Source organism: Podarcis gaigeae, assembly GCF_964106915.1.
Source record: "Podarcis gaigeae genome assembly, chromosome: 13".
Taxonomy (NCBI): domain Eukaryota; kingdom Metazoa; phylum Chordata; class Lepidosauria; order Squamata; family Lacertidae; genus Podarcis; species Podarcis gaigeae.
The window spans coordinates 42,925,320-42,986,267 of record NC_139689.1 but is presented as its reverse complement, the minus strand read 5'-3'; the positions used below and the strand labels follow the sequence as shown (position 1 = coordinate 42,986,267).

The window sequence follows — 60,948 nt, the reverse complement described above, 5'->3', positions numbered from 1 at the left end:
TTTGTGTTTTTTAATCTCCTTCTCTGCAATGTTTTGATTGGCTAAACATTGGTTGGCCCTACTATAGACTTTGGGGTTGTTCTTTATTGATCCCCTCCAGCAGTAAGCTCTCTGAAGACAGAGCTCTTTTGCTGGTAGAACTCAACATATAGCCAGACCCTTAAAAAGCATTTCTGTTGAGAACAGATTAATAGGCTCTGCATCCACAGTAAGGGACATGCGAGGGAGATGTGTCCTGCACTGCTGAGCCATCTCCCATTAGCACACAGGAGATGTGAGGTTGGGAAGTGTGTTTTCCTGCCTCTTTGGAATGGAAAACCTTACTTTCAGCAGGACTTTTTAAAAAGCCACTGTCGCACTCACAGCCCCCACCCCACCTGGCATGACTGTATTTATGTGGTTCCCATCTTAATGACTCACACACTCAAAAGCCATTTTGCAGGATACCACTGTCAGATCTTTGGCCCAAAGTTAGCAGATACTCCCCACCAATAAGCACACAAGGGGTGAAAAGGAATATTACACATTTATCACATTTGAAGAATGCTATACAGAGACTGCAATATATAGAGAGAGAAATGCACAAGCCCAGGCTGGATGTCCGTGTCCTCATCACAGCGCACCTCAAAAGCGTATCCAAAATTAAAATGGACCCAAAACCAAGGGCAAAATGCGAGAAGAGGGCCTATCAAAGTCTATACAGGATCTAGAGCTAGGAACACGTCTGCGAAGCAAACGAGAATTAGCCAGGGAAACTCCAGTGCTCTTTCAGTGCCAGAGGTATGTCCTGTCGAAGGAGCTGCTGCCTTCAGGCTTATAGTTCTCGATAAGTTTTCGAAGCATTGGAAATCCAAGGGGTGTTTTCTCAAACCCCTCTTGGGTGGAAATGAAGGAAAGACGCAAAGGCAACTTGGACAAAGCAAGCACAGATCATGGGAGAGATCCTTTTCGTAATGTTCTACTGAACCTCCCTGGGTGACGTAACAAGCTCTGAGTCAACTGCACAAGCAGGTTAAAAGCTGCAGGCGTTGCCAGCCTACGACACAAGAATTGCACAATCGCTGGTTTCTAGCTTAAGGGGGATTTCCTCTTCCTCCAAACGTGTTTCGAAACCGTTACGTCTTTATGAATCAGTCTTCACGAAGGAGGGTCGGTTTCCAAAATACAATGCTTGGGTAGAAAGCCATCGGCAAAGTAAGGAATGAGATATACATCTTTTGCAACAGATATAGCACTTTGAGGAGGCGCCACATTATCTAGATAATGCTGTCCTTTTCTGCCCAGCAGTGGAAGGAACTGCACTTGGACCCCAGTTTTCATTCAGGTGGTAAATGTGTCTGGATTGTACCATTTCAGAGAACGGGTAGTCTCTCACAGAAATGGATGCTCCACCATACAAAGAAGCTAGAGGTGAGGAAGATCGGTTGCAGTCGAGCCTTCTCCCTTATGTATGCTAGTTTTCTCTATGGAGATTCAGTCTGACGGGATATGGCCTAGATTAGGGGAGGCGAACCTGTGGTGTCCCCAGTTCATGTTGGACTCCCAACCTGCATCAGCCCCTGGCAGCATGGTAAGTGGTTAGGGATGGTGGGAGTTGCAGTCAACATCTGGAAGGCCACAGCCCAAGGATGTAGACACAGGTTTCCCCAGCCTAAACTACAGGTTTTGTTGTTAACATTTAAAACCCTAAACAACACAGGACCGGGATAGCTAGCAGAGCATCTCCTTCAATGAAAACCAAACTGACCTGCGAGGTATCCCAAGAACCCTTGCTGGCAATGGGGAAACAGGCCATCCTCTGCAATGCCCTCCCTCTGGAAATCTGTGAGGCAGGGACCATGACGACTTCTAAATGCCTCTTAAAAACTCAAGTTTTCCTAAGCCTGTCCAAACTCTTGACCCTTTTCCCTTGTGTACACTGCTTATTTTTATTTGGAATACAGTTGCATTTTTTAGCCAGTTCTTAGCAAATTTCATTGAATTGTGTGGTATTTTTTAATGTGAATTTCTTATAATAAATGGTATATTTTTAAAAACAACATAAAAGCCACCGACTTGGCTACGATAGAGGTACACCCTTCCTAGGATCTCAGCTCAGACCTTGAATAGTGGCTGTCTCCCACCACAAACGCCACTGATGGGTTTTCACAGATCCAAGTGGCACCTCTTTAATTCATGGGAGGCCAATTCCTCCCTCCTGCTCTTCTTCACGGTCCGTGCTTTTCTTCAGCCATCCTTGTTTTCCAGCAGATGACTTCCAACGCCTTGCAGATATGGAGAAGACCTTTTGAAAAGCCCATTTCCCTGATGGTGTCTCCCACCGGAGCAAAAATTGAGAGAGCCCCCTATAAGACAAGGCCCATCCATCTTGTTCACTGCACAGATAGCAAATCCGCTGATTTTGGAAGACGGGCAGCAAGGGTGGGCGTAGAAAGACATATCTCCTTAGTGTCGGGTCACATTTTCACTGGGAAACTGGAAAGCCTCTTCCTTGAAAGAGGTCGCTGAGTAGAAGCCCTATCTTCCCAACTTCAGGAAGTAAAATAACCTTGCGGTAACAGATACACCAGCAACATAATATGGTCTGCCTCCCGTTGCAAGCATTAATTGGCAAAGTTACAGACAGCCATTCCCATGATAGCTTGAATGAAATTCTCATGGGTTTATGCGGACAGGCAACAGGCACAACTGCCAGGAAAGTTTCTCATAATATCAGCAGATTCTCACAGAAGGGAGCACAAAAATGTTCTTTTCAGGGCTGGGCAGTACAAGCGGACTGTTAGTTGACTTAAGCAGAAGGGAGACGCTGCAGCTCAGGAAAGGTCGAAAAACGGGCAGTGCATTCGATTCTGTTGTAAGAAAACACAGATGGGGTGGAGCTGTAGTTCCAAGACATCGCAAGCCCCAAATAACTCCCATCTCTTGGAGGGGGGAAATGAAGAACTGCTCCCATAAAGCAAGGCATGGCCAACATGGATTTTAAGAGCCAAAAGGCACAGGCTGTTAACAGTTTGGAGAGTCAAGTGTTGCAGCGACAAACCTTCGCGCAAGTCCAGGACGGGAGAGATGGGACAGCTACATACATCATCCCACAAGAGTTCAGTTCTGCGACAGCTCCGTAAGTCACTAAATTAGCCCTTTATTTCTTTCCAAAAGAAAAGCTGAAAGTATTAAGCACGTTAGCCCTTTGCTGCATGCACAAGGCAGAAAATTGGCTTTAAAAAACAAACCAACCCCAACATCATTAACTAGCACCAGCCTTGAGCAACCAGACCAGAGAAAACTCACACTGAAGCTCAATTGTGCTTTGGATGTCAAAGAGAAACACTGGATATAGCTGGGTGTTGGGACGCACCATACACCACAAATTTTGCTGGTGATGGTTGGGGCAATCTGGGCCATTTGCAACGCTATTTCTACAACAGAAAGCTAAGCAACCCCATGGTTCCAGTCCCAGTTCCGCTGAACAGCAAACATGGTTAAAGTATAGAATATATAATATATTTTTTTATTATTATTCACCCGTTAACTCCAATATATGCCAATTGTGAGCTAGTTTTTCAGCAGTTACATTCCCTTGATCGTGGTTGTACGGGGTGGGGAGGGGGGGGAGAGGAGGCCAAGTGCTGATGCTAACATGTCGGCGCACTCCGAGGCGCATGGTACAATCATCAGAAGTGTCAGTGGACGGTCCGCATGGCCAGTGTAGGGGGGCGCCAGCTCCTCCGCAGGAGGGTTGCACTTCCATAGACATCTGAACGGCAACGGCCAGCAGTTCCACTCTAGCCCGTCTTCAGCGGCTTTGCCAGCACTTCTCCAGAGATTACTGGTTACTGCAGCACCAAGCCAACCTATGGAAATAACCGGCATAAAGGGGAAGGGTTAGGAAAGCTTGAGAACTTTTGTTTCTTCGTGGATGGGTGCAAGCTGTCCAGTTGCACAAAAGAGGCCTTGTGCCCCAACAGTTACAGTGGCGGGGACCAAGAAGCGCATAAATGCATCTGTATACTGTAAAGCGTTATACGTAGGGCTGCCTCTGAAGACTGTTCAGAAACTTCAGCTAGTGCAGAATTCAGCAGCCAGGTTGCTTTGAGCGTATTACACCGATCCTGGTTTGATTGCACTGGCTATCAAATTCAAAGTGCTGGTTTTGATCTATAAAGCCTTAAACAGCCCCGGACTGCAATACCTCAAGGACCGCCTCTTCCCATATGAACCTGCTGAGTCCCTGAGATCATCTTCCATGGCCCTCCTTCGTGTGCCTCCTCCTCGAGAGGTCCAGAGGGTGGCAACATGAGAACGGGGCCTTCTCTGCAGTGGCTCCCCATCTGTGGAATGCTTTCCCCAGGGAAGTTCGCCTGGTGCCTTCACATTACACCTTTAGGCACCAGGCAAAAACGTTCCTTTTTAACCAGGCCTTTGGTTGATCCAATGTACATCCTATACCCTTTAAAAATGTGTGTTTTTTGTTCGGGGGGGGGGGGGAGCTATTGGGTTGTTGCTTTTATTTTTATTAGATATTTTGTGGTTTTCTATTTTGATTTTATTCTGTGAACCACCCTGAGACCCCCGGGCACAGGGCGGTATATAAATTGAATGAATGAATGAATGAATGAAGAAGAAGATACAGAGAAGAAGAAGAAGAAGAAGAAGAAGAAGAAGAAGAAGAAGAAGAAGAAGAAGAAGAAGAAGAAGAAGAAGATACAGAGTCTCGGTTCAATTCCATCTATAAATGGGATGATTTAAATTTTATCGACCAGGGTGGCATGAGGATACATTGGAAATGTGCACAGTTTCCTTACTCTTGCTAGAATTGCTCCTACAAGCTGAATGTCTGTGCACACTCAAGACTCTTTTAGAATCGTGGAGGATTGCAGTTAAATTTCAGGCCCTTGAGGAAGTGGTGATGACATTGAAAGAAGTGCAAAGCTGAAGGGGACATTACCAGGGCCAACTCTTCCATGTGCCAAATATAAAAGACTTCTGCAAATTCAGCATCTCTCTGTGCATCTCTATAAAATTCCAAGGGCTAATTCTGCGTGTTTTGGAACCTTTGCATCTGAAGTTTTATTGGAAGATGGGACAGAAACTGAGAGTTGGGACTCCTGGGACAGGAGCAAGACAAAGCATATGGGGAGACAACAACAAGCCGGGCATTTGAGCCAGTGACTTTGTGGGGGTCATTAAGACTCATGGTACCAGATTAGGACATAGAGGACGCAGCCTAGTCCACGAGCCTCGCAGCATGGCCTTGGGCAAGCCAGAATCTGTTGTCTTAATATTATTATTAATTAAATTTCTGTACTGCCTTTCATCTGAGGATGACAGGGCAATTTACAATACTACTACTACTACTGTTATTATGCATCAGTGTAACATTTTTATACGTAACTGGGTATTTTTGTAATATTTGAAGTTGGCTGTTGTTGCTTCAGTTTTCTGTATACCGCTTATCAAGATTTATACTATATAGAAATTAATTAAAATCAAATAATCGACCAACTACTTGAAACCTCATCCCGGGTCAAATCTGTTCCTGAAGTATTTAAGCAGAAAGTTCTTTCAGCTCCTGAAGTACAAGGACTTGGGAATTCTCTGTTTGGTCTTTGGCCAGAAAACAGCAAGTGCCACGTTCTCCACCAGCGAACCATCAGCCATAAATCTAATCCAAACCATGGTTTAGCAGACAGATGGGTTCCTGAACCAAAGATCGTAGTTGCAGTGGTTCTCCCTTGGGTCCCACTGCTACTTGCGTTATCCAGGGCTAAGTCATGATTTGTTATTATCCAAACTAGGACATGTGGCGTGCCTTTTCCACATAAACCCCAAGCGGAAAAGCAAGAACAATTTGTGTTTTGACTAGAGCGAGAAAAACCACAAGGCCAGGTTTGGGCACGTTGCTAAGGTCAACCATGGCTTTGCCCTGGGTAGCCCAGGATGAAAAGAGGAGCACTGCAGCTGTTTGGTCTTCGGTCTGGTTGTTCACGCTAAGTCCTTAGCATTACATGCAAACCTGGTCATTCAATGCTTCACAACTCAACTCTGGAAGATGTGGAGTCGCCCTTCTTTCAGGTCATTTGCCTATTCAGAGACAGGCCTTTCCCAAGACACTCTATAGCAGGGATATCCAACAGGTTGATCGGGATCAACTAGTATCCCCGGGAGCTTCTGGTCAATCACGGTCGATCACTGGACTGACTCCTTTTCCTTATCTTTGGTCTAAGCTCCCAGCCCGGTCCCTTTTTCCTATTCTCCATTCACGCATGATCGCTGGAGTTTTCACTGAGAGGCAGATTGTTTCCTTTGCAATTTTTAGGTGAGTGTTTTCTCCCCATTCCCCTTTACTAAAATTTGTTCCTTTTCTCCCCAAAAACGGGACCCCAAAATAACGGGACTCTCCTCCCTAAAAAAAGGTCAACAAATATGACCTGAACTCCCCCAAAAGGGGTAGATCACTGCCTGCTTTTTTTCCCTGAGAGTAGATTGCAGTCTCTTAGGAGTTGGACGTCCCTGCTCTACAGCAATGGTCACCTACCTTCTCTGGCCCCATGCTGGGGCATTTCCAATTGTAGAGATAATACTGCAGATTTCCATCTCCAATCCCAAATTTCAGCTTCTCCAGGAAGGTCTTGTTCTCCATGAGATCCAGTGCATTGAAAACATCGAAGCCCCTCTGCACAAAGAGGTACGGCAGGGAGAGACATTGGGCTTATTTGTATGCTTTGTAATTCCTTAAGATCCAGAAAAAATAGGCCAGTTTTTCCCACTCAAGTGCCAAGAGAACGTTGCTTTAAAAAAACCCCATAACTCAGATATTCAGGACTATCAATTCTGTACTGCTCCTCGGGTCTCCTTAACATATATTGGGCTCTGATAAACAAGATTGTTTTTAGCACGTTTCCCCGAATGTTACATTAAGGAAATAACGTAACCTAAAGAGCGCAGCTTACCATCTTGGCCAATATAAGGGCATCGTTCATGAGGTCGAGAAGTGGTGTCTTGGTGTGGACATTGTAGAATGAATAGGCCGCCTTCAAGCTCTTGTGGGTTGGGTGATTCATAATAGTGGAGGGCAGGGTGTAGAAACTCAGGAAGTCGGTCACCTCCCCATCGGTGTTCTGAAGTAAACAGTGAGATACATTTTAGAATTAATTCCCCCAGACTCTGTCAGTCTTCAGTTGTGGGGGAAGCAAGGGGGCTTCATCTGCCATCGGGCCTGCCCTCTCCTACTCAGATCTCCAAGAAGATCTGATTCCTCCCTTCTCTCCAATTACCGTATTTTTCGCTCCAGAAGACGCACCTAGTTTTTAGAGGAGGAAAACAAGAAAAATATATTCTGCGCAGAGCGTGTAAGCTGCTCTGGCTTTTCTTGTTTTAAAGCAAAGCGAGAGCCGCTTACAAGGCTTCCGCCTCACTTGCTTGCCCATCCCTCCTCCCTCCTCGCTATAAAGCCAGCAAGAGCCGCTGACAAGCTCTGCGTGGCTCTTGCTTTAAAGCAAGAAAAGCAAGAACTGCACAGAGCATGTCAGCGGCTCTTGCTCTGCTGGCTTTACAGCGAGTGATGGACGGGAGCCATGGCTCCGGCTGCGGAGGCATCCCTCAGCTTGCGACTGCAGCGGCAGCCGAGGGATCCCTCTGCCATCCAGTGCAATCGCCCCATAAGACGCACAGACCTTTCCCCTTACTTTTTAGGAAGAAAAAAGTGTCTTATGGAGCGAAAAATACGGTGCAATATTATTCTGGTTTAGAAAAGAAACAAAATGGATCGGGAATTAAGATGGCAATGACTCTTAATGGACAGAACTTCAGACTGCGGGTGGGGGAAAGCCATGCAGAAACCTAGCACAGCAAGGAATGGGCTGAGCTAGAACCTCTCCACTGATGTGGGAATACTTGTTGCTTTTGAATTTACAGTAGCAGTCCCAAAAGGGTGGTCCATAAGCTTCATTCAGGGGACCTGCAGCAGGCCTGTGGATTTGTGGCTGAAGACAGCGCATGAAATATTGGTGCTGGTTTTTAATTGTATTTTTATTGCTTTTGTTTCTTATATTGCAATTTACTGTATTACAATTTGAATTCTGTGGAGTTCAAACTGTAATACAGGCACACCCCAATTACACAGGCATTGCACATTTAAGTGAAATTGCGTGTATTTGAAACACCATTGAAAAAGCCGGCAGACACCATGTTCTGCTCCTGCCCTGCCTCTTCTCGTGACATTTTTGGGTCACTTCCAGGTTTGACAAATACATGTGTGTGCGGTCTCACACATACTGAACACGCGTAAATGGGGGGGTTGCCTATACAATAAAATACGTAAGACATAAACGAAGCAATAAAAATACAATTAAAAATCACGTAGCATCTAGCACAATGCAACTGCTGCAACAGGAAGAAAAATCATTAACTGCCCCTTAGCAATTTTCAAGTTCTCTATGGGAAAACAAGTTTGGGAGCCAGTGATTTACCATGATATTCTTCTATGTGGGGGAGCATTAAAATTGGCATTCCCTCCCAACAGCAGTCTACAAGAGCAAAATCCATTCTAACACCTTATTCAGCTTGAATGCGTGAAAAATCTGTTCAATTTGACTGCAAGTTCAGCAATGCCCTTCATATATTCACTTCACACAGTTGTTCAGCTGTCTTTATCCCAAAAGAGTACGGCTTTTTCTATACTTAAAAACATGTACAGTGGTACCTTGGAAGTTGAACAGAATCCGTTCTGAAAGTCCGTTCAACTTCCAAAACCAAGGCGCAGCTTCCGATTGGCTGCAGAAAGCTCCTGCAGCCAATTGGAAGCCATGGAAGCCACAACAGACGTTTGGGTTCCAAAGAACGTTCGCAAACTGGAACAATCACTTCCGGGTTTGCAATGTTCGGGAGCCAAACCGTTCGACTGGCAAGGCGTTCGACTTCCAAGGTACGAATGTATTTAAGGATCCTGATTCTGTCTGTGGAGTAAGGTCATAAGATGTGACACCGATTTTTTATATTATTATTGTGCATCCAGTTATCTAAATCTGCCCACCTGCATGCAATTTGTCCTACTTCATATTCCGCAGGACAGGGGAGACAGACTCTGCAGAACTCCCAAACCCCTTCTCCCTGCCCTCTGCTCACTGGCTGTGAAGCGACAGGGAAGAAAGCGCTCCTCACCTCAACTACAAATGTGTCTATGATGTTGGGCTGGGGTAGAAACCAGTGCTCCACCTCCTCCTCATTCATGACAGGGGTCAAGTTGAAGAGCTTCAGGTACTCAGCCAGAAGTTTGTGCACAGCAGGGATGTCTCTCTGCTCCATCGGCCGCAACCCTGGGGTCTTTGGAGTCTGGGGGAAGAGTCAGAGGAAAAGGGTTTGCTTAGAAAGGCATTTGGGGACAGAGATCCTGGCTGACAGTGAAGGAAGGGCTACACAGCTAGACTGTCAGTTTGCAGACCGTACGCTCAGTGACAAGGGTGGTTTTCAACTAAGTTTTACCGCAAGGACAACCACTGAAATGAATGGGCCTAACTTGAGTCGTGCTCATTAATTTTGAGAGGTCTACGGTGATGGAAGCTTAGCTGAATACCCGCCAAGATGCCCGGTGTTCAATCTCTAGGGAAGGGAGAAAGTTTGAACCCCGATAAACGAGATCCACAGGTGCCCTTTACTACCACGTCCTTCTCCAACATTTTCTAAGCAATTTGTTCTAAAAAATGTTTGGGGCTGTTGTTTCGCTCTCCTTCTGCGATGAAGTGATGCTGGGCGCCTTCCCTCCAAGGTGACCCCAGCAGACAAATCTTATCAGAGACTGCACAGCCCTGTTCTCTGGCTCCTCCTGCTGTGGAAGCTGTGCAATGCAGCGCCTGTGCTGCGCAGCTTCTGTGCCAAGCAAACCTATGCGCAGGGTCCCCAAAGCTACGTGGATGACCCATCTGCATGCACATTCCTGTGGCTGGAGATTGCAGTCCTGGCCAGTGAAAGCACTTTTGTGTTGGCTCTGGGGTGGCTCAGACGGAAAGGAATATTATATTGAGCTAATCGTACTGCCCAGGCACAGAAGGGAAGTGGCTAGATAAGGACAATTCTGGAGGGTTTATGCATGAGATCCAGAGAATAAGGAAGCAGCCACATAAGGCTTTCTTGGGGGGGGGGGGGACCAAGTGCATTTAAGGGCATTGGGGGTGGTGGAAACTCCTCTAGACACACTTACCAGATCAGATTCTGTGCTAGTTTGCTGCCCACTGGCAGGGAGAAGTAACGGGCACAACGACAACCCAAAATGTGGTGCTAGTGCAGAGTTGCCCAGAGTCACACTGGAACTTCTTTTTCTGGAAATCACTGTTGCAATTGTGGTATGATGGGTAGTCTCAAAAGATGTGCCTCAACTATTTCAGGTGGTTCACATGGCATGGTTGCCACCCTGTGACTGTTACCAAGCAGTGCCCAATCACCTGTGTGCCAGGGCCACTCGCAAATTGAAAGATTTCCCTCTATTACATCTCAAGTTTTTTTTTAAAAAAAGGGGGAGGGACCTGTAGCAAAAATCACCCAATCAGCACAGGGAACAGCTGTGAGCTTGGGAGATGGCTGCTTGCCCAGCAACTCCACACGGCAGCCGCTAACACCAGCACAGAGCTGAGCTCAATTTACGGAGACCTGATGCTCTCCCAATTAAAAAAGGTGAACCCTCCTTATGTCCTGACTTCAAGTAGATATACTTTGACACAACAAACCACATTTGATCGACTCTGGAATCAGAATATTTACAGCCAGAGAATCAGGAAAGGGTCAAAGGCTGTCTAAATACCCGTCCAAGGTAACCTAAATACAATTCCTTATCCTTATCAGGTAACCTAAATACAATTCACATTATAGTGGGGGCATGAGAGGAGAAAGCAGGTGCATCTGGAGCTAGTGTCTCAAGCAAGCTAGACATATACTCCAAGTGAGGGGAATGGAAAGCACCCCCAACTATGTGTTAGTAGCCAATCTGATGCTGGGAAGAATTCCTTTAAAATGTTGGTGGGGGAGGGGGCACATAATCACTGTATCACCCACCATCTTGGCTCTTGATCTGCATTTCCAACATTTCTGGTGGCTGATGCTAGTTTTTCTCCTGAATTAAAAAAAAAAGGGCAGTTCACCCTTATACTCTACAAAGAAGCCTTTTCTTTGGTTTTTCTTTTCCCCCCAGAAAGCACCTTTTTATTAATTATGTTGTTAAAGGAATATAAATATATGCTACACTATAGCACTGCAAAAGGATGATATGGATAAATGTTGTCTGGAAATTTGCCATTCCAGAATATAATAAATGACCAATGTTCTTTTAAAATAATTCATTTGTCTGTTCATTACTTGCCCTTCTGTGGTTTGTCAAATGGGTCAACATTCCACCCCCCCAACTATTCTGAAATTAAGGGTGCCATACTCCATGTGCAAGCTTTAGCTTTAGAGTATAAGAGAGAAGAGACGGGGGTGGCGCTGTGGGTTAAACCACAGAGCCTAGGGCTTGCCGATCAGAAGGTCAGCGGTTCAAATCCTCATGACGGGGTGAGCTCCCGTTGCTCAGTCCCTGCTCCAGCCAACCTAGCAGTTCAAAAGCATGAAGTGCAAGTAGATAAATAGGAACCGCTCTGGCGGGAAGGTAAACGGTGTTTCCGTGCACTGCTCTGGTTTGCCACAAGCGGCTTAGTCATGCTGGCCACATGACCCGGAAGCTGTACGCCGGCTCCCTCGGCCAATAAAGCGAGATGAGCGCCGCAACCCCAGTCGTCCACGACTGGACCTAATAGTCAGGGGTCCCTTTACCTTTATGAGAGAAAACTCCCCACACAGGAGAGGTTGCCTCCTCTGTGAATGATGCTTCTGCAGTGTGTGCCTTTAGATTTCGAAGGAAACAAGCCCAGAGCACTGCCTTCTCTGGAGACCAAATAAGCAAACCTTCTGTGGTCCCTGCGCTACAAGAGGGACTGAATGCTCCAATCACATTCTGATGCAGAGATGTTGCGGAATTATCCAGCCATGGAAGAGAATGATTAGGAGGAGGCAAGGCCAAGACTACACCTTGCACAGAGATGCAGCTGGCAATCTTCTCTGCAGATGGATGAGCTGGACTCAGAGGAGCCTGTAATTATTTCTTTGCGGCTCGTGAACAGTTCTCTCGTGGGACTCCGGTGTGCCCTTGGCAAGGTTTGGGATTGCTGCTCTAGATGCAGAATAATCTCTGGTGATATGGAGGAAGGAGAACGGGGCGGGGGAGAACCTAAGAAAAGCTCATGCTGAGATGCAATTGGGGTGAGAAGGAAATCTTTCCTGACCTCAAGGGGTACAGCTCACAAGGTACTTCTCATTTAAATACAATCTGGTTTGGGCCCAGAGTGTACAGTCATACCTTGGTTCTCAAACACCTTGGTACTTGTATGTTTTGGCTCCCGAACACCGCAAACCCGGAAGTGTTCCAGTTTGCGAACATTTTTCGGAAGCTGAACATCTGACGCGGCTTCCGCTTGACTGCAGGAAGTTCCTGCAGCCGATCGGAAACCGTGCCTTCGTTTTCAAACGGTTTCGGGAGTCGAACGGACTCCCGGAATGGATTAAGTTCGAGAACCAAGGTACGACTGTACATGGAACTTGTGAGGCGTGGGGAAATAGTGCAGAAAGGTCGGGGTCCCCGCATGCTCTGAAACTCCTTGCCTCGCTCATGTGAGGAAAAGTGTGGCAAATATACAATCTCAGCTTGAAAGATTCTTACACAAAGGCCCCACTGAGGTTACTGCCCTGCCCATCACAGACCTCCGGAAGCCGATAGAGCTTCATGGTGCGTTGCATAGTCATGTTCCTGCTCAGGTGCGAAAACTTTACTTCAATCAGCTTGCGTGGATTCAGGGACCGGTGCCAGTACCTGCCGGAAAGAGGAGCCTTCCTGGTTAGACAGCCCACTCGGATCCCATCATTCCTCCACGGAAGCCTTAGTAACTTGAGGCCTAACTCAGTATCACCTAAAAGTGGAGGTACATTTTACTCCTAGGCCCAGAAAGGTACACACACAATCAATCAATCAATCATCTTGCCAGAACAATGGCTGAAACTCTTCTTGCAAGAAAGCCCTATTATTTATTTCCCGGCATCCCTCTTCCCCCTGTTATCCAGTCAGTCAGGGGTTAGAGATGGAGCCCTGCTCTCTGGGCAGTGGTGATACTTCTAGAATCTCCCTTGCCTATCGCAGCTGCAGCACGAGTATCATGGAAAGAGGAGACTTGAAGGTGCGTGTGGCGATCACGCACAGGGCCCCCGGATGTTTGACGGTCTATTGACCCTGTGCCGCCACTACAATTGCTTTTTCCGCTGCCACCACCCCGTATCTCACGGGGACACACGGAGTCCTGTCAGTTGTTAACAAACAAATAATCAAGTTTATTTTTTAAATGCAGGAACAAGCTTATGGTTACAGTTAATTTTACTTGGCAGTTTCTTATTCTTAGTTCCTAACAACTCCAAACTGATTATTCCAACTATCTATCTGACTCCACCTCACAATTCCTCTCACTCTCTCACAATACAACTCTACTAACCCACACCTAAACCTCCCTCTTCCTTCTTCAACTCCCAAGCCTCAACTCTCAACTCAACTGACTTTCAAAACCTTCCACTCTTTTATTCCCCCCTTGCATTCTCACTGGCCAATCACATCACACCCATTTTAACCCTTTCCTAATGACCCATTCTAGGAGGCAAACGCCACAGTGCGTTTGACAGGTTTGGCAAAAGACAGGATGCTATTGGAGAGCTGACATGAGGGAAAGAACTGTGGAACTCAGAAGCCACCTTTGAGGAGAAAAAAGTAAAGCCGAGGTAAGACACCTTGACACTTGAGGTTCAGGTGGCCTCAGTGGCCCGGAGTGCCTTCCATCAGCTTCGGCTGGTAGCCCAGCTATGCCCCATTTGGACAGGGATAGCCTAACTGCTGTTGTCCATGTTCTGGTAACCTCAAGGTTAGATTACTGCAATACGTTATACGTAGGGCTGCCTCTGAAGACTGTTTGGAAACTTCAGCTGGTGCAGAATTCAGCAGCCAGGTTGCTCACCAGAACATCACCAGAGCATATTACACTGATCCTGGTTCGAATGCACTGGCTACCCATTAGTTTCCAGGCCCAATTCAAAGTGCTGGTTTTGACCTATAAAGCCTTAAACAGCTTAGGACCACAACAGCTCAAGGACCGCCTCTTCCCAAATGAACCTACCCAGACCCTACAACCATCATTTGAGGTCCTCCTGCGTGTGCCTCCTCCTCGAGAGGTTCGGAGGGTGGCAACACGAGAACAGGGCCTTCTCTGCAGTGGCTCCCCGTCTGTGGAATGCTCTCCCCAGGGAAGTTTGCCTGGCGCCTTCCTTATATACACCTTTAGGCACCAGACATAAACATTCCTTTTTAACCAGGCCTTTGCTTGACCTAATCAACATCCCATACTGTGCTCTTTTTTGTGAACCTCCCTGAGACCTCTGGGTATGAAATGAAATGACACTCACCTACAGGTACCAACAGGCTTTGGCAGTACCACACCGGCAGTGTAAACAGCCTGGAAAATCCCCTCCAGGTGGACCCGCCGGGTGATCTCCCGGATCAGCACAGGGGCCACCCGCTTGGAACGCAGTTTCTTGTGCACACAGAGAAAGTTTATTTCTACCATCTTCTTTTCCCTTCAGAGGAAGAGAAAGACAACAACTCTGAAGAACAGTTTCTCTGTCACATTTTGAAAAGCGATCTGAAGGAGAGCAGGAAAGACCGTCCTGGATTTATTAAGTCTCTTTTTTTAAAAAAAAAAAAATATTCATTTTACAATACAAAAATATAAAAACACCTAACACAATTTTTCACAAATACATTTTTTGGAGTTCCCTCAGCTCTTCTGCAAATCCTCTATTTTAAGCTGGATTTATTAAGTCTCATATCCACACTGAAGTCCCTATCGTCACCCCACACATTGTTTCTTTGTGCATACACCAATTTACTGGGCTGTTTTCGGGCAATACTATTCAGTCAATATTCTACCTCACCTACACCTGGTTATTATAAAGGCCTGCAGAGCCCCAGAAGATCCCAGCCGCCACGTAACTTGTAACACGAGAGGTGTTGGGGTTCAAGCCTGGTTGACTTGTTCCACGCGACTTTTTCGCAGCATAAAATTAAAAAAGCACACTCTGCACACGCCCAAAGGTACCCTGCGCATTTGAAAGGTTACGGAGCAGAAACAGTGAAAAATGGCTCCAGGCCTGAGCTCCAGCTCAAATTGAAACCTTTTCTTTAATCCACAAAGGGCATCCAAAGTCAAGAGATATAAGTGTGTGGCTTGACTTACGTGTCATATATGTGTATAGCAGCCGGGATAGCACTGATGAAGCCAACCAGCTTCTTGCTGGAAATGACTCTCACACCACAGTGCCACTGGGGCAGCCAGCCTGGAGGACGCAAAGCCCTGAAAGAAACACGGGGTCTCGTCAAAGACATCTTGATCCAAAAGCCCACATGAGATCGCTACTGAAGCGCAGGGCGCTTTGCCAAGTAATACGCCCGGGGGAAACCTCTTCAAGAGGCCTTGCAGTCTAGGCAGGTAATACTGAAATGGCAGTATTCTGTGTATCTGAAGAAGTGTGCATGCACACGAAAGCTCATACCAAGAACTGACTTAGTTGGTCTTTAAGGTGCTACTGGAAGGAATTTTTTTGTTTTGACTATGGCAGACCAACACGGCTACCTATCTGTAACTGAAATGGCAGATACACTTAGCATGGCAGTATAAAGCAGGTGATGGGGAAACTGTGGCCCTTGAGATGCTGTGGGACTCCAACTCCCATCAGTCCCACCAGCATGGCCAATGGTCAGATATAGCTCAGGCGGAAGATTTATCTCAGGTTGTGGGTTTGAGCCCTATGGTGGGCAAGTTTCCTGCATTGGACTAGATGACCCTCGTGATCCTTTCCAACTTTGCAACTATATAATTCTGTGATGGGTATTAAGAGTCCAGCAACATCTTGAGGGTTACAGCTCCCCTCTACCGTGGTATACAGTCGTACCTTGGTTTTCGAACAGCTTAGTTCCCAAACGTTTTGGCTCCTGAACGCCGCAAACCCAGAAATGACTGTTACAGTTTGCAAACTATTTTTGGAAGCTGAACATCTGACAGGGCTTCCGATTGGCTGCAGGAGCTTCCTGCAGCCAAACATAAGCCGCGCTTTGGTTTTCGAATGTTTTGGAAGTCAAACAGACTTCCGGAACGGATTCCATTCGACTTTCGAGGTACGACTGTAAAGGCAGATCGTCACACAATGAAAAAGTTAAAATTTCCAGCTGCAAGTTTCATGGCTTTACGGATAGGCTTGGCAGTATATATGCCCAGTAAAATTTCAGAACTGGGGTAGCTGGGGAAGAAGAAAACAAGACTCCTAGTGGCCAGGAGATGGTGGACTGCATGACAGCACAGTAGAACAAATGACCCAAGTATGCTTAATTTGTATAAATTGCAGAGGCTGCAGAATTGTCTTGGTATGGTGGTGTGCCCTTTGGAGAGAAACTCTTTTCATCTATCACTATTTTGACTCAGTGGCTGACAACGATTGACTCCATGAGTTCCAGCTTATCCCACACATATGTACCCACATTACATATGTTCCCTGTTTCTACTGTTTCCAACTGAAACTATCAGAACAGAAGCAGGCATAGAATCGTAGAGCTGGAAGGGACCCTGAGGCTCATCATCCAACCCCTTGCAATGCAGGAATATGCAGGTGGCCCATATGGGGATCAAACCCACAACCTTGACGTTATCAGAACCACACTTTAGCCAATTGAGCTAACAGGTGCCCCCTGACCCTTGGAAAAGGGGGATTTACACATGGGGTAGTAGTGACCCATGTTGGGCAAGTCAAGACCTTGGGTCAATATTTTAGTTTTTTCAGCATAAGGAGACAGTTTTGATTTTTATGTATTAATTTTTTACAGATGGAGACCACCGCAGAGAAATTCAGACGGACCCTTAACTCACCACAGGAGGAACTCTGGTGAATAATCAAACCGGAACATGTTGTCGTCATCTTCCACGTAGTTCTCATTCAGGAGAGTGTACAGCTCTTTGAGCTGAAGAAACCAAGAGAGAAAAGCATAATCTGCTTAAGGAAGCAAAGCTGCCTCTTAAGAGAACAGAGTTATTCGAAAAGACACTTGTGGCGAGAATTATTAGAGAGCCACTGCAGGGGAAACTAGCAGCACATTAAAATAGCTTTAGACATAGACTGGGAAAGACCCGGCTTCAGCTTCTACTTGTAGTTCATATCTTCTCAATCGCCTACCAGCAGAAGAATCTTAAGGACCTCCCTAACAACTACCCTGCGAAGTACTGACACAACAAAAATTGCTACACAATGACAAAGTAGTTTAAGGGCACAGGTGTGTCTTGGCTGCAATGTACCAAACATTTTTTTTTAAATGAGACTGGGACAAAAAGGCTACGTTCACACACAATGCTCAACTGTGATTTTGCAGCTAGGGGGGTGATTTTGTTTGAAGCTACGGTTCTTGGTCTGTGTGACACAACAAGCTGTAACTTCTTGACAGCGAAACCAAACCCCTGCAAAGTTTCACAACAATCCAACTTCAAGACAAGGGTTATGTAATCGGCTTGTTTAACTAGCCAGTTTGTTTTCTGCCAGGATTCCAGACTCATATGACAGGAAGTTGCTAACCTTCTTGGAAAGCAAAACCCATCTCTGGGTACAAGTCCTTTCCCTGGCTGCATAGTGGCAGGAGAGGGGAGACTGCAAAGCCCAATGTTTTGCTCAGGCTTGCTATAACTCATCCAAGTAACATCAAACCATTGTTGATGTACGAGTGTAGTCTTGAGTCTCAAACCAATAACAGAGGGCCAGTTTTTAAGAGATAAAAAGATCAGGTCAATGTTACAAAAAAACAAAGTGTTATGAAATTGTGCGCATGTTTTAAATGATATATGTAAATGTTTATATCAATAATAACATCTTTAAAAGGTAAACGAGTCAATAAAAATTGACTCTTAGAGTGCTGGTAGGCTCTACATGATCAACAGGAAAGGTTTTGGGCCACACGGAAAAACTATGGCACAAACAAGGGCAAAATGAAGAGAAGTGGACAAGGCAGAACAATGCAGAGACGCAGGAAGTCAGCCAGTCAGCCAAGCTTAAAGCTATGAGATTAATCCTATGACAAACTTTACCCGCACAAAAACCTAGCTGGTTTTCAGGAGGAATCTCTGGGCAAAGGGAGAGAAAGAAAGAGGAACAGCGGCATGCTCAAAATTAAGACACCAGAAGAAAAGCCAAACACGGAATGGACAGGGAAAGAGGAGAAACATGGATCATCTAGCGAAGCTGTGGAAAGCCTTAAAATGCAAGTGGTCAGAATCCTGAGATGGAACAACTGGATGCTATGGTAGCAGTGGGGTAGGTTGGTGGAGATGGTTTAGAGGAGAACCTTCTAGGATGGTTAGTTCTGCTGCATCCCTACTCACCACACCTCGATCCCCCAAGTCCAGAGCATCCCACATAAAACCCTGAGGCAAAGTGTAGGGCTCCTGGCGGATGTTGTCCTTGTCTGGTTCAACGGGTCCATGAGTGTTCACTACTTCTCCTGAGCATGGGTGGAGAAAGAGAGAGGATTGCTGTCATGCATGACAATTACTGAAGGGACCTTCCTAGCCCTCCACATGCGTTAGCACAGTTTCCTGGGCAGCTCCAGCCTCCAGACCCCCAATTCTTCCAGGTCCCATATGCTTCTGTCCAAGAGAACTAGTAAGATCCCGTCTGCAGCATTGCTGCAAGGGCCCACATTCTCTGATTCCCCAACCTACCTGCAATCCCATTTCTGGGACTGAAACATCACACAGCTTGACCACTCACACAATTTACACAGTTTCTTGAGGTTTGGGGAATGCACAAGATGTTGGGGACTGCTGAACCATTGCCCAAATTGGCATAGTAACAGGCTGGAAAGATCTCTCCAATGTTTTGAGACTATTTAAAGACAGCCAGATAGAAGAAAAAGAGGAAAGGAGAAGATTATGTACCTAATTTGGGGACTGGCTGTGTGTCCCAGAACTGATAGCTGCGTTTGGTGGCTTCTTCCATTGTCTTGGCAGGTCCTTGTCCTACGGAGAACAGCTCAATGGCCTTTTGAATCTCCTGCATTCTTTCTGCTGGCAAGGTCACCTGCAAAGACACCAAAGGCACAATGAGTCAACTGACCACCACGTCCTACTTTCCCCCCTCCCTGAAAGTTTAAAATTTTGGAGAGGACATTCTCCTGCTACCCCTTAAAACCATTGAACATTCAAAGCCTACACTGCCCTCCACCCCCACCATTCCTCATCTACCCGCACTGAAAACAGAACAAATGTAAATGCAACAATGTAGGTCAACCAGTCCCCATAGAACTTCCCCTGCATATATCCCCACCAGCCTTTCTTAATTTAACTTTATGGGTACCCAAAAAAGATATAGGGAACGGGAGGCTCAGGGAGTGGAAGAGAACGTGAGGATGGTTCAACATGACCAACCTGTTGCAAAATATTTTTGCTTTTTACCTTTACTGTCTGATCTTGGGCTGAATCAACTTGATCCGACTTTTCCTTCTTCTTCTTCTGTTTCTTTTTCTTCTTTTTCCCCCCACTGTCATCAGCTGGGCTTAAGCCACTGAGGAAGAAATGAAACATGACTGATGGGACTTTACAGATCAACTGCTAAGAGCAGGGCTTGAAGGGAGCTGGGGCCGGGTGCCAAGGTCACAGTCTCTTTTGACCAATACACCTTGGGGAAACTCACTCTTTCAAGCTAGCTCCTTAGTGGATGTACGGGAAGAAAGAAACCACTGCTCTTGACTCCTTCCATCTTGCAAGGCTGGAACCCCAAATTATACAGACTAAATTGAATGGAATAAATGTGTGCACTTCACACAATCTGTAGCTTCTTGTGGTGTGGGGGAAGGAGGGTATCTCTGTGTTCCAGTTTTGCAAGGAATTTGGAAAGAAGGGTTGATTGCAGTATGTGACACGACTCATTTGCTCAAGTTATCTGAGGCGACCAGGTCTTCTGCAATTTTGCCTCGGCCCAATTTTTCCACCTTAATGAGACTTTATTGAACCACTTGTGTGAGAAGCCCTGACAATACTGCACCAGCACTGACTAGTTATAACACAGTTATGGACTATCCACACAGCACAATGTGCACACTCTTAGCTTGTAACTTCTGTCTAATTTAGCACAATGGTGGCTGCTGCAAAGACGAAAGACAATATACCCTGAGCATTCTTTGCAATCCCCTTTTTTTACCTAAGCTGCAAAGTAATCCTCTAGCACGCGATCTGTCGCTCTTCTTAATCACTGTTTTGTTATTGTGGATTAAAATAATATATTGGCCTTGTTTTCAGGAAAAAGGAAGGTATAAAAATTAAAATAAGTTCCCTGTACCCACAATGCACGCGCTCTCCCACACCACAAATATCTTTCCACGGAGGAACATCTGATATGCCACCATGGAACACTGGTTCGAAATGTCCCCCTACATGAATCTGCATGCCTGCCATGGAAATTCTGTGTGCTGCATATGATTCTGGGGTATCTTCCAAGGGAGTGCTCTCTGTCAGCACAGGGTGTCAGCAAAATCTACTGAGCCTCACTGCAGCCCTGCACAAGCCAAGTACACAAACCAGACAGCATTCTCTATTAGTAGTGTGCAAGCTGTTTGTTAATGGCTGGCAAACCCAAACAAGTAGCAAAAGCTGGCTTTAGGCCCAAGATAAGAGCTTCTCCCACAACTTTAAATCCTAATGGAATCCACCAAGGAGCTGCTGCAGAACCCATCTGTTGGGAAAAGATCCTGGGGGTGGAGGAATATTTTATGTGAAGCCTCTTGGGCTTTGCTAGTGCTCAATATGAAATTTTACCCAATTCATCTTTGGGGTAGTACATTGCACGACGCACTGACACACAACCTGTTTTTTTAGAGAAGTTTATTTTGTTTTGTTTCATTGAGTATATTTATATCCCACCTTTCTTTCTGGAACCTAAGGCAGCATAAATTTCCTTTTATTAATCATGCATAAGTTGCTAAGGAATTCCAGGACTCTATACAACAAAGGCTGAAAGTCATTCTTTGAATCTAACTTCCTCTAAAACGGGAAAACAATCAATGACATGATTGAAGCACCCCAGACAGATATTTGCATGGCTTCAACTATAAAACCATTATGCTACAACTTCTCTGGGTTGTTTGCTTGCTGCCTGATGACTGGCTCTTCAGATTATGAAGTTCTAATGTTAAGCTAAAATCTACATCCTTGCAATGTAACACTCATTGCTTCACAACCAAGACTTCTCTGCTCCAGTGTTTCACACTGACTGCTGAGCCATGCTACGTCAAATGTAGGTGCTTCTAAGTCCTACTTGGCAAATCTACAGCTAATACTTAAAGCAAGTAATCTTTTCAAAAACCAGAGGGATAAGTCTGGACTGGATATTAAGGAATCTCGGCATAGTGTGGTCATGCACTGCAATGGAACCAAAGAGAAAATCAGACTGCAGCATAGAGCTATTTTAGCACAGACTAATCACATTCTGCAGTTTTGCACACAATGAAAGTTTTACACACAATTGCCATTCATTTCACAGTTGCCAGAGAATCTCACAAATCTCCTTCACTGCAAATGCTCATACACTCAAAAATGTGATGCTCATTGGTTATTAGTACAGGAGCAATGATCCTACTGAGACAGCAGTGAAAATACTATGTTTCTCAGTGGCAAAAGAAAGTACTCCACACAAAGTACTGCAAGTGTTCATCTGAACAGGTAATACATGCTCAACAGATTAATATAATAGCTATATTTCCACCACCTGAATTTTAAGTGGCTCTGATGTTTCATACATACAGGGTCAATGCAGTCTTCAAAAGAAACCATGGTTAAGAATTATGAGGCTCATTCACAATGAGCACATGCAGGCTCCTTAGATCAGTGTTTTTCAACCACTGTTCCGTGGCACACTAGTGTGCCGCGAGATGTTGCCTGGTGTGCCGCGGGAAAAATTTGATTCCTATTCAAGAGAATTACTTTATATATAGTCAATATAGGCACAGAGTTAAATTTTTTAACATTTTCTAATGGTGGTGTGCCTCGTGATTTTTTTCATGAAACAAGTGTGCCCTTGCCCAAAAAAGGTTGAAAAACACTGCCTTAGATGATGTCTGGGAGTGGGAGGAAACCTGGACACCTTCCCCCACTGCCTCAAGTGGAATTAAGAGGAGAGAGAGAGAGAGAGAGAGAGAGAGAGAGAGAGAGAGAGAGAGTCTCTTCAGCTGCAGTGCTGTATCTTGTGGCCCAGATCTGGCAAGACAAAGACAGCTATAAAGCTAGAAGGCTCTTCTCTAAACCTTTAGTAGGGCCCTTCCCAAGCCTACTCACTTCCACCAGGCAGTTAAGCCACAAGATCTAGGTCGCATTGTGCACCACTAGTTGAGGGCAAAGCAAACCAGGTGCCTCCATCAAGAGTTCCAGTTTACTGAAAGAAGCAAAACCAAACAAGCAACACACACCCAAAACAGAAGGGCAAAGAAGATCCACACAGCGCCCACGCCAGGGTCACAAGATAGTGGGAGCCATGGAAGCAATGCTTTAAGAGCCTCAAGTATACGCCCATGTTGTGATATTACAATCCACATCAGCAACTGAAGTCCTTGGTTCAAATGTGCCCTCGCCGATGCATTCACAAAGACTTAGGCATGCCCCTCTCTTTCCATTCCCCTCTACAAAATTGGAATAATAAAACCTACCTTACAGGAGCTGCTGTAAGGATTTTAAAAACAAAGCGACTTTAATAACTTAAAAGCACTTTCAACCCAAAAGTGCTTTTAATACAATTAAAACTAGGGGGGGGGGGACTATACACATGCTAAGTATTGTTTTTATCGGAAAAGTTCCAGAATCTTCCTTAACTCTTACTGTATCATGTAAGGAACAAAAATTGCTTTCTGGGCCCAATTCAAAGTGCTGGTTTTGATCTATAAAGCCTTAAACGGCTCAGGACAGCAATACCTCAAGGACTGCCTCTTCCCATATGAACCTACCAGGTTTCTGAGATCATCTTCTGAGGCCCTCTTTCGTGTGCCTCCTCCTCAAGAGGTCCAGAGGGTGGCAACATGAGAACGGGGCCTTCTCTGCAGTGGCTCCGTCTGTGGAATGCTCTCCCCAGGGAAGTTCGCCTGGCGCCTTCATTATACACCTTTAGGCACCAGGCCTACATTCCTTTTTAACTACCGTATTTTTTGCTCTCTAAGACTCACTTTTTCCCTCCTAAAAAGTAAGGGGAAATGTGTGTGCGTCTTATGGAGCGAATGCAGCCTGCGCAGCTATTCCAGAAGCCAGAACAGCAAGAGGGATCGCTGCTTTCGCTGCGCAGTGATCCCTCTTGCTGTTCTGGCTTCTGAGATTCAGAATAGTTTTTTTCTTGTTTTCCTCCTCCAAAAACTAGGTGCGTCTTGTGGTCTAGTGCGTCTTATAGAGCGAAAAATACGGTAGATATTTGGTTGATCTTATTGACATCCAATACCCTTTTAGAATGTGGCTCTTTTTGGCGTTTTTTATTGGGCTATTGTTTTTAATTTATTTTATATATTATGATTTTGTTTGTGAACCGCCCTGAGATCTTCGGGAATAGGGCAGTATATAAATCCAATAAATAGTAATAACTATCTCAAAACCCACAGTTCAGCAGCTTCCACAGATTCCCACAGTATGCTGAAGGAAGCCATGACTTTGTAGATCTGGATTATGGGTGCTACACCACATCAAAGCAGAACATGGAATATGAACCAAGAGGCAAGCCAAACCAGACTGATTAAGCCAGGATAGCCTCACACGCATATTCCCACTGTGGCAGCAGCTAAACCAGAAAACCAGTTTGGTATCGGAGCGTAGGGTTGAGTTATAATAAGATTTGTAGGATTTCTCCAGCCATGTCTTGTAACATTTGGAAGCATTAACACCTGGAAGATTTAACAAGCAGAGCTTTAAGTCCTGCTGCTCATGACCACCTAATGCAAGTTCTTCAGATGATCTCTGCAGGACTCTAGTCACCAACCATTATCAACACAGCCACTGCACTTAGGCCAAAGCCTCAAAGCTACCTTCCTCCAAAGGAGCTTGCCAGCAAGTCCAAGACCACTTTTGGGGTTCCCATTACACCACTTTGGGAGTGTCACAATTTGGTTCCGAGTGTGTCAGTAGCTCCTTCCTACTTTAGGGGAAATTAAAAAGCCTACTTTACAGAGCTATAAGGCTATACAGTGTTACCTCCAGTCGTGAACGGGATCCGTTCCAGAGGTCAGGCCGCATCCTGAGGAAATCACAACCGGAGGTGCCGCTTCCGCGCATGCACGTGGCATGTAGAGTGCTTCTGCGCATGCGGTGAAACCCAGAAAAATACTTCCGGGTTTGCCGCGTATGTATCCCGAAGGATACGTAACTGGAGGTGAACGCAACTAGAGGTACCACTGTATGTGACTGATAATAGTGACAAAAAGGAAACAGTTTTGGATTGGTCATCTAAAAACAGACACACTTTAAATGACTGAAGGTCCGTCCACAAACCAGTGACACCTATTGCAGAGATAAAAGAACCCAAAAAAACTCAACCTTTCAGGTAAGAAGCCTCTAGAAAGATGAGCCAAGTGCTGCAGCTATTGCTTCAAAGGCATTTATTCCTCCCTCTGTCAACCACCTACTTGTGTAACAGGGTTGTTGTACCCCCCCCCCCCCCAAGTTCTAAGCACTCTTTGCAACAAAGGAGTGGAAAATATGCACACGCCACTTTGTTACCTGTCCAAACAGGGCAGAAAGAACAAATCATTTAATTAGATATAAAAGAGTACTGTAAGTGTTCATCTGAACAGGAAAATACATGCTCAACAGATTAATCTAATTCAATAGCTACATTTCCACCACCTGAATTTTAAGTGGCTCTCATCTTTCATACATACAGGGTCAATTCAGTCTTCAAAACAAACCGTGGTTAAGAGGCTCATTGACAATGAGCACATGCAAGCTCCTTAGATGATGTTTGGGGGCTATTTAGAAATAGAAGAGCTGTTTCAGGTCATAGAGTGCAAAAACAGCTTCTCCCTGTACTTAACAAACCTTTTTTCCTCAAGTATATCAAAGAAAACAAGAAGTACACAGCAAGACACTGGCTGGTTTGACCGTAGGTACAGTGGTACCTCGGGTTAAATACTTAATTCGTTCTGGAGGTCTGTTCTTAACCTGAAACTGTTCTTAACATGAAGCACCACTTTAGTTAATGGGGCCTCCTGCTGCCACTGCACAATTTCTGTTCTCATCCTGAAGCAAAGTTCTTAACCCGAGGTAATATTTCTGGGTTAGTGGAGTCTGTAACCTGAAGCGTATGTAACCCGAGGTACCACTGTACTCTTATAACACTCTAACTGATTATTTTTTCTTGGCAATCTGGATCTAACTCAGGCCTATGGTAAATGAAAATAGCCCCCTTAGCTCTTTTGCATTTTGCAGCCAGAAATTGTATGTGTATGTGGAAGCTACTAACTTTTGAAGACATCATCATCATCATCTGTCTCCTATAACAGATCACTGCATTTAAAATGCTTTCCATCCCAGTTTTAGATCAAGCAGTGACCCAGGAAATTTTCTGCCTTTCCCAAAAGCCAACAAGTCAAATTTGTACTAGGGAGTCTACTCTGCAGGCACCTCATAGCAGAATCTTATCCACGTCTATTCAGCAGAAAGCCCCACTGAGTCCAATGGGGCTTACTCAATGGCAAGAGCATTACTACTCATGCTAGTAATTCTCAAACCATGTACTGTGGCACAATGATTTACTGGGAGAGAAGTGTTAGTGGGTCATCAAAAAAATAAAACTACATAATAAGATGTTCCTGTGAGCCCATAGCACCTGTACACAGGGAGGCTGCTCAGTGCCGCCTGCCTTTCCTTTTTTCACCAGGAGTTACACTCAGAACAGTTCTTCCTGCAAGAACACAGGGGATGGGCTTCCTTGATGCAGGCCATCCTTATTCTTTCTTACACCACCAAAACAAACATTTATTGTTACAAGTACAAAAGTGTGCATCTTATTTGAATTCAGAAACGGGTGTGCGCCTCAGCTGTTGTACATTTCCCAAATACCGTTTTAGTCAGTCCTGCTCTGGTTGAGTCAAATTATGCTAAGGTCTGGCAAGTCTCTTGTGTGCAGATGTTCTTGTTCTGAGACTGCTAGTGCAGCTAATGTCTACTTGGCCTCTTTGAGCCCAAGTTCTATAGTTCTCTATGTAGGTACAACGATCAAAAATAAGCTTAGCTTAGGGTGAAGACTTTGAGGAGGAATGGCCATATTCAAATAAATGCTTGTCCATAACATGTCCCTGTTTTCATTACTTGTTGAACAAAAGGGCACTAGATTGATATATCCTGGGAGCAAATCCTGTAAGGTTGGCCTGAAAGCAACTGAGAAACCATTTAGTGCATCACCCTGCCACAAAAGCAGCAGGGTGATTTCAAATAAGGGTGATTTATGACAGTAACAAAAAAAAAAAGGGAGATATAACCAGCTGATCCTAATTAAGTTTCCCATTGGTACTTCATATAATCCCTAATAATGCTACACATGAATTGGTTAAATTACACTGCTTAAAAAGGCACATTCATGGGCAGAAATGCTTTTTTAAAAAAATAAGAATGCAGCAGAGGCTTCTCGTTTGGGTTGCAGCTGCCATTTTCGCTTTCACTCCCTGACCCACCGCCAACCAGGTCCCTGGCGGTGCCCATTAGCTGGCTTATCCCTCCAAGGCCTGGGGCAAGTGTATCCAGCTGCCCCCAACAAAGGCTCTTTTAACAGCTTTGTGAGAAGCAGAAATTCAGAATCTCCAGCCAAGGGGTGTGTGGAAATGCAACTCTTGTATTTCTGCCCCTCGCCCAGCAGTTTAAAGGCACAGGAACTCGTGATGTGCAATAACAGCTTTTTTGGGGGGGGGGACCAACCTTACGCTTAGAGCTACAAAATAACATGCACTGCTATACAATAAAAGCATGCAATAAAACCCGTTCCAGTCTCTCCTTCGCCCAGGCTACACTTTCCCTCAAGCTCCTGCTTTTCAGCCCACTTCCTTCACACCCACCCTATAACCCCCAAATATCTAGGTCCCGGACCCCTCCCTATGGCGGGTCTCCTTATCCCTCACACGAAGCAGGCCCGGCAAACGCTTCGCCTTCGCGGTCACGCCGCTGGTCTGCAACGGGCGAGGAACCAGCGGCTCCCCCTTTCGGACTGGCAGAGCAACCAACCACTCAGGACGCAACCGCCCAGTCGCCTCAGCCAATCAAGCAACGCAAAAAGGGAAAGTGGGCAGGGCCGACTTTATTTCCCGCCTCTTCTCTCCACCTCCCACCGGACCGCCGCCTCCCCCTCCGCCGGTTGTGTATCAGGGCGGCTCCCCTCACACCAGAGAGTGGAGGCCCGACCCGGACCGGCTCCGTGCCGCTTACCCTCGGTTGCAGTTGTGCTCTTCCTCATTCTCGCAGTCGCTGCAGTGCTGCTGGTCGTTCTCCTCCTCCCCTGACGGCCGCCTCACTGCTGTATCACTGTCGTCCGCCATCTTGGCGAAGGGCAGCCGCGCCGGCTGCCGCGCCTGCGCAAAAGAAGCCGAAGACGGGCCGCGATTGGGCGGCCGGCCGCAAGGAGCTTTGGGACTTGTAGTCATCTCTTGGCGGCTCAGGGCGGGAACCGGAAGCGCAGCACACGTGAACCGCGCTGACGCGGGTGGGGGGGAAGCAAACCTTGGTTGCCTGTGCCTTGGTTGTCGATGCTGTACTAGGAGTTGGGAGGTTTCAAGTCTGATGAACGGCGATATGGAAATTTAATTAATAATAACCAGTGCTTTTTCCTGGGGGGACGCATACCCCTAAACATTTTGTGAATTTTTATACTTTTGTCCATTTACTATATTTATTTTTCCTGATTTGAACTATAAAATGGTGATTTTCTTGGGTAAAAAAAAAAGCACTGATAATAATGATAATGATAGACCCTTCAGGCAGGAAAACCCCAAATGTGACAATAATAATAACAATAACAACAACAATATAATTTATTATTTGTATCCCGCCCATCTGGCTGTGTTTCCCCAGCCACTCTGGGCAGCTTCCACAAAGACCAAAAATACACCAAGATGTGACACATTAATAATAATAAACCCTTAAGTGGGAGAATACAAATGTAACTGTAGGGTGGTGCCTTTATCAACCCCCTTGCAATGCCGGAATCTCATTTAAGTTGGTTCTGGAGCAGCAGCAAACAAGCTTGCTCCATCTTTCATGTGACTACGCTTCAAATATTTGAAGATGGCTAGCATATCTCCTTTAAGTCTTCTCCAGGCTAAACATACTCGACTCCCTCAACCGTTTCTCATAAGGCTTGGATTCCCAATCCTTATAGATTCACAGATTCCAAGAATTGTAGAGTTGGAAGGGACCATGACGATCACCTAGTCCAGTCCCTTACAATGCAGGAATATTTTTGCCCAACATGGGGCTTGAACCCACAACCTGAGATTAAGAGTCTAGTGCTGTACCAACTGAGCTATCATATGGGTCACCCTCCACTGCACAAGTTCCAAATATAGTGTTAATTAAACTTTTTTGGGTTCAGTGTCTCCTAGACCTTTTGGATAACCACCAAATATGAGGGGATGTTACTGAAGCCATTTTTTTTTTTTTTTTGCTTTCAGATTTAGCAAATGGTATCAAATAAAACATCAGTTATGAATATGTGATTCTATTTCTGCCTTGGCTGGCAGCAGTGCTCCAGAGCCTCACAGACCCTCCAGTCACCTAAAATCCTCTTTTAACAGGAGCTGCAAAGGATTCAGTATTGGGTTTTATTTATTTCTATTGCGGTACATGTTTATACCTCCCTCCCTCAGGGAGCAACAACCAGAATATATGCCCCAAGGAAAGCACAACAATTTCTGCGAAGTTTGGCTGAGTGAAGGTCATCCTGTTGAGTAGATATTTAAACCCAATTTCCCCAGCCAAAGTCCATCAACATTCAAGACACCACTACACTAACTAATCTACTTGGGGCAGCGAGGGAACTAGGTGTTTTTGTGTTTGTTTTCAAGTAAGTTTTCCCAAAGCAAGAAGGGATAATGTCCCCCACAAGTCTATAGTGTTTTGTTTTGAAGTTAGACACTAGGTGAAAATACAGATTTTTACATTTCAGGACCTATCAGAAACCACACAGCTCTGCCTTAAATTCTCTCTGGACCCATCAACAATTTTAAATTCAAGAACTGGCAACAATCCTAATTTTTCCAGGGGAGGGAGGGTAGTGTGCATTCAAAGAATCTACTCTGCCACAGAACTGCCACCCAGCTGCCTCTGTCGGCTGGGATTTTGTCCCAAAGACTTTCAAGCAACCAGTCGATACAACTAGTTTATTTATTTAATAAAATTTATACACCGCTTGATTGTAGGGGAAAGCCTCAGAGCGGTTTACAAAAAAATAATAATTATCGCTTTAAAAATTTGTACCGTAATTTAAAACACACAGAGTTAGAACCCCAATAGAATAGGGGTTTTTTTGTAGTCTTTATTTGAAATGCATTCCTGTTTCTTGGTTGTAAGCATGATCTGTTTGTGTGTGTGGAAAAGTGGCATATAAATAAAATGTATGAATGAATGAGTGAATGAACAGACTCAAACAAGTTAAAATTCGTACAGGCTTTCTAAACCTCAAGGCAGGCTTGTTTAAATAAGAATGCCTTTAGCAGGCGTCGAAAAAGAATACAGTGAAGGAGCTTCAGTCTTTCTCGCTGGCGAAGAGGAGCAGCTTTAAAACTAGTTTTGACCGCCTAGAAACCTTTCGAATTCTTTGCCCATTCCTTGCGCTCCTCGCCTCTCTCTCCCTCAAATCGCGACACTGGCTTCGCGCTTGGGGAAGCAGAGCCCAGCCTCGGGGGCAGCGATTGGTTGGGTTTCCCAGCGTGACTTCTCTCTGCCAATAGGAAGTCGGAAAACTTGGACACGGGTGAAGCCGACGAGAGGGTGGGAAAAGGTCTCAGTCAGCATTTGGTGGCGGAACCGAACTGGTAAGTGCGGGATGTTTTCGCGAGGATCGGGACCCTTCCTTCGCTGAACCCGAGGGCTGGGAGGGTAGGCATATCCCTCGGGAGAACAAGCTTGTTCGGGTTTATTTCCTGCGCGGCGTACCGAGGGTTTCTGAGAACGTGCAGAGTTCCCGCGCCGCGTTCGCTGTTGAGCCACCGCAGTCAAGTCACAGGCCTCTGAGATTAAGTGGAAGGGATTCCAGGGTAGCCAGACAGTTCTATCCTTCAGTGCTTCTCTCTCTCTCTCTCTCTCTCTCTCTCTCTCTCTCTCTCTCTCTTTTAAATAGAAATTTTGGAGGTGTAGGTGGCAGGGGGCTCCACATCTGTGGCAGAAGAAAGCGGTGAATTATATTTGTTTTCTCCCGGTTTCTCTGGAGGAATCTCCCTTTTGCAAAACTCCAACTCTGCCTTTCCAAAGTTAAACGACTTATTGCCAGTTTTTGCTCTGTCTCTCTCTCTTTTAAGAGCCACAGATTTCAAATGCAAAGTCTGTACTGATTAGTAATGATAAGCTGGGATAAATATGAGATACTGGAGGTAGGACACAGTAACGTATTGCAGAGGGCCTGAGCCATGCTCTTGTTAGGACCTAAGGGTTTCCCTGAACCCTTGTTTAAAAACACAGGGTCTCTGGCTTTGCCCTGAAACCCATCTATTGCAATTATTAAGTTTGCAGATGATACTACCATAATGGGTCTAATTACAGGTGGAAATAAATCAGCGTACAAGGGGAAGGTTCAAAAAGTATCTACATGGTCCTAGAGAATAAAGGTAAAGGGACTCCTGACCATTAGGTCCAGTCATGACCGACTATGGGGTTGCGGCGCTCATCTCGCTTTACTGGCCGAGGGAGCCGGCATACAGCTTCCAGGTCATGTGGCCAGCATGACTAAGCCGCTTCTGGCGAACCAGAGCAGCGCACGGAAACACCATTTACCTTCCCGCTGGAGCGGTACCTATTTATCTACTTGCACTTTGATGTGCTTTCGAACTGCTAGGTTGGCAGGAGCAGGGACCGAGCAATGGGAGCTCACCCCATCGAAGGGATTGGAACCGCCAACCTTCTGATCGGCAAGGCCTAGGCTCTGTGGTTTAACCCACAGCGCCACCCGCCTAGAGAATAACTTGCACCTAAATATTAGCAAGACAAAGGAGATGGTGTTGGACTTTCGGAGAAAGAGAGGGGAACTGGCCCCATTGTATATGGGGTGTGTGTGTGTGTGGAGAGGGTCTCTTCCTTTAAATTCCTGAGAGTTTACCTTAGTGAAGATCTCACTTGGAAAAACAATATAACTTAGGTGGTTAGGAAGAGACTCCATTTCCTCAGGGTCTTGCGAAAGAACAATGTTAAACAACAATTGATGACCTTCTTCTACCGGTCCACAATAGAAAGTGTCCTCTTATATTGTATCATATTGTGGTACATTGGCTTGACAGCCATGGACAAAAAGACTTTACAGAGGGTGGTGAACATAGCACATCATATCATGGGTTGTCCCTGAGCCCGCTAGATGACATCACAAGGGATCGATGTCTTAGGAGAGCGAGAAAAATTCTCAGGGGCAATTCACACCCCAGCCAGCACCTCTTTAATCATCTGCCCTCTGGCAGGAAGTATAGAAGTATAATCAGTCCTACCAACAGGCTAAAAAACAGTTTCTATCTCTGGGCTGTTAGGCTGCTGAACGGAAAATAATATAGTGCAACTGACTTTTGGGGTTGATGTGTTGTGCGACAAGCACACAGAGTGCAATGAGATTGAGTGTTTGTTGGGGGGGGGGAGGCTCGGTTAATTTCATTGTACACAGGTTGTACATTGACAATAAAGGTATTATTATTATTATTATTATTATCATTATCATTATAAAGGTATTATTATATTTTGAAACTTCAAATCGTATACCTTTCTTCAGTCTATGGCAGTTTCAAATTTTAAGACACTATAGATTTCACTACACCGTGGTACCTCAGGTTACATACGCTTCAGGTTTCATATGCTTCAGGTTACAGACTCCGCTAACCCAGAAATAGTGCTTCAGGTTAAGAACTTTGCTTCAGGATGAGAACAGAAATTGGGCTCTGGTGGCGCAGCGGCAGCAGGAGGCCCCATTAGCTAAAGTGGTGCTTCAGGTTAAGAACAGTTTCAAGTTAAGTACGGACCTCTGGAACGAATTAAGTACTTAACCTGAGGTACCACTGTAGACATACACCATCACACTCCCAAAAGAAGATTTCCTGCCATCACCACCACCACAAAATTGGCCACAAAATTCACAATCCTACCCTAATGTAAGAGTATTGGTATTTTGCCACCTTTGTAGCTGTTGATGAAATGGCAAAAGATTCATGCATTGCAGGGGGTTCCCATCACGGACCCTTCTGAGTCTACGATTCTATGCTAATCCTTATGTAATATTTCTGCTTGTTACGTAGGTGTTGGTTTTTTTACATTATGTGGAAGAAACCAGATAATTTGAACCTGGTGATTTAACTCCGTGCCCATTGACCAATCCCCCTAATCTTTCATATTTGCCTTGAGAGAGCTTGGGTTTTGACCTTTGAAACTCTAAATGGTTCCAGGTTAAGTTATTAAATAACTGTGTCCATATGAAGCTTCTCCTGGATTAACACCAGCAATGGAGGCCCTACTCAGTGGCTCACCTTTAAGATCCATTTAATTGGACAGCCATGAGGAGAAGGGATGGTCCCTTCCTTATGGAGCTCACTCCCAAGGGATCTGTCATTGGCTGTCTCAGTATTGAAAAGCTTTGAACTTCTACCTCTTTCAAATGACATTTAAAACGTGTGCTTTATTGGTCATGCATGCTGCTGTTTTAATACTACGGATATGCTGGTTGAATTGCATTTCAATGTATTGTTGGTTTTTTGTGTTTTTATTTTTCTTGTAACGATAGGGAGCAACTCAAAAATATAGTGATTATTTTCTCCCCGTTGTGATTTTTTAAACATCTAAATTCCAGATAAGATGGATAAAAATCAATGATTTTTTAAAAAGAAAATTTAAAAATCGGGTTTTTTAAAAAAATTAAATCGGATTTTTTAATTTAAATCAGATTTTTAAAATAAAATGCTTTTGGAGGAAAAATCTTTCTAAAGATCGTTTTCTGTTTAAGTTACATTGTAGACCAAAGGCTTTTAATCAGGAAATAAGGATTTGTTTTAAGTTTTTCATGTGTATAAAACTCAGTCTAAGTTTTTGTTTTTAAAAAAGTTTAACCACATCAGTTAACAAACATGGATACATATGCTATAATGTTATTGTTTTAGTTAAAGAGATTGCTTAAATTGTTATTAAGGAAATGATTATTTTTCTCCTTCCAGTAAAGTACAGCAGAAAAGTTGTCCAAATATAAACAGTTAACTTATTAAACCTCACAATAATTTCATAATTATCTGTCTATGTCTTTCTAATAGTAAAACCAAATCAGTAATTTTTGATATAACTGTAAAAACTACTCTGAAAATTTATTATTCCAAAAATGAAACCTTCATCTGGTTGTAAATATTAAGATTATACCAGCAAGAACGAGTCTTTCTATAAAAAATGATTTAAATCAAGTCTTACTGATTTGAATCAATTTGATTTAAATCAAATCCAGCCTGATAGGATGTTAAGTGGTGAGGTGGGTTGAGGGAAAAGTTGAAGCTCTTCAGAACCAAGTTTACAAATGAGCACAAGCTGAGTTTCACATTTCTTTTGTCACTTAGTGGTATTTTGTTCTTTTCCATCCAGGGCAAGATGTTTCTGGTAGGACTGACAGGTGGCATTGCGTCAGGAAAAAGTACTGTGGTTGCTATGCTGCGAGAACTAGGCTGTGCTGTCATTGATGCTGATGTTATAGCCCGACAAGGTGAGCCAGCCTGTTCTCCTTGGTATGAGGGTGAACAGAAGATGCACTTTTGTTCGCCAGTGGACCGCTGGCCAGAGGCAATAGATCCTCTAGGATCCCCAAGGGAGTTGTTGTTGGGTCTACTATTGGGTTCTCGGACTGGATCCATTCGTGGGATGAAAATGAGACAAATAAATAAATTCCAGGCCAATGTTGCTTGCCATGCTTTCTTCCAGTTGTCTTGGGGCCTACCCACATACTGGTTTTCTTCCTCAAAAAGAAACAGCTGAGGAAGAATAGATGGTTAATTTGGATTAGGCCTGCAGCACTGGGGAAAAGGTAAATGGAAAGGGACCCCTGACCATTAGGTCCAGTTGTGGCCGACTCTGGGGTTGCGGCACTCATCTCGCTTTATTGGCCGAGGGAGCCGGCGTACAGCTTCCGGATCATGTGGCCAGCATGACTAAGCCACTTCTGGCAAACCAGAGCAGTGCACGGAAATGCCGTTTACCTTCCTGCTGGAGCGCTACATATTTATCTACTTGCACTTTGATGTGCTTTCGAACTGCTAGGTTGGCAGGAGCAGGGACTGAGCAATGGGAATAAACCCATCGCGGGGATTCGAACCTCCGAACTTCTGATCGGCAAGTCCTAGGCTCCTTGGTTTAACCCACAGCGCCACCTGCGTCCCCAGCAGCACTGGGCAACTGGGCTTAATTATTTGCATAAGCCAGGGGTCAGCAAACTTTTTCAGCAGGGGGCCGGTCCACTGTCCCTCAGACCTTATGGGGGGGGCTGAACTTTATTTTGAAGGGAAAAAATGAATTCCTATGCCCCACAAATAACCCAGAGATGCATTTTAAATAAAAGGACACCTTCTACTCATGTAAAAACACACTGATTCCTGGACCATCCACGGGCCGGATTTAGAAGGCGAGTGGGCCGGATCTGGCCCCCGGGCCTTAGATTGCCTACCCATGGCTTAAGCCAGGCTTCCTCAGCCTCGGCCCTCCAGATATTTTGAGACTACAATTCCCATCATCCCTGACCACTGGTCCTGCTAGCTAGGGATCATGGGAGTGGTAGGCCAAAAACATCTGGAGGGCCAAGGTTGAGGAAGTCTGGCTTAAGCGCTGCAGCTCTGATCCCAACACACACCCCCCCCCAAGAGGCACTGTTGACCTAGGAAACCTATCTCTGCAGAAACTCTGTACCTGTAGGTGCGATGAAAACTCGGCCCCCACCCTCTCCATCAATTGCCTTTTGAAAAGCAAAATAAAACTAGGTTGGAAGTTTTAAATCATGGAATTGTAATGTAATATGCCTGTGAGCTTCTAAACCTATTTGACTCACTGCTGCTGGAAAGACAGAATGCTGATCTACTGGTCTGTTCCAATAGAGCAGATCTTGTGCGCTTGCTTGTTAGCCTGTAGATTGCTGCTGGAGACAGGAGCTCTAAATGCAGAAAGCTTGGGAGAGCTCAAATGGCTTTCTGCTTGCGAGTAAGAGAAGCTGTGTTCATCTCTCCGTCGACAGCACTTGGAACCTGTCTTTTTGCCAGTTGAAGGACCTCTGCAAATAGTTTGGGCCAGTTGAAGCTAGGGCTGCTGTGGATTCTGATGCCAGCTGATCTGCAATTGCTGGACTAATGTGCAGCTCAGAATGTGGTTATCGGTCAGATTTAACACATCTCCAAATTTCTTGGCCCAAGAAATGAAAAGGCTCAGTATGCATTATAAATGCACATGTTGTTGTTTAGTCGTGTCCGACTCTTCGTGACCCCATGGACTAGAGCACGCCAGGAACTCCTGTCTTCCACTGCCTCCCGCAGTTTGGTCAAACTCATGCTGGTAGCTTCGAGAACACTGTCCAACCATCTTGTCCTCTGTCGTCCCCTTCTCCTTGTGCCCTCCATCTTTCCCAACATCAGGGTTTTTTCCAGGGAGTCTTCTCTTCTCATGAGGTAGCCAAAGTATTGGAGCCTCCGCTTCAGATAAATGCACATATTAGGATAGAAACGCATACGTCGAGACGCAGTGCATATTTAAATATGCATTTTGTGGTAAAAAGCATATTTAAAATACAAATGTTCCTGCAGGATTTCCAAAAACAAAATTTGCAAATTAATGGGCAACTGGGACAGATTGGATTCATGAATGAGCGTATGTAGGAACTGACACAAACTGCCTTATCGCAAGCAACACTTCTCAACTTGCGGTTTGTCTCTGCTGTCCCCCTTGGCTCTGATCAAGTTTCCCAGTGCTACCCCTGACAAAAAAATGAAAGCAACTCTGGTGGAGTCTTAATGTTAGCGCATCTTTCCTCAGTGGTCCAGCCACACTTCCTGGCATACCAGCGCATTGTGCATTCCTTTGGCACCGAAATTCTCCTGGAGAGCGGCGAGATCAACCGCGAAGCTCTGGGAAGCATCGTTTTCTCTCAGCCCGAAAAGCGTCGGCTGCTGAATTCCATCACTCACCCTGAGATACAGAAGGAGATGGTAAAACAGATTTTGAAATACTTTATAATGGGTAAGCTACTGGTGAGGTTGATTTTTATTTTTATTTTACTTTGCGGAATCCTCGGGGCATCGATACACGCTGACAAAAGCTGCATCGTCTCCCTTTGCCCTGCACTTTATTTTATTTTTCTTTGCCGGCCAAGAGGGGACGGACTGTAAAAAGGCCTCTGAGCTGCTTCCTTTGTGCCGTGTTTGCGCTCATCCATTCACTGCTTACATCCTGAGAATCCTTCCTTCTTTATCCTTGCCCTTTGCATTTTTGCTCCCTTAACGTTGCCTTCAAAGAGCAAACACAAAAGAGTCTTTGGGAAGTATTGTGCATAATGTCACACCTTCAGAAATGCTCGCACGCACCCCCAGGCCCCCCCCCCCACTTTTCCCGGGCGCTCTTATAAAAGCTCTTTTTGAACTCGATAAGGTAAAAGAATGGTTTGACAGCTGGGATTTCTGCACCGTCTCTCTATTCCCTTTCATTCCTCTGATAACTGTAACAAATACAGCTGACAAATCTGTCTAATCAAGGGCCTGATAATATCGCCGGCTGCTTTGGAGGTCTCGGGGTAGCAGAGAAGGGTCTCCTCACAAGGAGGAACTCATTGAAAGCAGACAGGGTGGGAGGGAGAGCCAGAGCTCTCTGTTTTCCAGTTTCTAAGGCCAATATAACCCCCTTAGATGAGAGGGGAAAGCGTTTAGGGAACTGGGAAAATAGCCTCACTGGTGATCTTCAAAGCTTTGTTCTTCAGAAGACCTAGACTTTTCTGCAAATTAAGGTAATTGGAGTAATTCAACTCCCGTCATTCAAATTAGTGGCAATATTATAAAATATGAACTGCACACTATAATGCTGGAACTTCCCTGTGCTTCCGAAGGAGTTTGCCACATGAAGCCAGAGGAGGGGAGCGTTCCCTTTTCAGAAAAATGACATCTCGGTGCCGTGTTCAGTATATGGATCCTGGTCCAATTTTGTTGTTGCTAAATAATTTTTATTAATTTTCAATTACAAAAATCCAATATGCGCCATATTATATTAACATGAAATAAAGGTAAAGGGACCCCTGACCATTAGGTCCAGTCGTGGCCGACTCTGGGGTTGCAGTGCTCATCTCGCTTTATTGGCCGAGGGAGCTGGCGTACAGCTTCTGGGTCATGTGGCCAGCATGACTAAGCCGCTTCTGGCGAACCAGAGCAGCACACGGAAACGCTGTTTACCTTCCCGCCAGAGTGGTACCTATTTATCTACTTGCACTTTGACGTGCTTTCGAACTGCTAGGTTGGCAGGAGCAGGGACCGAGCAACAGGAGCTCACCCCATCCCAGGGATTTGAACTGCTGACCTTCTGATTGGCAAGTCCTAGGCTCTGTGGTTTAACCCACAGCACCGCCCACGTCCCTCTCAAATAAAGGTGCCTTTTACCTTAACACCAAATAGTGATACTAATTCAAATACAAATCAATTACATAGCCAATTATAAATGTTGTGGGGCTTCCCAGTTGCTGTACTTCAGGGTCTGATTCCCTTTAATTCTGCCTCCAGACTCTTGCTCAAACGAAATACAATCCATTCTTGATAAAATCCCTTATACCACAGCTACAAAAGTTAACTTCAGTTCGCATTAACACATATAATAATTTGTAAATTCACAGGTGAAGTTCTCCTTTCTTCTCCTGTGTGAGGTTTTAATTTCCGTCAGTTGTTCCCTTAATTCTTTATCCAATATTATGTCCATATGAGGCCTTCTGGCTTCGTTGACTCAGAGTTATTCTGAAGAAATCTCGCTCTTTGTTCTGATTGCAACTGTAAAATTCCACTTTCAATTTCAGGCAGGGAGCCACCCAAATTTTACTCCAGAATCTGACAAGGGGATGAAATCACACACACTCTTGAATTTGCAGTGCTTTACACAAAACTCCTTGTGCAGTTTTGTGTGTGTGTGTGTGTGTGTGTGTGGAATGAATGCTTTCAGTTTCTACAACATTTGCGATACAAAATTCACCTCTCCCCCCCCCCCCCCGCCTGTAGGCCATCGGTATGTGATCCTCGATATTCCACTCCTTTTTGAAACCAACACGCTGATCAAGTTCATGAAGCACACCGTTCTTGTGTACTGGTAAGGATATTACAGGGAACGATGTCGTTATGTCACAATACGAAAGCGCCAGCCAGTCTGACGGATTAAAGGACAGAGGATGCCCACTGGAATGCACTGGCTCCTGAACTGAGTCAGGAATCCTAGAATTTAGACTAGAGTCATCTTGTCTAACCCCCTGCAATGTAGGAATCTCAACTAGATCATACATGACAGATAGCCGTCCAAGCTCTGCTTACATGGGATTTCCATGTGACCATTCAGATGAACCAAATCCATTAGAACTGGTTGCTCATACAGTCGTACTTTGGAAGTCGGAACTGAATCCATTCTGGAAGTCCGTTCGACTTCCAAAACGTTCGGAAACCAAAGCACAGCTTCTCATTGGCTGCAGGAACCTCCTGCAGCCAATCAGAAGCCCCGTCGGACATTTGGGTTCCAAAAACAGTTCACAAACCGGAAAAGTCACTTCTGGAGTTGCGGCATCCGGGAGCTAAAACGTTTGAGAACTAAGCTGTTTGAAAACCAAGGTACGACTACTGTACAGTGTTAGAAACTCAGATATATAAGCTAGGTGTCAAATGGCTCCTTAAAACCAGGGTTACAGTCGCTAAAATGAAATGCCTCCTTGCCATTTTGGGGGCAGACCCAAAATCTTTGTGCAGATAAAACATAACGTATAGAATTCTACAAGCGTGTGAAACAGGCAAGAGTTCTTTGGGCATACACCTCCATATGGCGGGAGACATCAGGAATCATCCTGGAGCCCAGGCATCTTCACCTGGTCGCAGGTGGCCAATAGCCAGGTGCAAAATGCGCCTGGCAAATTCTGAACACTGCTTGTGCAGCATTTTTAAGGGCAGTACTGAAAGGGCCACACAGAATATTGTTGCGCTTCCGAATGGACTGACCCTTGGAATGGGTTGGAGCTCCTGCAAACCTGTGAACAGAGTTGTATAAAAAGTTTATTTCGTAGGGGCCACATTCCTGTCTGGATAATCTTTCAGAGGCCACAAGCCTCTGATGGGTGAGGATAGAGCCAAAAGTGACCAGAGCAACAAATGTAACCCTTACCTTTGTGTAACAGGCTAATGTCTGCACGCACACACATATACACACACACACCAGGCAAGCAAGGAGCGTTATCAGAGTTTAAGGACCTGGTCCTTCCATGCAGGAACAATCACGAACCATGCAAAGCAGAACCAGTGATGGGGATGGTCTGGGAAGAGGGGTGTGTGGCTGGGAAGAGACCCAAATTCCAGAGGGAGAGGCTCCTGAGGGCTGCTTTTTGTCCCCAAGCCTGAGGTGTCCCATCCTCGAGTTAGATGGAGAAGGTAAACGTATCTCTTCAGGGAATTAATTAGCTGTTCCTGTTAAACCACAGAAGGTCGGCGGTTCGAATCCCCGCGACGGGGTGAGCTCCCGTTGCTCGGTCCCTGCTCCTGCCAACCTAGCAGTTCGAAAACACGTCAAAGTGCAAGTAGATAAATAGGTACAGCTCCAGCAGGAAGGTAAACGGCATTTCCATGCGCTACTCTGGTTCGCCAGAAGCGGCTTAGTCATGCTGGCCACATGACCCTGAAGCTGTACGCCGGCTCCCTCGGCCAATAAAATGAGATGAGCGCCGCAACCCCAGAGTCGGCCATGACTGGACCTAATGGTCAGGGGTCCCTTTAACTTTACCTATCCTTCGACAGGTTTTTGTGTCTGTGTGTGTTTACTTTTTCCTCAGCAGATTTGCCGGTTGAGGTCCTTGTCCTTCACCCCTCAGAACTCAGCCTTGACAACTGAGCCTACTTTGCTGGGCCATGACCCTTCCCACAGATCTCTTCATAGGCCACGTTCACAGCCTAAAGCACTATGACACCGCTTGAAACAGTTGTGGCTTCCCCCAAAGAATTGTGGGAGCTGTAGTTTGTTAAAGGGTGCAGAGAGTTGTTAGGGGTAGCCCTTGTTCCTCTCAGCAAAGTACAGCTCCCAGATTTTTTTTTGGGGGGGGGGGGAGCCGTGACTGTTTAAAATGGTATCGTAAGACTTTAAACATTATATTTTTATATATATATATATATATAGTAAAGGACCCCTGGACTGTTAACAATTGCTAGCTGGACCAGTCTGTTTTCCTGCTAGATGACCGTTGGAAACCAAGAGGAGGGCATAAGGATAAGGTATATATAGATATAGGTATAGGTATACAAAAAGGTAAAGGACCCCTGGATGGTTTCAGGCCGAGGAAGGACGCTTTCAGGCCGAGGGAGCTGGTGTTTGTCCACAGACAGCTTTCTGGGTCATGTGGCCAGCAGGACTCAACTGCTTCTGGCGCAACGGAACACCGTGACAGAAACCAGAGCGCACGAAAACGCCATTTAGCTTCCCGCCACAGTGGTACTTATTTATCTACTTGCACTGGTGTGCTTTCGAACTGCTAGGTTGGCAGGAGCTGGAACAGAGCGACGGGAGCTCACCCCATTGCGGGGGATTCGAACCGCCGACCTTCTGATCGGCAATCCCAAGAGGCTCACTGGTTTAGACCACCCGCATCCCATACATATGGTGTGTATGTGGCCATAGTCTCTCCCTGCTTCTCCATGTCTTAGCTGTGCTGGAGTGTGTAAGAGCAGCCGGAATTGACTAGATAGATGGGAGGGCGGTGTACACACACAACACACACACACACAAACACACACACCTTTCTGACTTTCTCCCTGAGCTCAGTTCCTCTTCCCTTCCTTTTCCAAGTGACCCACAGAGCCAGTTGTCCCGCCTGATACGCCGGAACGGGTTGACCCAGGCGGAAGCCGAAGCCCGCATTGCTGCCCAGCTGCCCCTGGACCAAAAGGTCAAGCTGGCCGGCCACGTTATCGACAACTCGAGAGACGTCGAGACCACGAGGAAGCAGGTCTTGAAGCTGCACTCCTCGTTGGAGGACTCCATGGACTTCCTCCTGGTGCGGCTCCTGGCCCTCACAGCAGGAGCTGGGGTTAGCGGCTTGCTGTATTTCCTACTGCGGCAGCTCATGTCTTAACTTGCCCTTGGTGGTGGTGACAGGAGAGGTAAGGGGGACCAAACCCTTCCGTGTTGGGAAGGGCAACAGAAACCCAGAACCTTTGCAGCCTGAACGACTCAAAGGACCTCAAAAGCCAGGCAGCAAGCCTGTTGTCTTTCCGAACGCCTCTGGAAGTGAAAAGAGGCATCATTCATTCCAAAGCGGCTTTCGGTTATCTTTGTACGCGGCTCCCTTGCAAAAGATTTTAGTCGCACCTGAGGGGTTGTGGGTGTTGTTAACTAAAGCTGGTAGGAATTTTGGTCTGCTGGGCCGAGGGGCTGTGGGTGGGGACGAAACTTGCTGGCTACTACTGAAGTGTAAAAACGCATCCTATTAAATTTGACATGAGGGTAAGCCCACAACAAAGTTGCTTTTTTAAAAAAAAAGGGGGGGTACTGTGCACCTCTTGCCCCTCCTCTCCCTCCCTCTGATATGCCATTGACTGCATCCTTGAGAGCTTCCTTTTCAATGGGTCTCCAGGAATGTGGTCAATATTGAATATTGCTTGTGGGGCACTCAGCCAAAATGCTCTCTGTGGGGAACCAACAAGGAAAAGTCGCTTCTCGGAGGTGTGAAAATACTGCACCCTGAGAAGTTGGAGAGGCTGTTCCTTTTTTTTTTTTCTTCCCCTCTGGAGGCTGTTTGGTTACTGCATTTCATTTAACATCAATTTATCTGTATGACTCATACAGCTCAAGCGTCATGTACTACAGTCTTACAATATAGTATTTGTAATTATGAAATGGAGCTTGTAGGGTTTTTTCCGCCCCTCAGCGCCTGGCTTATATTCAGACAGATCATGATGATGATTGTTATTTATGAATCTTGTTATTTATGAATCGTGCGTTGTTGAAGCATCCGGAAGCAATCTGCAATGCAATTAAAACCTATATAAAACACACACGCACATACATACATACATAGGTAAAGGGACCCCTGACCATTAGGTCCAGTCATGGCCAACTCTGGGGTTGCTGTGCTCATCTCAGTTTATTGGCCAAGGGAGCCGGCGTACAGCTTCCGGGTCATGTGGCCAGCATGACTAAGCCGCTTCTGGTAAACCAGAGCAGCGCATGGAAACACCGTTTATCTTCCCACCGGAGTGGTACCTATTAATCTACTTGCACTTTGACGTGCTTTCGAACTGCTAGGTTGGCAGGAGCAGGGACCAAGCAACAGGAGCTCACCCCATTGCAGGGATTCGAACCACTGACCTTCTGATTGGCAAGTCCTAGGCTCTGTGGTTTAACCCACAGCGCCACCCGCGTCCCTATGTATATACATACAAAGCAGTTAAAACAATTGCATATATAAAAACACACATTTAGATAGTGTCAGGGAACTGCCATCGGAGGGACAGGTGGTGGACAGGCTCCAGGAGAATAGGAGAGAATCTGCAGCAGAGGAAGGAACCAGCAGGGGGAGTGCAGGAGTCACAGCGGAGGGGAGGCTCTGGGATACTTCTAGTGAGAATAGCGAAGAGGTAACAAGACCCCCGTTAGGAACTCCCACCCTTCGCCGGAAACTGTCACGCAGAGAGTCACGAAGGCGCATGTCCGTCAAACAGCTTTTATGTTGGCGTAAATTCCGTAGACGCCCACTGTCAGATTCTACCAGCGACTGACGGAGTCATGCTTTGGGGGCTCCGTTAGTGTCTCGGTTTGGATGACCAGCCAAACCCCAGAGGGATCAAGCTTTTACGCACAAGCAGCTCACTATCCCATCACAGCAATCTGACAGTCTTTGAAAGCAGCTTGTGCAAGCAGAGGGCATCATGAGCGAAGCAGCCGGAACCGGAGGAGCAGGAGCTGGAGCTGGAGCAGGTCCAAGCCTGGAAGAAAGGTACAGGGCGTTGGAGGTCCAGCTGGCGCTGCAAACGGCGAGGCTCGAGGAGAGGAGGGCTCAAGATGCGGATAAAGGGAAAACCACCCCACTTGCCAGACGGGTGCCTGGATTGGTGCAGAAATTTGGGGGGGATCCCAGGAACTATCAAGCCTTTAGGACAGAGATGCAATATGCTCTCAATCTACTGTTTGATGACTTCCCCGATGAGAACTCTAGAGTGGCGTACGTGATTGGCCATCTAGAGGGAGGGGCGAAGGACTGGGTTCGGCCCCTGATGGCAGCCAATAATGAAATCTTAAAGGACACTATGAAGTTTTTTCGCGCCATGGACTTGATGTTTTCCAGCGAGATCGAGCAGGGGGTGGTGCGCAGACAGTTAATGGCGTGTAAACAGGGGAGCCGATCTGTACGTGAGTACTGGACTGAGTTCACCATGCTGATTCATAGACTGGGGTGGGACCTTGCTAGTGAACCTATTCAGATGCTGTTTGAAGAAGGTCTCTCTCCGGCAGTGAAAGATGAACTTTCCCGGGCGCCTAGGGCGGAGTCTATGGATCAGCTGACTAAATCAGTGCTGTCCATAGGAGCACGCCAGGAGGCTAGAGCTATGGAAAAGCGGGAAGGAAAGGGGGAACGTTGGAAGGACTTCCGCATTCCAGAGATTCCGGAGCAGCCTTTCCCGCCAGCAGAGCCGATGGAACTTGGAACAGCGCGCACGCGCGCAGTTTCAAACACCAGTGAAGGGCGGAAGAAGGAGGGAAAGAGCGGCAAGAGATGCTATCTCTGCCAACAGCCAGGTCACTTTGCCAGAGTCTGTCTGCAAAGGAAGGAATGGCAAGGGATGGCGGGAACTGTTGGGGGGAAGGAGGAAGAAGAAATCACGGAGCAAGTAAAAGCCAACGCCTGGTTGCCAACATCAGGGCACAGCAGCCAGGCCAGGGAGTAGTGAATGTGCCCACGCCGGAACCTCCAAGACCAGCGCTTGTGATAGAGGTGTTGCTGGAACTGGCAAACGGACACCCACTGAAGATAAAAGCGCTATTGGATTCAGGTAGCTCATGTAATTTCATGAGTAAGGAGTTTGCAGCTGAACACCAGATACAGACTATCCCATTAAGTAAGCCTTTGCAGGTTACCACGATTGATGGGAGGGAGCTGTTGGGAGGAGAAGTGAACCAACAAACTGTACCAATGATAATGAGGGTGGCAAGACACACAGAACTGATAGCGTTTAACGTAGCCACCTTGGGAGGAGCTCCTATTATCTTGGGAATGAGCTGGCTGGCACTACACGATCCGCTAGTAGGCTGGCATCAGAGAGTGGTTTCCTTTGGATCAGCACATTGCCTAGAACACTGCAAGGAGGGAGAGGCTCAGGCAGGGGCCAGGGCCACTCTAGCAGGGATGGAAGTGATGGACAAGGGGAGGGTGCCACCACAATACGCTGACTTGATTGACGTATTCAGCGAAAAAGAAGCAGATAAACTGCCCCCGCGGTGGGGGGCAGCCCAGTGTTCTTTGTGGACAAAAAAAACACGGGCAAGCCCAGGCTTGTATGTGATTTCAGGGCCCTAAATGCAGTGTCAGAACCAGTGACTTTCCCTATGCCTAGAATTGATGACATTCTAACACGGGTGAGAAAAGGGAAAATTTTTACCAAGCTGGACCTTAGGGGGGCATATAACTTGATACGTGTGAGAAAGGGGGATGAGTGGAAGACCACTATGTTCACCCCCTTGGGGGCTTTTGAGTACCGGGTTATGCCTTTCGGATTACAAGCGGGCTCCGCCTGCTTTCAATCATTCATGAATCACGTCCTGGGGCCACTGCTCTACAAGAACTGCGTAGCGTTCTTAGATGACGTCCTGGTGTACTCAGAGAATGAGGAGCAGCATGTGCGAGATGTAAGAGAGGTACTGAGCAAGCTGCGAGAAAACCGGCTGTGGGTGAAACTGGAGAAGTGTCAGTTTCATACCAGGGAGGTGGAATTCCTGGGGTACCGGTTGTCTGACAAGGGATTGGCCATGGATCCCAGCAAGGTTCAAGCGGTACTGGAATGGAAAACGCCAAAGACCAAGAAGGACGTGCAAAGGTTCCTGGGCTTCGGAAACTTCTATAGGAAGTTCATCAAAAACTTTGCCCATTTAACAGCGCCCATCACGGATTGTCTTAGTAGGAAAAAGAAATTTGTTTGGACGGAAGAAGCGCAGCGGGCGTTCGAACGTTTAAAGCAGGCGTTTGCGTCGGAAGAGCAACTTTTGCACGTGGATCTACAACAACCAATGAGAGTGGAGACTGACGCGTCAGACCGAGCGGTGGGGGCCGTTCTTCTCCAGCCGGGAAAAGATACGTCTGAATGGAGACCGTGTGCATTCTTCTCGCGGAAGTTGAACAAATCCGAGAGGAACTACACAGTATACGACCGAGAACTGCTCGCCATTCATGAAGCATTCCGGAAATGGCGGCACTTGCTGATTGGGGCGCAGCACAAGGTTCAAGTCCGAACTGACCACAAAAATCTGGAATACTGGAGAACAGCCCGAGTGCTGAACCAGAGACAAGTGCGATGGGCCCAGGAGTTCTCCAAATTCCACTTTGAGATTCGTTACGTGCCCGGCTCCGAGAACGTGAGGGCGGACGCTCTTTCCAGGAAACCTGAGTACTTAGAGGGGGAGGGAGCGCCGGAGGCAAGGCATGTAATCCCTGAAGACCGCTGGGTGTGTGGGGCGGCATTGGTGGGGCAGAGGGAACTGATAGAGGGTACTGAGAACGATGAATACGCCCAAGAGAAACTCAGAGAGCTCAGGAGGACAGAGGAGAACACAGGGGGGTTTGAAGAAAAGAACGGGGCGTTGTATTACAAACCCGATGGGGAACTGAGGGGCAGAGTACTCAAGCAGTTGCATGACAGCCCCACAGCGGGACATTTTGGACAGCACAAAACCATGTGGTTGGTTACCAGGGAGTTTTGGTGGCCCAAGGTGAGGGAGGACGTACGGGAATATGTCAGGGGTTGCGACAGGTGCCAGCGAGCGAAAGGAGAGAGGGTGGCGCCAGCGGGACTATTACAACCCTTACCCACGCCAGAAAGGCCATGGGAGGCAGTATCCATAGATTTTATGACGGACCTGCCAAAATCCAAAGGCAAAACAGCTGTCATGGTGGTGGTAGATCTATTAACCAAGATGTGTCATTTTATAGCTTGTTCACATGCGGTCACAGCGGAGGAAACCGCCAAGTTGTTTGTAGAACATATTTTTAGGTTGCATGGCGCCCCCTTGAGGGTTTTGAGCGACAGAGGGAAACAATTTACTTCCAGGTTCTGGAGGAAACTTATGAGCTTACTGCACGTAGAACTCAATTTCTCAACTGCCCGGCACCCAGAAACAAATGGGCAAGCGGAAAGGGCAAACGGGATTTTACAACAATACCTGAGGTGTTATGTAAAAGACAGAGAAAATGATTGGGTGGATAAGTTACCTCTAGCAGAATTTGCCTACAACAACGCGGAGAACGTGTCCACAGGGATGAGTCCCTTTCTGGCAAATTATGGGTGTCACCCCCGGGCATTCCCAGGAGAGGGAGGGGAGAGGTGGAGCGTGCCGGCGGCGGAATATTTTTTTGAAGAGATGGAAGCGATCCACCGTCAGCTTCAACTTAACTTAGAGAAAGCCAAGGAAGAATATAAGAAGCAAGCAGACAGAAATAGGAGGGAAGGTGAAACTATAAGGGTGGGAGACCGGGTGTGGTTATCCACCCAAGGACTACCGTTCAAGGGCGGGAGTAAGAAATTGAGACCCAAAAGATTGGGACCCTTTGAGGTCATACAGCAGGTCAACCCAGTAGCATTCAAACTCAGGCTGCCCAGTCACATGAAATTACACCCAGTATTTCACAGGTCATTACTGTCGCCGTACCGAGAGGGACGTGAGTGGGGGGAGCGTGAGAGAGAGGCCACCCAAACGCCCGTGATAGAAGAGAGAGAGCGCGACATGAACGTGGCAGGAATCATTGATTCCAGGTGGAAGGGGAATCAGGTGGAATATCTGGTAGAATGGGAGGGGGAAGTAGAGTCGGAAAACACTTGGGTACCAGCAGAGGTAGTCAATGACGAGGTCTTAATAGAAACATTTCATCAGCGTTTCCCAAGAAAACCGCAACCCGTGGCACGATTTAGAAGGGAACACTTTGGGACCACCGATGAGGAAGGAGAGTTTGAAGGGTTCCCAGAGTCAGGGGTGGGTGAGGAAGCCGACTCCGACGAAGAAGAGGAAGACGGGGAGAGAGACGGTACGCCGTGGCTAGAAGTGTTTGAATCCTCGGACGATGAGGAGAGTTCCACTGGGGCTTTCCGCCCTCACCGCCAGTGGGAGAGGAGGCGGGAGGGGGTGAAGGGGGCCCTGGGGGGGAGGTGGATGTCAGGGAACTGCCATCGGAGGGACAGGTGGTGGACAGGCTCCAGGAGAATAGGAGAGAATCTGCAGCAGAGGAAGGAACCAGCAGGGGGAGTGCAGGAGTCACAGCGGAGGGGAGGCTCTGGGATACTTCTAGTGAGAATAGCGAAGAGGTAACAAGACCCCCGTTAGGAACTCCCACCCTTCGCCGGAAACTGTCACGCAGAGAGTCACGAAGGCGCATGTCCGTCAAACAGCTTTTATGTTGGCGTAAATTCCGTAGACGCCCACTGTCAGATTCTACCAGCGACTGACGGAGTCATGCTTTGGGGGCTCCGTTAGTGCCTCGGTTTGGATGACCAGCCAAACCCCAGAGGGATCAAGCTTTTACGCACAAGCAGCTCACTATCCCATCACAGATAGATACATACACATACATACAAATGGAAGGGAGCTCTAATGGTCTGCTTATGGCATCATATGGAATGGCCCTCCTGATAGGATGCCCTCTCCTGCGAAAATGCAGTGATTGGTCAGGTGAGATGACTAACACATACCAAATACGTGGTTTTCAAACTTCTGCATTTAGGGAGCCTTTATACTGTGTACTGAGTCCAAGGAGCCTTGCTGCGGTCCCTACACATAACATATTAGCGCCGATATGCATTGCATGGGAAAATCGGCAAGGGTGGAAAAATCTATGGCGTCTCTGCTCTTTGGAATACTGTTTAAAGTTCTGGTTTTCCCTTCTCGAAAAACATTGAGGCGGAGGTTCGGAAAAGGGCAGCCGAAATTACCATTCCGTGAAGAAAGTTCCCAAGATTTGGGCCTTTTCCGTTCAGAAAAAAATGGTGTAACAATACCATGCGGGGGTGGAGAGGGAGAGGTTTTTTCCTCTCGAAATGCGGGAACCCAGAGCTATCCAATGGAGGAGAGGCGGGAGAAAGTGCTTCTTTTACACCTTGCATAGTTAAACTGTGGAACTAGCTGCCACAAGATGCAGGCCCGGACGTCAACCTAGATGGCTTTAGAAGCGCTGCAGACAAATTCATGGAGGATAAGGCTATCAATGGCTTGTAGGAGCTGCGGTGACTAGGTGGTACGTCCTGTGACAGAGGTGTGCCTTTGAATCCCAGGCATTGGGGAACACAGTAGGGTAGGGGGCAGCAAGGTTTACCTCGCCTGGGCCGGTTCACTCCAGCGGAGATTCCTTCATGGGCCGCATTAAGCACATGGGCCCACAATTTTTTGCACATGCACGATTTTTGTCGCCGTGGAAGCGAGTCTCCGCACCATGCCGTGTCAGTTTAGTGCAGCGTACGAGGAGTTGCCGAGTGGGCAGCTCGGTTTGGGGGTGACTCGTGGGCCGGTTAAACCAGGGGTAGGCAAACTAAGGCCTGGGGGCCAGATGCGGCCCATTCGCCTTCTCAGTCCGGCCCGCGGATGGTCTGGGAATCAGCGTGTTTTTACATGAGTAGAATGTCCTTTTTCTTTAAAATGCATCTCTGGGTTATTTGTGGGGCCTGCCTGGTGTTTTTACATGAGTAGAAAATGTCCTTTTTTAAAAAATGCATCCCTGGGTGATTTGTGGGGCACAGGAATTCGTTCATTTTTTTCTCTTCAAACTACAGTTCGGCCCCCCACATGGTCTGAGGGATGGTGGACCGGCCCACGGCTGAAAAAGGTCGCTGAAACGACCTCCATGGGCTGCTTGTGGCCCATGGGCCTTAGGTTGCCTACCCCTGCAGTAGGGAGAATGCTTTTGCACTTGTATGCTGCTTGTGGGCTTCGTCCCTGGTTGGCCAGGGCAGATATAAGAATCACAGAATTACAGAGCTGGAAGGGACCATGAGGGTCTTTATTCCTGCAATGCAGGAATATTTCATCTGACAAGGGGCTCAAACCCATGACCCTCAGATTAAGAATCTCCTGCTCTATGGACTGAGCTATGGGGCGGTAGACTAGAGCCAGCAGGGCCCTTCTCACCCTCTTAAGCAGGCTTCCTCAACCTCGGCCCTCCAGATGTTTTTGGCCTACAACTCCCATGATCCCTAGCTAGCAGGACCAGGGGTCAGGGATGATGGGAATTGTAGTCTCAAAACATCTAGAGGGCCAGGGTTGAGGAAGCCTGGCTTAAGCCATGGGTAGGCAAACTAAGGCCCGGGGGCCAGATCCGGCCCAATCGCCTTCTAAATCTGGCCCACGGACGGTCCGGGAACCAGCGTGTTTTTACATGAGTAGAATGTGTGCTTTTATTTAAAATGCACCTCTGGGTTATTTGTGGGGCCTGCCTGGTGTTTTTGCATGAGGAGAATGTGTGCCTCTTCACTCTTGAGATCAGAAGCTGTTCCCTTGTCAGGACAGGATAAAAGGAGACCATTGCTCCTGTAGGTTGTCGGCCATTTTGTCTTCTTCAACCAGCTCCGATTACAGGTCACAGTTCCACCAGGACTTTCTCCTGCTTTCTTTGTTGGAGTGCTTTGAGGAGTTGACAGAAACGGAATTGCTCCGAGGCTGGCTGGGTTTCACATCCTTTTGATATCGATGGCTCCACTTCCGCAAGCAAAAAGCAGAAGGCAGAAGTCATCCGTAAATGGCTGGAGGCTTGCAGCCAATATTTTGTTTTTAAATTCCAACACACACAAGAAGAAAATCTCTACCCAGCTTCAAATGCACCTCTCTCATTCACCTCTCAATGTCCCTCCCTGCTTCTTGCCTGTGTCCTTTAAAAATAAATAAACCATTGATTCTTATTCAAAGGTATACAGAAACACACACCCATTACAAAGTATCTGTTTATAATATATACAGCCACTTAATCTAAAGAGGAAGAAAATACAAGAAAAGGAGAAATCTGAAGAAGGAGAAAGCAAGAAAAAGGAATAGAATGAAAAAGCCAAAGGAAGATAAGAACAAAATAAAAGGGCATCCAGCTCTCTGTAGAATGAATATTATATTCATTCTTTAAGATCCAACCACTCTCTCTTCTATGAACTAGTATTTTTTCAATCTTCAAATCCAGATATTACAAGATCATTTTCTCTGTCACGCGAAAAGCATACGAAATTTCTAGCCCTTCAGCAATGGTAGTAATGATTTTTCTCTTTATCAAACATACTGTATTAGCCATCTCCGCCAAGTCCAACAATTTTGCCTGAGTTTATCCTGATTCATGCCTTGGTGATGGCTCTCTCATAGTTTGTTGTGTGTGTGATGGAGGGGCACCTGCCCATCAACAAATGTGTCAGCTGACAGCTTCAAATGGTTGGGAGATTTGATTTGCATGATTTCCCTTTCCGTCACAGGAGAGGCACTGCTTAAGTGGTGCTTTCATGTAAGCAGGTATCACAGGCAGAATGCCTGGCTCAGATGTTCTTGGAAGGCGAAAAGAATATCGCCTCCAGCCCAGTGAACCAGGACTTCCTTTGCCCTACGCAATCTCCAGTCCCTTTTCCTCCTCCTTTAGGCAAGTGCTGTGGGTGTTGTTGTTTTTAAAGAAGAAAAAATAAAACCATTGATTTTCAACAAGACATGCAAAAAGATTACACCAATAAGCACAGTGCCGTGTAGAATATCAGACAAAGTCTCCCCACAAAGGTGATAAAACAAACATCCAAATGCAAAGTTGATCGATCCAGCAATGTAGAAACGAGATATATAGTGGACTCTCGGGTTGCGGATGTGATCCGTGCAGGATGCACGCGTGGGTTGCCATTCGGCGCTTCTGTGCATGCACGCCGAAACCTGGACACCCATTGAAGTGTCTGTAACCTGAGGTATGACTACTTACAGAAAAGGGGAGAGAAAGCATAAAGACCAAATATATTTACAGTATATTATTCTCGCCATGTAAATAATACTATACAGTGGTACCTCGGGTTAAGTACTTAATTCGTTCCAGAGGTCCGTACTTAACCTGAAACTGTTCTTAACCTGAAGCACCACTTTAGCTAATGGGGCCTCCTGCTGCAGCCGCGCCACCAGAGCACAATTTCTGTTCTCATCTTGAAGCAAAGTTCTTAACCTGAAGCACTATTTCTGGGTTAGCGGAGTCTGTAACCTGAAGCGTATGTAACCTGAAGCGTATGTAGCCCAAGGTACCACTGTATATGAGCACCTCTTACATGTTCATGGGAGACAGACACAGAAAGGAAAAATTATTATTGTAACTAAAACCTTGGGAGAGCCCATTCCCCATGGTTGACCAACATAATAAAATGGTACCCAACAGAAAGGAATCTGTCTCTCTTCATTTGACCCCTCGAACCCTTAGCTGATAAGTCGGTTTTTTCTAAAAGTGCCATTTCCCAAACTTTAGAATACCAGAATGCAACATTAGCACCAGCAAGATCTCTCCAGAACCGGGCTGTTGCAACTCTCGCTGCTGTAAGTAAATGGATGATCACTTGTTTATTACAAAGATTCCCTTCTCTGTGTGTTAAAGCTTCACTGCCACGTGTGCAAGATTGTACGAGACAAACGGATTCTCCTTTAAAGCTGAGAAACGGTTGTGACATTTCTGGAGCACCCCACCCAGAGCTCACAAAGCAAGCTGCAGCAGCAAAAGGACAGCAAAAAACCCTGAACTAAGGAAAAAAGGCTAGGTATTGTTGACAGCAAGCCGATTATTTCCAGAGGCAAGCCGAGGTTGCTACTTCAACAGGAAGAAACAGCTAACCCTGGCTCCCTAATGAGCGTACATGTGTTTGCAAATAAGTATGTCTCTCCTTGTAGCTATTTAGTTTTTTCAAGTGTGTAGTTACAGTATCTATAATTATATTTTGCTGGTGGCCACGAAGTCTCTGATGCTGGATTGCCTGCGGCGACTGAGAATTTGCTCTCAGAGCCAGTTTGGAAGAAGAAGAAGTAGTAGTAGAAGAAGAGGAGGAGGAAGAGTTTGGATTTGATATGTCGCTTTATCACTACCCTAAGGAGTTTCAAGGGACGCGGGTGGCGCTGTGGGTTAAGCCACAGAGCCTAGGGCTTGCCGATCAGAAGGTTGGCGGTTCGAATCCCCGCAACGAGGTGAGCTCCCGTTGCTCGGTCCCTGATCCTGCCAACCTAGCAGTTCGAAAACATGTCAAAGTGCAAGTAGATAAATAGGTACTGCTCCGGCGGGAAGGTAAACGGCGTTTCCGTGCGCTGCTCTGGTTCGCCAGAAGCGGCTTAGTCATGCTGGCCACATGACCCGGAAGCTGTACGCCGGCTCCCTTGACCAATAAAGTGAGATGAGCGCCGCAACCCCAGAGTCGGCCACGACTGGACCTAATGGTCAGGGGTCCCTTTACCTTTTTTTAAGGAGTCTCAAAGCGGCTAACCATCTCCTTTCCCTTCCTCCCCCACAACAAACACTCTGTGAGGTGAGTGGGGCTGAGAGACTTCAGAGAAGTGTGACTAGCCCAAGGTCACCCAGCAGCTGCACGTGGAGGAGCGGAGACGCGAACCCGGTTCACCAGATTACGAGTCTACCGCTCTTAACCACTACACCACATTGGCTCCCAGTAATCCTGTGAGGGAAGGGAAGGTACTTGGTTTGGCTGGGACTATAAACATGGCTAAGTGTGAAACTGTGAAGAAGGCATGGGAAGCTAATAGGCAGTGTGTATGGAGGTCTTGGACAGCCTCAGTGTTGTGGTCCAAAGGAAAGCAGAGCAATATGTTTGGCACCATCTTGGTTGCAGGAGTTGCCGGAAGGAGGCGTATAAGGTGCCTTAGGGACTCCACTCGGAATTTGTGTAGGGTTTACCCCTTAGCCTCTTCTTCTCCCGAAGATATCCTGCAAGACAGTGGAGGTTTCGGATCAGAGTTTTCCTTCTCCTGGTTGGGCTACCTTCCCCGGTTGACAAGCCCCATCTGCCCCTCATGTTCCTCTATGGCAGGGGTCAGCAAACTTTTTCAGCAGGGGGCCCTGTCCACTGTCCCTCAGACCTTGTGGGGGGCTGGGCTATATTTGGGGGGGGGGAATGAACAAATTCCTATGCCCCACAAATATCCCAGAGATGCGCTTTAAATAAAAGGACACATTCTGCTCATGTAAAAACACGCTGATTCCTGGACCATCCGCGGGCTGGATTTAGAAGGCGATTGGGCCAGATCCGGCCCCTGGGCCTTAGTTTGCCTATATAATTAATATAATAATAATAATAATAATAATAATAATAATAATAATAATAATAATAATAATAATAATAATAATAATTTATTATTTATACCTCGCCCATCTGGCTGGGTTTCCCCAGCCACTCTGGACGGCTTCCAACAAAATGTTAAAATACAATGGTGTGTTAAACGTTAAAAGCTTCCCTAAACAGGGCTGCCTTCAGATGTCTTCTAAAACTCTGGTAGTTGTTCTTCTCTTTGACATCTGGTGGAAGGGCGTTCCACAGGGCAGGTACCACTACAGAGAAGGCCCTCTGCCTGGTTCCCTGTAACCTCACTTCTTGCAGCCCTCGGAGCTGGATCTCAGTGTCTGGGCTGAATAATGAGGGTGGAGACGCTCCTTCAGGTATACTGGACCGAGGCTGTTTAGGGCTTTAAAGGTCAGCACCAACACTTTGAATTGTGCTCGGAAACGTACTGCTCTATGGCATGTGCAGAAACCTCCTTAATCATTGGACCCACTATTGGTCTGGCCACTCAGTCCTCCAGAGCCCATCTTCACATGCAGGGGAAATCCCTAACTCACCCTGGGTTTGAGACCCATCAGCTGCTCTCACCTGGTTTACCTGGCCAGTTGAAGCCATCTCCCCAGGATGCTGCTATCACATGCTGACAGCTGCTAGGAGCCACGGGTGAGATATGAGTGCAGGGTGGGACCAAAGGTGGATAAACCACCCCAGAAGGAGCATGATATGTCCCCCACCAGAGGGACCACCCCTCCCCTTCATCACATGGCACATAGTTAAAACTATAGAACTCACTTTCATGGGAGGCAGTGATGGTTCCCATCTTGAATGGCTTTAAAAGAGAATTATAGAGGTTCACAGAGGTTAAGGCTATCTGAGAGCCTTCTGGCGGTTTCCTCACAGCAAGACATGAAGCTACAGGGAACCAGGCAGAGGGTCTTTTCAGTAGTGGTGCCCACCCTGTGGAATCCCCTCCTATCAAATGTCAAGGAGATAAAAAAACAAACACTATTTGACATCTGAAGGCCGTCCTGTTCAGGGAAGTTTTTAACGGCTGATGTTTTGCTGTGTTTTTAATATTTTGTTGGGCACTGCCCAGAGTGGCTGGGGCAACCCAGTCAGAAGGACGTATTATTATTATTATTATTATTATTATTATTATTATTACTATTACAGCATTGTGACCCATAAAACCCCAAAGAGGCAAAAAGGGCCTTAGAGCTGTAGACACAGAATTCCACATATCAATAGGAACTAGTCCACCAATTGCTGTAGGATGCATGCAATCAGTCAACAACCCCCAACTAACCAATTTGAAAGTCTGGGGGCGGACGGTACTTCGCTCCCCCAGCAGAGGGCAGTGCCAGCCCAGTTTCGCTCTGGCAGGGTAAAGCAATTAAAGAGAGAGACATCGGAGGTGTTTGTGAATGTCTGCACACCCAGCCCTCAGAAGCTGACGCTCCATTTTTTCCAGAAGTCCACCTTGTCAATTGTTCTCTCTTGATTAAACATAATAAGGGCAGAGAACCCCTATATCCATCAACTTAAGTTTGGTCCCGTCTGCCGGAGATGTGAGAGGAATAGAGAGACGGCGTTTGGCGGGCTCCGCTCACATCGGAGGATTTTGGTGGGCAGGGATTAGGTTAAGTCGTTTGACACTAATTCGCTTTGCTACATCTCTCTCTTGGCTTAACTCTTGCCTTTGCCATCAGCACACTGACCCATCTGGATGGCGAGGCTGCAAGACGGACGCCGCTGCCGCTCTCGGGTCCCAGCTGTTTTTATTCCAGGCCAAACTGGATCAATCACTGTCTCGCAGCGTGAGAAGCCAGGAGGCATGAAATATTGAGGAAGGTGGGAGATAGGGAGGTGGACGTGAAGAAGAGAGAAGCTATTGTGGAGGAAGGAGGTCACCAGGGGCAGTGGCGTAGCGTGGAGGGACAGGGCTCCGTGGCCCAGGTGCAAATTTCTGAGGCACCTCCACAACAGGTTTCCCCATTGAGGCAGGAGCTGCGGGGAGGCAAGCTACATCCAAGCCAGGCCTATGTGGCTCGGGTATCAGCGGCGCCTGCTTCCCGTGGCTGGCAAAGGGATGCCCACACATATCACACCCCTGGGATGGCCAAGAAGGAGGGAGGGTGCCGCCGCCGCTGCACATCAAGGAGGCAAGTAGAGGAAGGCAGGAAAGCACTGCCAGTGCCATGTACGTTGCCCAGAGTGCCTCGCTGCAAGGACAGGAGGGCAAGGAGACACAGTGACGCTCCTGGCTTCGCATTTCTCTGCCTTAGCTCTGCTTCCATGTTGGGGCTTGTTTTCAAAGAGAGACTCCCTAGACGCTGGCCGGTGAAGGGACTGACTGCTGCGCCCCGGGCTCTGGCAACCCACGCTACGCCCCTGACCAAGGGTAAATGAGGATCCCCACAAGGGTGTTGGGTTGACTGACTAGAACACCTACCCAGCCACCCTGGTTGCCAGGAAAACTGCCGGGTCTTGAGCCTTGTGGCAATCACACAGGGTCCCCGGACGTTTCCCCATCTACTGATCCCTGTGCCACCACTTTATTTCTCGCTGCCACCACCCAGGCCCTACCTGGTACAATACTGAGTCCAGTCAGGGTTAAATTGGAACATAAACTTCTGTTTATTTATTGCAGTTTAACAAGCGTGTGGTTTCATAAACGGTATTGGTCAATTACATTCATGGGGTGCCTATCCAGACCTATAACTTCCGCTACCTGCTCTCACTCACTAAACCACCTCTCAGATATTTACTTGTCTTCCTAGCCCCTAACTGTTCCTGACTCAGCTTATTTCGCTACACTAACTCAACCTACCCACAAACTCTATCCCAATTCACTCCCAGTCCCACTAACCACCCAACTTCCAACGCTCCTCCGTTCGCTCCTCCCAGAGTTGGTTTTATAGTCCCTCTGACTCCACCCCCTGGGTTCTGATTGGGTAACTTGTTTAACTATTTCACCTCCAGCACTCTCATATGTTAACGTCACAAGCCCAGGGGAATGTCAAGCAGGGCTTGGGCCTTACACCATTGCCATGTGCTACTGGCAAGTTGGAAACGACCAACAGGATCAGGCCTCGTGACCTCGTGACATCAGAGCGCATGACATGGTGATGACTGACCCACCTCTATAAGAGCTTCCTACCCAGGCTGGTTCTTTGACCTGAGCAACAAGATATCGCTGAATTTGTACACAGAAGAATATTTATTTATTGGTTTCTTTAAAATGACAGAGCTTTTTGTGTGCAAGAAACAACAGGCAGGTAACAGCCTAGTTTTGCCACCTCCAGAACAGGTGTGCTTCCTGTTCCTCTATGTGCATCACTGAAAATGTAGAAGAGAAGGGAAGATCAAACCCACAGGACTATCCTGCCCCATTTCCTCTGCACTTCTTTGTTGTTGTGAACTGAGTCTGCGTGTGTACAACTTGTACACATAAAGGCTTTCTCTGAATAAACAGAAAGCTGCATTTTCCTGGTTCGTCTGTACACCCAAAGGCTCTGTTCATAAAAGAACAAAAGGCACAGGGAGGTCAGGGCATGGATGCTATGGGTCAACTTGCAACCCTCTCATCTGGCCATTCACTGCAGGTACTTCCTTCAGATCCACAATGGCCCTGAAAGCTGTTTTCTAGTCACAATGTATTATGCTGTCACACACAAAAATGTACAAATATTTTCTTCGTTCCGCAGTCATAAACACATAACAATTGCTAGCTGGACCAGTCTGTTTCCAGCATATCATTTTTCCTGCTAGATGACTGTTGGAAACCAAGAGGAGGGCATAAAGATAGCAAGGTAAAAAATAAAAAAGTAAAGGACCCCTGGACGGTTAAGTCCAGTCAAAGGTGACTATGGGGCTGCGGCACTCATCTCACTTTCAGGCCGAGGGAGCCGGTGTTTGTCCGCAGACAGCTTTCCGGGTCATGTAGCCAGCATTCCTAAACCACTTCTGGCGCAACAGGACACCGTGACGGAACCCAGAGCGCACGGAAACACCGTTTACCTTCCCGCCTCAACGGTACCTATTTATCAGCTTGCACTGGCGTGCTTTCGAACTGCCAGGTTGGCAGGAGCTGGGACAGAGCGATGGGAGCTCACCCCGTCACCGGAATTCAAACCGCTGACCTTCCAATTGGCAAGCCCAAGAGGTTCAGTACACAAGTAGTCACAAAGCCACTTTTCTCATGCAGCTATTTTTGTGAGCGGGTAGGTTATGCAGGGCTGTTTGCAAATTCTACTTCCCTTTCACCAGCTTCTAATAACTCTGTTTTCCTTCCCAAGGAAAGCCCAAAGAGGCTCAGACCAGACCAGACCAGAACGAATACAAAATATTAGAATGAGAATCAATATAACAAAGCATAATACATCGAAATACATCTGTGCTTTTGCTCAGCACAGATTACCTCACAGGGATGGAGCAAAATTCATTACAGGAACAACCCCTAGGACCTGGGGTAAGACACCTCCTTCTGGTTTTGTTTTTCAAAGAGCCTTAGTTGCAAATGTAAAGAAACAAAATCAAGTAGGGAAACCCCCACCTCGACCAATTATAAATCTGGCACAGAGATCAGGCAGACTTAATGGTGAAGATACCATAGCTGGATTGTTGGATGTGGAATGAGGTCTCTCAGAAGCGCAATAAATGATGCTTCAAATAAACAAAGAAATAAGGAGGCAGTCTGGACAGGAGAGGTTTTTGTCAGGGGGTGTATAGAGAAGGCCAGAAGTCTGCTAAGCTGCCACTTAGGAATGGTCAAATCCACAGTGAAATTATTCAGATTCTTTTGTTGATTTAGTCTTAAGTACTTATAGGCCAGGGACGCGGGTGGCACTGTGGGTTAAACCACAGAGCCTAGGACTTGCCGATCAGAAGGTCGTGGTTCGAATCCCTGCAACAGGGTGAGCTCCCATTGCTCGGTCCCTGCTCCTGTCAACCTAGCAGTTCGAAAGCACGTCAAAATGCAAGTAGATAAATAGGTACCGCTCCGGCAGGAAGGTAAACGGCGTTTCCGGTGCTGCTCTGGTTCACCAGAAGCAGCTTAGTCACGCTGGCCACATGACCCGGAAGCTGTACGCCAGCTCCCTTGGCCAGTAAAGCGAGATGAGCGCTGCAACCCCAGAGTTAGTCACGACTGGACCGAATTACCTAATTACCTTTACCTTTTACTTATAAGCCACCCTATAACTTAAGTTCTCTGGGTGGCTTGCAATAGACTACCCCACTTTTTTGGGGGTGAACACAAAATTTGGATGTCGGTGTTGCACTGCAACATGGTATTTGGAGTGTTTAACACAGAAGCACCAGTGGCTATACACTCACATTTCTTGCATATGCATGCAAGATTCACTAATCGAGGAGACCGGCATCAAAGGATTGGTGTGGAAGCTTGCGTGAATCGCAGACCTGATTCTTGCTGGGGTGTGCGAATTTCCATGGGTGTGCCAAAAACTTGTGAGATTTGGGGGGATAAGATCTGGATTTAGCAGTTTCTGACTAAATAGAGTGAGTGGAGGCGCCCGCACTTTCCCCATTAGCAAACCTCTATGCAGCCAGGTGACATGACGGACTGATCAATGCTCAAAGTCCTCATCATTACTGGCATTATTTATAATTAGACAAGTGACTCTGCCTCCATCAATCATGGACAAGACTTACTTTCCAGGTTAACAGTGCTCCTCTCATAGTATTGATACCAGGATCAATGAAAGGCAATGCAGAGGGAGGGAGGGTTGTCTGGTAACTGTGTGTTCATAAGAGAGAGAGAATGATAGAGATTTTGTTTTAATATACATGCCAAGGTCAAACAGCTGAACTGAGAATGTGAGGTCTATTTCCTTAGCCTTGAATTTCATCTATCCTCTGTCCCTACAACATTACCCATGATATAGTCCAGAAAACCGTTTACAGAACTGTAACTTAGTGTATATGGCAACGTATTCGTTTAGACCGTTTCCTTAAATGTCTGCTAACCGTACCATTCAGAAACATCTAATCATGTTGCTACAAGGCTGAAGCCTGTTTGAAATCTATTGTTCGGCTGTCTACCCCAAAATTCCCTCCCTGTTATTTTCCGCTTGGTTCGTTGGCACACGGAAACGCAGTCCCCTTGCAACAACTTAGCTTCCCAAAGCTTGGATTTAGGAAGACTTGTCCCAAAAAGTGGTTAAGGACTTTCAGAAGGTGACCTGCAGGCCTTACTGCTTAACAGTCCTGCCTCTCTGCTTTGGCTTAATTAGATAGCAAAAGGCCTGGCTTTTGCATGAGACATTTGGGTTTAGTCAAGCATCCCAGGTTCTGCAAAGTTGCTCTTAAGCAGTCTGAGGACCTGAGCTTTCCTGGCATGGCATTCTGTGCTGTTTTACCAAGTACACTTGTGACAGCGTACCTTAATTGCCGGGAAGGCTGAGGTGGCTGTTAGGAGATCAGGGAAAGCCAACTTCCTTCTTGAAATAGGTAAATTCGGCCTCTGGGAGATGAAAAAGAATCTAGACCTTTCTCTTGGTTCTTTCTTGCTATGCCTGAGTTTGTTCCTGAGTTAGAGGGGAAAGTCAGTTCTGCTCCTGAGTACTGCAACAGCATACCCTCCAACATTTCTCTGATGAAAATAGGGACGTCTGATTCCATAATAATACAGTCGTACCTCCGTTCTCGAACGCCCCGGAACTTGTACGTTTCAGCTCCCGAACAATCAAAAACCAGAAGTGAGTGTTCCGGTTTACAAACCTTATTTTGGAACCCGAATGTCCAATGGGGCTTCCACGGATTCTGATTGGCTGCAGGAGCTTCCTGCAGCCAATCAGAAGCCACGGTTTGGAAGACAAACATTTCGGAAGGCAAACAGACTTCCAGAACTG

General features: G+C 46.6%; 2 protein-coding genes and 1 long non-coding RNA gene across 4 annotated transcripts; 2 read left to right on the top strand and 1 right to left on the bottom strand.

The window, feature by feature from the left end:
• Positions 1-507: 507 nt before the first annotated feature.
• On the bottom strand, positions 508-27,740 carry NMT1 (N-myristoyltransferase 1). Its single transcript, XM_083709548.1, has 12 exons — positions 27,582-27,740; positions 19,599-19,707; positions 19,083-19,224; positions 18,528-18,646; positions 17,031-17,122; positions 15,348-15,464; positions 14,518-14,688; positions 12,781-12,889; positions 9,160-9,330; positions 6,951-7,118; positions 6,536-6,673; positions 508-3,851 (listed from the first exon to the last, which is right to left on the bottom strand). The coding sequence occupies exons 1-12, from the start codon at positions 27,689-27,691 to the stop codon at positions 3,831-3,833; spliced, it is 1,467 nt and encodes a 488-aa protein (XP_083565674.1). The 5' UTR covers positions 27,692-27,740; the 3' UTR covers positions 508-3,830.
• On the top strand, positions 12,896-26,594 carry LOC310830328. Its single transcript, XR_014557589.1, has 4 exons — positions 12,896-13,839; positions 14,695-15,599; positions 16,988-21,835; positions 24,933-26,594. It is a non-coding gene; the product is annotated as an uncharacterized lncRNA (long non-coding RNA).
• A 1,454-nt stretch (positions 27,741-29,194) lies between the features above and the next one.
• On the top strand, positions 29,195-42,608 carry DCAKD (dephospho-CoA kinase domain containing). Of its 2 annotated transcripts, none has more exons than XM_083709924.1 (5): positions 29,195-29,214; positions 33,957-34,074; positions 36,381-36,584; positions 38,594-38,681; positions 41,403-42,608. In XM_083709924.1, the coding sequence occupies exons 2-5, from the start codon at positions 33,963-33,965 to the stop codon at positions 41,686-41,688; spliced, it is 690 nt and encodes a 229-aa protein (XP_083566050.1). In that variant the 5' UTR covers positions 29,195-29,214; positions 33,957-33,962; the 3' UTR covers positions 41,689-42,608. The 2 variants fall into 2 exon arrangements, with proteins under 2 accessions (XP_083566050.1, XP_083566049.1); XM_083709923.1 differs by lacking the exon at positions 29,195-29,214 and adding an exon at positions 30,049-30,184.
• Positions 42,609-60,948: the final 18,340 nt, after the last annotated feature.

Bases quoted from the DNA above. Each gene is read 5' to 3' on its own strand.
- NMT1 (XM_083709548.1), bottom strand. From the start codon at position 27,691: ATGGCGGACGACAGTGATACAGCAGTGAGGCGGCCGTCAGGGGAGGAG. The intron at 18,647-19,082 runs GTACATAATCTT...ACCCATGCTCAG, and splicing joins ACAGCCAGTCCCCAAATTAG to GAGAAGTAGTGAACACTCAT. The intron at 15,465-17,030 runs GTGAGTTAAGGG...TGTTTCTTTCAG, and splicing joins TCACCAGAGTTCCTCCTGTG to GGCTTTGCGTCCTCCAGGCT.
- DCAKD (XM_083709924.1), top strand. From the start codon at position 33,963: ATGTTTCTGGTAGGACTGACAGGTGGCATTGCGTCAGGAAAAAGTACT. The intron at 34,075-36,380 runs GTGAGCCAGCCT...ATCTTTCCTCAG, and splicing joins TGATGTTATAGCCCGACAAG to TGGTCCAGCCACACTTCCTG. The intron at 36,585-38,593 runs GTAAGCTACTGG...CCCCGCCTGTAG, and splicing joins TTTGAAATACTTTATAATGG to GCCATCGGTATGTGATCCTC.